Genomic DNA, 72,089 nt, shown 5'->3' on the forward strand with positions numbered 1-72,089 from the left:
TTTAAAAAGTCAACACTCTATTTTCTATACAAAACTACAATATCCACATAGGCCAAAACAAGTTGATTAACTAGAGACTTGTGACTACTGAATTAAAGTGATTGTTAAGCTAATCCAGGCAATGGTATGATTTTTCTTGACCCATTCACAGGAATATTGTGATCATTTTTATCAGTAGTCTCAATACCCCTCCCCAAAAGAACAATCTATAGCAATCCTGGACAAGATACCGTAATGCATGTCTCTAAATCTGGTTCGTGAAAAGTGGAGGCAGGGAGAGATGGCTCAGTGGTTAAGAGCACTGACTGCTCTTCCAGAGGTTCTGAGTTCAATTCCCAGCAACCACATGGTGGCTCATAACCATCTATAATGAGATCTGATGCCCTCTTCCGGTGTGTTTGAAGACAGCGACAGTATATTCATATACATAAAATAAATAAATAATTTTTAAAAAAGAAAAGTGAAGGCAGAATATCAGCAGTTCAAGGCTAGCTTGAACCCCTTTAAACACACACACACAGACACACACACACACACACACACAGACACACACACACACATACATACACACACATAGACACACACACACATATTTTGGTAGTTCACAAACCATCATTTGGGAGGTAGAGGCAGGAGGATTAGACATTCAAGGTCATCCTCAGCTATATAGTTCCAGGCTAATCGAGGATACTGAGAAAACAAAACCAAACCCTCTGTCTACTTGAATATGAGTTCACCTGGGTGTGCCTTCCTCCCAACAAACCCAAGCTGGCGCCTACTGCCAAATAAAAGGATTCTAATTTGTTTAGCAATGTCTATTGCTTCTGGGATGCGTGCCTCCTGCTCTCCCCACACTGGAGGGAAGGTGTGAGCCTCATGGAAATATAACGACCTGGTGACTCATTTGCAGGAGAGAGGCTGCTCCTCCTGTTTATTGCTTGCCACAACCTAACAGCAAGCATGCAAAGTGGACCCAGGCTACATTTTCAGCCCCTAGACTTCCCTCAATGGCAACTTGTTTCCCCTTACACACAGCCAATAAAGAGGGTGCTGTAACCTGAAGGGGCACCCCAAGGGGTACCTTCTCATCACCCTCCAATCACCAGATCATGTCAGAAAACTGCCGCTGCCATTTGTACAACTTTCACTTCTAAGTATGTTCCCAAAACACAGCTTATTCTGCTACGGACGCTGGTTTGTTGTTGTTGCTGTTGCTGCTGCTGGCTCATTTCTCTCTGTCAGAAATTACTTGGGAGGATTGTATCCAATACACACTTATGTGTAGGCTCTGCCATCTACTAGATGACAACATCTAAATCCATTTGTTTTGTGTTTTTTTTTTTTTAATTAAAACTATTTGCTAGTACTGGAGGCACATGCCTTTAACCCCAGCTCTCAGGACACAGAGGCAGAAGGATCTCTATGAGTTTGAGGCCAGATTGGCCTATGTAGTGAGTTCTAGGCTAGCCAGGGTCACAAAGTAAGACCCTGTTTCAAAAAAGAATTCAAAATTCAAAATGTTAATGTATAGGCTCCATTCGGGTCAGAGGCAGTGTCTGAAAAACATATCCAGTGGATTTCATTTTTGTTCCTTGGCTCCTAATTCTCTGTTCACACAGAGTTTATAATTCTGTTAACACATGCTTGTACATTGAAAGGGTTATTTTATTCAAATTTCAAATTTAATATTTAAATTCTAATAAGTTCCTAAAAACCGCAGGATACACTGGGTTCTGTCCTTGCTACCTGGGATTTTTGCAAAGACATAGAAGACAAACTAATTATATTTGATAACTTTTTTCTCATAAAAAGAGAACAAAAACTTTGCCAAGGATTGCAACCTTGAAGTCAGCCAGGGTTACATAGTGAGTTCAAAGCCAACCTAGGCTATGTAACAAGACCCTGGCTATCCTGCTGAGGACTTTGCGAGTGAAACTGCATTTGTCATAAGATGATTCCCAGCTACCAGGCCTTGATATTATTTTTTTAGTTCCCAAGAGAAATACTTCAGCTGGACAATAACGATGAATATCAAAATAAAAAACTAGCAACTGGGAGGGCAAGAGGGCTCATCAGCTAAAACTGCTTGCTGCACAAGCCTGGAGACCAGAGTTCAAATCCCTGGTCCATGGTGAAAGGAGAGAACCAATTCCTGAAAGCTGTCTTCTAATCTCCACTTTTGGGTTCTCTCTCTCCTCTCTCTCCTCTCTCTCCTCTCTCTCTCTCTCTCTCTCTCTCTCTCTCTCTCTCTCTCTCTCTCTCTCTCTCTCTCTCTCTCTCTCTCTCTCTCCACACTTGCATGTGCAAAATGTAAATATAAATAAATACTGACAATTTATAGCCAGAAGCAAGGGGAAGGCTCTGGTTGGATAAAGCAGTCTAGAAGCTGAACACATCATCCTGCTCCTGAAATCCCAATGCTGCAGAGGCAGAGGCAGAGGCAGAGGCAGAGGCAGAGGCAGAGGCAGAGAGGCAGAGAGGCAGAGAGGCAGAGAGGCAGAGAGAGGCAGAGAGAGGCAGAGGCAGAGAGGCAGAGAGGCAGAGAGAGGCAGAGACAGAGAGGCAGAGGCAGAGAGAGGCAGAGGCAGAGAGAGGCAGAGACAGAGAGAGGCAGAGGCAGAGAGAGGCAGAGGCAGAGAGGCAGAGAGGCAGAGAGGCAGAGAGGCAGAGAGGCAGAGAGGCAGAGAGGCAGAGAGGCAGAGAGGCAGAGAGGCAGAGAGGCAGAGAGGCAGAGAGGCAGAGAGGCAGAGAGGCAGAGAGGCAGAGAGGCAGAGAGGCAGAGAGGCAGAGAGGCAGAGAGGCAGAGGCAGAAGGATCTAACATTTGAGGCAACTCTCACCTACACAGCAGAAATATCATCTCACACAACAAGAAACCGAAAGACCCTTTTGCTAACTTGAATCAGCTTCTCCTTTCACCGGGGAAAGGGACAACTGCAACCCAGAGGCCAGTAGACAATCCCTCAAGCCAGCACACACCGAATAATCCGAGATTATTGACTACTGTGGTTAAATTGCCGAAGAATCAAATCCAGATTATTGTGTCATTTTCCAAATCACGCTTCCTGGACTTTAAACGTGCCCTGGTTTAAAAATGAGACTGTGTTTTTGAGAGGCCCATGGCGGACAGCCTTCCCGCCCCTAGAAGTGCTGCTATTTCAGGGGCGCTGGGGTGATCACTCCTAGTTGTCCCTTAATCCTTGTCTTCAACATTCAAATCAAAAATTTAGATTTTGGAGATCTTTTTGTGTTAGCTTCAAAAAAAAAGAGACTGCAAACCAAAGAGGAATGGGGTGATGTGAGGTACTCTTGCTCCCTAAGTCGGCTGGCAGGAACCACTGGTAGGGCAACTGTAGGACCTGGTGAATTTAAGATTTTGAAGAACTACAGGGACAAAAAAAAATGGAGAAAGGATGAGGGAAAGGAGGTTCAGTGACAGGCCCAAATTGGGATCCATCTCAAGGGGAGGCTCCAAGGCCTGACACTGTTACTGATGCTATCTAGACAGGAGCCTAGCATAGCTGCCCTCCGAGAGGCCCAACAAGCAGCTGAAAGAGTCAGATGCAGATACTTACACCCAACCAATGGACAGAAATAGGGGACCCCTGTGGTTGAATTGGGGAAAAGCTGGAAGAAGCTAAGTAGGAGGGTGACCCCATAGGAAGACCAGCAGTCTCAACTAACCTGGACCGCTGTGATCTCTCAGACACTGAGCCACCAACAAGGCAGCATACACCAGCTGATATGAGGCCCCAACACACATACAGCAGAGGCTGCTGGGTCTGGCTTCAGTGAGAGAAGAAACACCCAATCCTCAAGAGACTTGGGGCCGAGTGAGTGGGGAGGTCTGGTGGGGTGGAGGTGTGTGTGGGGGGGAGTCTGGTGGGGTGGAGGTGGGGAGGGGGGTCTGGTGGGGTGGAGGTGGCGGGGGGGGGGGGGGAGACATCCTCTTAGAGACAGGGTGGGGGTGGGGGTGGGGGGAGAAATGGGATAAGGAACAGTCAGAGGGTGGACCAGTAGGGGGGATAACAATTGGACTATAAACAAAGATTAAATAATAATAATAATAATAAAATATTTTATAGATCCCAGTAGGAGGCTCCCTCCCTCTTTGCCTTCCCTCCCTCCTTCCCCTTCCCTTTTCTCCCTCCTTTCCTCCCTCTTTCTCCTCCTTCCTTCCCTTTCTCAGTCCCTCCTTCCTTCCTTTATTACTTCCCTCCCCTTCCTCCCTTCCTCCCTTCCTCCTCCTCCTCTCTTCCTCACTCTGAAGCCCCAGTTGGCACAGCCCTCTTGCCTCTGCCCTGCCTTCCAATGTGTAATTCAGTTATATACCACCATGGCCAGCTTTTGCTATACTTGTTTTGATGTTGTTGTTGTTTAATTGTTGGTATTTGGGTCTCACTCAGTGGCTCAGGCTGGCCTTGAACCCAGGGCAATCCGCCCTGGTTCTTTCTCTGTGATATTTGTCAGTGGCCCAAGTGCTTTGAGCCTGCATAGATGAAGTCCCCAGCATCCTTGGTCTGTGTTGGCTTGATAGGCAGTGATCTTTACTCCAGATCAACTTTGTCCTCCCCGCGGCACACCTGGGACCTTTGTTCCTTCCAGACTCCACCTCTGATACTGCATTCCAGAAAGTTGCTCCCTGACCACAGCCTTCCACAACTCCCAAACGTGAGTCCTCCACTTGGCCTTTGAGCCACCAGAGTTCACCACCCCCTGGGCGACTGCCGGAGGTTTCCTCTAACTACCCTGTTTCTGTCCCTATTGAACCCGTCTCAGTGCCACCACAGGTTTGCCTGTGCTTTTGCTTTGGCAGGCTCTTATGTAGCCTGCGATGGCCTATAGCTCCTGACCCTCCTGCTGTAACCCGGACTGTCTTGCCACTGACTTGAATCTTGGCCCCTCTGGCTCCCATCTCACCCCAGCTCCATCCCTCCACTTACCTTTAGTCCCTGCTCTCCCACTGCTTGAAGATTACTGAGAAATCATGTAACTGTAGATTGGTTGGGATGGCGTTTACCTACCATGCACAAAGCCCCAGTTTTAACCCTGAGTACCATATAGACTGTGAGTTGTGATATCTGCTTATAAGCCCAGCTCCTGAGGGGTGGGTACAGAAAGATGAGAAATTCAAAGTCATTCTTGGCTATAGAGTGAGTTACAGGCTAGCCTGGACTACATGAGATACTGTCCCATAGATGTATTCATGGAGATGGTTCAGTTGGAACATGCTTGTTGCTCAGACATGAGAACCTGAGTTCAGGTCCCTAGCATCCACATTAGAGAGGAAGCCTAGTGGGTTGTGCCTGTAATGCCAGGACTGGAGAAGCAGAAACAAGGGGATTCCTAGGATTTGCTGACCAGTCAGGCGGGCTGAAGAGGGAGGGACGTTCTCATTCAGTGGAAGAGAGAACCTGACTCACAACAAAGATGGTAGAGAATGAGAGGAAGATACTCTCAGCGTCAGCTCTGCTCTACACACACACACACACAAACATACATGATTATACTCATGCACACACACACACGCACACACATACACACACAAACATACATGATTGTACTCATGCACACACACACAAACATACATGATTGTACTCATGCACACACACAAACATACATGATTGTACTCATGCACACACACACACATACATGATTGTACTCATGCACACACACACACATACATACATACATGATTGTACTCATGCACACACACACACACACAATCTCTGCCTTCCATTCTTATTCCTCAAAGCTCCATAGTCCTTTGGTAAATGTCTTGCTGGGTTGTTCCTTCTTCCTCATGGAAGCTTCCATTGCCAACCCCCTACTCTGGTGACCCCTCCCGACTCGGGAAAGGATGCTGGTGGCACCACAGGTGTAGACAGGCGGGACTATGGAATGCTGGCTTCATGTGCACCATTCCCTGCAGTGCAGACAGGAAACTGGAGGAAGAAATCACCAAAGAACAGTGGCCAACCATGGCCAAGCATCGTGGCACACTTGGGAAGCACAGGCAGGTGCTTCTCTGAGTTCGAGGCTAGCCTGGTCAACAAAGTGAGTTCCAGGACAGCCAGAGCTACACAGAGAAACCCTGTCTCAAAAACCCAAAAACGATTAAAAAAAAAAAGACTATCTCAGAAATTAGTTAATTAGTTAATTAGTTAAATAAATAAGCAGTCAGAAAGGAACACTTGCAGTGTTGGGACGTCAGGAAATGAGAAGCCTTCGATTTGCATGCCGGTGGAGCAGAACATTCTATAATTGGCTGACACAAGAAAGACACTTGTGCCTCTTCCTTTGGCTACCAGACAATTGAAGCCTAAGAAACTGGGATTTCCCCTAGGAATCTCATACTAGGAGAAGGTAAAGGCTGGAGCCTGGCGCTGGTCCCAAGCAGAACTGGTCTCAGGAAAAGATTTCCACAGTTCTGACAACTTATCAGAGAGACTGGAAGCCGAGACAATGTGGGGTCCACCATGGTGGGACCACAGCTTGACTAGAATTGTTTAGTGATGTGTAACTCATCTTCTATTGGAACTGAAACTCAAGAAGATGAAACGGGGTTCCCTGAACTTCTTGGGGTTGGCTGGACTCCTCCATCTGTTCTTCTGCTGATGTGGCTACAATGAAACGAACTTCTTTTTCTGTTTTCCTGTTTCTTGTCTCTTTAATTGGCCTTTTGAGGATGGGTGGCTGATGGCAGCTTGAGGTACCAGGGCAGACTCTGACCTTAACACCAACTAACACTTCAGCATCTTCTTTTTGAAGGCACCATATTGCTTATGAGTGGCCCCAAAGCCTTAACAGTTTTCAGGACCAAAGAATGGCCAGACTTTCCTCCCAACTAAGTAGACAAGCCCTGGCATCTCATGAGAGCTTACTACTGTGACTTCCGGCTGACATGTATGTTATCTATATAATTCAACAACATTTGAGTCTCCTTCACTGATGCTGGGATTACCCATCTGGCCCACCAGCTCCTTCAAGGATGCTGCAGGGCTATCCCAGTCTTGAACAGAGAACACCCCTCCCACCCCCGCCGCCCAGTCTCCTCCAAGCTTAGCCTACTTTGGGGCTTGAAAAGTTATAGAGAACTTAATATCCAAACACCAACAAAAGAACACACGTCTCAGGTGTCTTTGAAAACCTAGCCTCAGATACAATTGCAGTTGTGCCTCAAGGGTCACGTGTTCAGCAGCAGGAATGCTGGGAGTTTTCGGTGTCTGGGTGACATTTTAAGTTTACAGAACAGTAAGCTGGCCATTGTGTATTGCCATAGACTTCAGGATTAAAGATGGATGCTCTTGATCATGCAGCTATCTTGAACACACTGAAGTGAAATCATTATCCAGGCTAGGGTGAAGGTCCATTCCTGACACATTTGTGTGCCTTATCATGGTGAGATGGATTCTTGCTAGTGTGCTTTTAAAGTTCCCTGTAGTGTGTTGACTTGTAACTACAATGATCTATCATTGTATCACTCTTTATCTTAAGATGGGAGTTCAATCTTGCTTTCTTGATGTCTTGAGAAACTTTATTTTTTCATTGTTACTGGAGGTTCAACTTTAATTTTCTTAAAAGTGTAACTGTTCTTATTGTAATTAACTCAATAAGTGCACAGTAGTTGTGGGGTTCTCTTGGGATTGGGATTATTTTTTTTTTCCTTTTATGGGTTGTGATCATAAACAAATGATGGTTCTGTTAAAATCTTCTTTGTGATACACACAGAACAGCTTACTGTTCTGTAAACTTAAAATGTGGTGGTGTACATCTGTAATATCAGTACTTGGAAGGAAGAGGCAGAAGGATTACGAATTCAAGGGTAACTTCAGCTATATAGTTAAGTTGGAAGCCAGCCTGGGTTATATAAGATCCTCTCTCTCTCTCTCTCTCTCTCTCTCTCTCTCTCTCTCTCTCTCTCTCTCTCTCACACACACACACACACACACACACACACGCTTACTTACGTGCTGTCCTCGAGCTTTACAGAGAAGTGGCTGTGTGTTGTGTTGCAGAAACATTCTAAAAACAGTACCAGCCCTCACTCAGCTATGCCGGCTACTATACATAACCTGCTTCAACCCCTGACTGGGTCTTGAGAGTGAGTAAGTGCATCATTGCCTTGATTTTCCTTTGCTTCTCTATTTAAAGATGATTATGAGCCGGGCAGTGGTGGCACACGCCTTTAATTCCAGCACTTGGAGGGCAGAGGCAAGCGGATTTCTGAGTTCGAGGACAGCCAGGGGCTACACAGAGAAACCCTGTCTCGAAACAAACAAACAAACAAACAAACAAACAATTATTTACATGACTTGTATACATGCATGCAATCCATCAAACACTATAAAAGAGTTCCTAGATTTGTTTTGGGGGCATTTGTTTGTTTGGTTTGGTTTTTTGAGGCAGAGTCTCAGGTAGCCCAGGCTGTTCCTGATGTATGTATTGAGAATGACCCAGAATTTCTGACTCTAGCCTGTACCTTCCAGCTGTTGGAATTGCAAGCATGAGCTACCATGCCAGCATTTTTATTAATGTGGTGCTGGGGTTCAAATCTAGGGCCTCAAAAGTGCTAGCTAGGCAAGCGTCTACCAGATAAGCTGTGCCCCCTGCCTAGGTTTTCTTTCCTTCTCTCTTCTCTTCTCTTCTCTTCTCTTCTCTTCTCTTCTCTTCTCTTCTCTCTTCTCTCTTCTCTCTTCTCTCTTCTCTCTTCTCTCTTCTCTCTTCTCTTCTTCTTTCCTCTCTTTTCCCTCCTCCTCCTCTTTATTTTTCTTTTTTGAGATAAGGTTTCTCTGTATAACCCTGGCTGACCTGGATCTCACTCTGTAGACCAGGCTGGCCTCAAACTCATAGAGATCCACCTGTCTCTGCCTCCCAAGTGCTGGGAATGAAGGCATGAGCCACCACTACCTGACCAGTTTTTTCTTTCATAAATTCTCCAGTCTTCAGTTAACGATATGTCTGCTGTTTCTTTGTAATAACTAAGTCAATGTTTTTTATCCTAGAAAAAGAAACCAGCACAAACCTCTATGTCTAAGTTTTCAGGCAACAGCACCAACAGTAACAGATCGGTTTGAGTCACTAAAGGCTTTTCTGCATGGATTCCGGATTCCATACAAACTTTTGTATCTATTACTAAGCCTTTGTCTCTCCTCTCAAATCTTAGCCATGTTTTAATGTCGGGACTGTGTCTAGGCAGGCCATGTCTCCTTTGTTCTCCAGCTTCCTCTTGGGATCTTTGATGGTTTCCGGTTGGCTAACGGATCCCACGAGGATCGCTGGAGCGCTCCCATCCTGCAGCTGCAGCTCCTGGCCTGCAGTGTGTGAACCAGCAGAACAGTTTTCCCTTCGCGGACCCAGATTGTCCAAGTTCTGGGTTTCAGCACAGCCATCCGTGTGTCCCGCTTCTTCCCAGATCTGCAAAGCAGAACATCTCAGAAATACCCCATTGTCTCTATTCAAATCACAGATTTCTCTTCTCTGAAAGTGACCAACACAGATATATGCATATGTTGGACTTTTTTCTTCTCCTCGTGTATACATGCATGCATTTACAACAAATGCTGTAACATCACTCACGCCCATCGATCTGCATGGATATCTTTTCAGAAATATATATATATACATATATATATGTATATGTATATGTATATGTATATGTATATGTATATGTATATAATATTTTTTATTTTTCTACCATAGCTGGGGACTGGAACTCTATGTAGACCAGGCTGGCCTTGAACTCACAAAGATTCATCTGCCTTGCCTCTTAAGTGCTGGAATTACAGTTATATACAAGCCTTTAATATCCAGAAACAAAGGCAAGTAGATCCTTGAGTTCAAAGCCAGTCTGGAACAGAACAAGTTCTAGGTGAAGAAAAGTTTAAGTCCAGGTGTGGTGGTACATGCCTTTAATCCCAGCACTCAGGAGACGGAACCATGCAGATCTCTGAGTTCAACGTCAATCTACAGAGCAAGTTCCAGGACAGCCAAGCTTAGGCGGTAAAGGAGTTGGAAAACAGAAAGATGGTGATAATGAAATAGGACAAGGGGGACGGTGTTCCAGCCCCCAGCAAGTAGCATAAGTCGGCAGCTTCACCATGTGGCTCTGGCTTTTGAGTCAAGAACAGAAGGAACTACCAGAACATTTGATGCTGGTTAACTGGAGCTAGGAAATTAGCACTGATTAAAAAGAGACCAGCACCACTGAGGTGCAATCTTCTGGGAAGTGTTTTCTGGGAGCACAAAGAAACTGTGTTCCAGAGATCGCCAAGGTTGTACCTCATGCTGCAGCTGCACTTGGTAATGTGTAAGAGTAACCCAGGTGGTACTGGTTTTGAATGCATGAAGGGGTCATGAAGAGCAGCTGAGGCTCAGCACTGTGAGACACCATGGAAGGCTATTGGTGAAGGTATAGCCTCAGTTGCAGTTGATGGCCCAGGAATGAAGGGATCATGCAAAGAAGCTAAGGCTTGGCACCATGAAGAAAGCCTATGAGAGGTTAGTGGTGAAGCCTAGTTGCATCAAAAGACCCTTGTATATTGGCGATGCCAGTATCGTGGAATGATCACTAAGAACAGCAGCCAGCAGCGGAGTGAAGCCAACCAGAGCCTAGAGTGCTACAGAGGGCAGAGCTGGAGAAGTGATCCAAGCCCTTTGGAGGAGCCTAGAAGATTATGTGTAGATCCCGGACACTTGAACAAAAAGCTGTGAAGTTGAAGTTGACTTGGAGACCCCAAGATGTTAGGGATGCCAGAGCCACCGGATATCTGCCAAGGAAAGATACTAACAGGGAGTGGAACCAGCCCAGGAGAAAGTAGTTTGTTGCAGTCAACAAAGATGAAAAAGGAGTTGGAGATCTGAATATCACTTTGACATCAGACATGGAATTGCAGAGTTTGGAGTTTTCCCAGCAGAGTTTGGAGTTTCCTGTCTTGCTTTGGGGGGATTACAGTTAAATAACTGGATGAATCTCAGAAGAGACTTTGGACTTTAAAAAAAAAAAATTGAGGCTGCTGGTCTATGGGGACTTTGGAAGTTGGACTAAATGTATTCTTTTATTATGTTATGGCTAGGTATGGCCCCCATAGACTCCTGTGTTTGAACAAGCCTATTGGGGCCAAGGAGTGGGATGTGATGGTTTCTATATGCTTGGCCCAGGGAGTGGCACTAATAGGAGGTATGGCCCTGTTAGAGAGGGTGTGGCCTTGTTGGAATAGGTATGTCACTGTGGGCATGGGCTTTGAGACCCTCATCATGGTTCCACTCCCTGTTAGTAGATTTCCTTGGCAGATATCCCATGGATCCCATGGCTCTGGCATCCCTAACATCTTGGGGTCTCCAAGTCAACTTCAACTTCACAGCTTTTTGTTCAAGTGTCCGGGATCTACACATAATCTTTTAGTTTCTCCTGTCTGCTTCCAGATGAAGCTGTAGAACTCTCAGCTACTCCTGCCCCATGGCTGCCTGGAAGCTGCCATGCTCCCACCTTGATGATAATGGACTGAACCTATGAACTTGTAAGCCAGACCCAATTAAATATTGTTTTTATAAGAGTTGCCTTGGCACTTGGGAGGCAGAGGCAGGCAGATTTCTGAGTTTGAGGCCAACCTGGTCTACAGAGTGAGTTCTAGGACAGCCAGGGCTACACAGAGAAACCCTGTCTCAAAAAGCCAAAAAAAGAAAGAAAAAGAAAAAGAAAAAAAGAGTTGCCTTGGCCATGGTGTCTGTTCACAGCAGTAAAGCCCTAAGAAACCCCAAGTAAAAATAATCTTAAAACTTAATATAATACTAATATATGCTTTACTTTCCTTTAATGATATCCTAAATTTGTATGAGAGAATAAGTCGGATATAAAGGAAAACATAGGAAGCCTGGGACAGCTTTGACTCCTTGTGGCCACAGCTACTTGGGAGACTGAGGCAGGAGGATTACTTGCATCCCTGAGATTGATATCAACTTAGGCAACATAGGAAGAACTTATGTAAAATAAATGAAGATAAAAGAATGAGAGAGGGAGAGAGAGAAGAAGAGGGAGGGAGGGAGGGAGGGGGAAAGAGAAGAAGAGAGAGAGGGAGAAGGAGAGGGAGAGAGGAGAGAGAGTGTTTGGGGGGGCTACTCAACCACATACTATAGAGCAAAACAACATGTGGTAAATGCATCATTTAATTTGATGAGAAAAGGCTGTTGTATAGTATTGATTCAACTACAGAAAAATGAAATTGAGTCCTATATTTTATATATCTATAAACCATTCTTTTTATTTAATTAGATTTATTCATTGTATTTTATGTGAGGGTGTTTTGTTCTGTGAAAGTCTGGACACCACATGTGGGTTTGGTTCCTGTATAGGTCAGAATGGGATTGGAAGGAGCTGGGATTACAGATGGCTGGGAGACCTGGGTCCTCTACAAGAATGAGTGCTTTTAACCACTGAGCAATCTTTCTAGCCTCTGAGTCTTATACCTTATAATGTTAAAAATAAATTTGAATTAGGTCAAAGACATGGTTCCAAACAATAAAGTAACAAACAGTTCACTGGGTTGAAGGATAAAATATAGCTGTCTACATGACCTTGGCCAAGACCGAAGGCCAAGAAAGGTCTCATCATGTAACTCCGGCTGACCTCAAACTTGTTCTGCCTTTGCCTCCCAGTCCTTGGCTTACAGGAGTGTGTGACCATGCCTAGCCAAAGCAAAAATGGTTTGTTTCTTTGTTCACTTTGTGACAGAATCTCACTAGCGACGGTTAGTCTTAAAGTTGAGTTCAGATCCCCCTCAGCCATATAAAAAGCTAGACATAGGCAAGCATGCCTTGCACACAAGGCCAACCTGCTCTACAGGGTGAATTCCGGGACAGCCAGAGCTACAGAGAAACCTTTTCTTGTGGGGGGAGGAGGGACGGGGGAATCACCTGACACCTGAAGTCGACCTCAGGCCTCCATAGGTCCATGCACAAGCAGGTGCACTTACCACCACAACCAATATAAAAATCCAAGAAGTTGCCGGGCTTGGTGGCACACACCTTTAGTCCCAGCACTTGGGAGGCTGAGGCAGGCAGATTTCTGAGTTCAAGGCCAGCCTGGTCTACAAAGTGAGTTCCAGGACAGCCAGGGCTATACAGAGAAACCCTATCTTGAAAAACCAAAAAAAAAAAAAAAAGTCCAGAATAAAAAAAAAGAAAAAAAAATCCAAGAAGTTATCTAAGTATACCTAAAGTATTATTAGGCTTCAGTTAAATAGGAAAAAGACCTTGTATATAATACCTAATATACTATTGAGCTTCAGCTAAATAGAAAAAAGACCTTGTTATATGTGTCAGCATATTCTATTAATCTAACACTAACCACATGGAAAGAAATGTAAACGGAAGGACATCAGAGAAGAAACTGGAGGCAGGAACCTGGAAGCCAATTCGGAGGCAAAAGCCATAGGGGTTGCTGCTTATCGGCTTTCTCATAGGGTGGTACTTCCTATAGAGGGCTGGGTCCTTCCACATCAATCATTAATGAAGAAAATGTTCTCACAGTCATACCCACACTCCAGTCTCACGGAGACAATTTCTCGTTTGAGGTTCCCTCTCTTCAGATGTGTCAGGGTGACAGAAACTAACCAGCACAGTGAGAGAGGGAGGGACTTGCTCACAGTCTCAGGGTAGAAGCCATCTGAGAGAGGAAGGTGTGGTAGGGAGCTGGGTGGCTGGGCTCAACTGCTTTGTCTTTCATTTATGTAGGTTTTTTTTTTTTTTTTTTTTTTTTTAAATCTGGCACAAGTGTGAAAGCCAGAGATCATCCAATCTCTTCCACCATGTGGGTTCTGGCAATAAAAATCTGGTCTTTAGGCTGAACCTAAACTTAGCTGGGTGGGATCATGCCTCAAGGTCCCCACTCCCTTAATTCAATTTAATACCCTTGAACTCAGGATTCAACGCCACTACACTTCTTAGTGCCACTTTAACACTTGAAATACATATTTTTATATTTTTCCTTTTTAAACTTGCTATGCTTGTTTAAAATGCTCTTCGTGAGACTTCACCAGAGAACAAAGTCTCTGTTGGGCTTTTTTGAGCCTTCCTTTGTCAATGCAATTAATACAAATCTCTTTACCTTAGCCTCAGCTAGACTCTTCAGACAAGGACAAAAAGACCAGCCACATTCTTCACCAAAAGACCACAAGAACAGTCTCTTGGTTGCATATTAAAATTCTTTTCCTCTGAAACCTCTAGAGCCAGGATTCCATAGTTCACACTACCCCGCTAGCAACCAAGTCTTCATATTCCTACTAGGATGGTCCATTAAGACCCACTTAAAATATTCTACTGCTTTCAAAATCCACGTTCTTCTACACAAAAGCATGGGCAGGCCTATCACAGCAATACCCCACTCCTGGTCCCAACTTCTGTCTTAGGGTTCTACTGCTGTGAAGAGACATCATGACCAAGGCAGTTTTTATAGGGACAACACTTAATTGAGGCTGGCTTACAGGTTCAGTCCATTATCATCAAGGTGGGGGCAGGGCAGCTTCTGGGCAGGCTTGGTGCAGGCAAAGCTGAGAGTTCTACATCTTCATCTGAAGGCAGACAGAAGAATACTGACTTCCAGGCAGCTAGGAGGAGTCTTAAAGCCACACCCACAGTGACACAACTACTCCAACAGTGAATCCACTCTGAGCTCTCAGCAGGTTGTGTGAGCTCTCTACCCACCTAAAAGCTCTGGATTAATGAAAGACACACACACACACACACACACCCTTTATATTTTGATATGCCTTAAGTAGCTCAATGGTTGGACCCTTCCAAACCTCTCCATGGCTAGCACACACTCCCCTCTGGTATTCTTAAATTAATCCTTGCTAAATCTATGTTGTTATCTCTGCTATCCCAGAGCCAATGGGGGAATGGCCCCTAGGGCCACTTCCCCAGATTTATACATGTCAGGGGGCCTTTAAATCTGATCTTTCTGCTTCCCCATCATGATAATTCTGGTCCTTCTCTCCTCTGCATTTCTTGCCTAGGAATTCTAAAAGTCCCACCTCTTTCACTCTGTCCAGCCATTGATCATTGACTCTTTATTGATCAATCAAAAAACAATTGGGGACGGAGACCTCAGCATCTGGACATGTAGATTCTCATGTGATTTTGGAAGCCGAATTAAGCATTAGAACCAATCCCCAATGCATCTCTGTGTACCATATTCAGGTCTCTTACCACATGTGTGTCTGTGTATATTGTTCTATATTCTCAAATAGTTTAAGCCAGAAAATAGAAGCATGCCATTTGAAGATTCAAGATAACTCAGTTTTCATATTGCCTAATCTGAACCTGTTGCTTATTCATATTTTTAAAACAATTTTATTGTGAAAATTTTCAGACATATACAAAGTGTGGACCAGCATAGTGGACCTTCTACCTAGCATCCATATTCTATCTACATTCTTATCTTGTCAGGCTTTGCACTTCCACTTAGAAGCAAATCCCAGGTTTGATACTGTGTAAGCATTGGACAGCATACACACATGTGTCAGAGCATCACGTGATACCCCAACCTGATACACACTTTATACAGCAATTTAAACAGAAATTAAAAATGTTTAAAATATGTAAATCAGATTGTTTTGACTTTGCTAGCTCAGCTCACACAATCACATCCGGCCATATCCTCTTTTTTCCTGCTGGGTGCTTGGATGAGACTAGAAGCTCTTTAAAGGATTGTGGGTAAGGAGCCTGCCTGCCAATGCTGACCTTTGACATTTTATTCTCCACAAATGCCCACATTTAAAGCCACTAATGAGCTTCAACCATTTGAGCTCACCCCCTGTTTCTCACTTTTATTCATCCTTCTTCCCTTCCCAGCAAGGTTACCATCGGCACACAGCCTTTCTTCATCAACAGGACAGCCAGGGATCTGTTAAAGGTACTCATTAGACATTGTCACTTTGATCCAACCCCTGTCAGAGGGCATCTCCATGACGGGACATGGAGAAATCTACAGGGCAGTTCATATCCCCAAATATGGGTATATTGGTTTTCTAGGTTACCATGACAACCTACCATAAACTTGGGGCTTAAAACAGCAGAAATGTATACTTATAAGAATTCTGAATACAAGAAATAAAAGCTTCTGTCTTCACCATTTCCAAGGTTCTTGTGGTTCTAAAGAATTCTTTTCCTTTTTGGGGGAGGGGGGATCTTTGGCTTGGAGCACCCACTCTTCCTTTTTCTTAAGTCTGGGTTGTCCCTCTTTTATTCTCTCTTCTCTTCTTCCTTCCTCTCTCTCTCTCTCTCTCTCTCTCTCTCTCTCTCTCTCTCTCTCTGTTCTTTTGTTTAGTCTTTTGTTTGTTTGTTTTTCGAGACAGGGTTTCTCTGTGCAGCCCTGACTCTCACTCTGTAGACCAGGCTGGCCTTGAACACAGAGATCTGCCTGCCTCTGCCTCCAAAGTGCTAGGATTAAAGGCATGCACCACAGTGGCCCCATTTCTCTCCTCTCTTTTACTCTTCTTTCTCTCTCATTAAAAAATAAACTATTTTACTGTAAATTAGCTCTATGTATCTGTGTATGTGAATGTAGGGTGCCCGCGGAGGCCGTGGATTGCACCCCCATGAAACTGAAGTTACAGACGGCTGAGAGCTGCCTCACATTGGTACTGGGAGTCAAACTCCGTTATCCTGACAGATCATACCCTCTGTGGTGGCTTGAATAGGATTGGCCCCCATAGATTCATTCATTTGAATATGCTTGGCCCAGGAAGTGGCACAGTTAGGAGGTGTGGCCCTGTTGGAGGAAGTGTGTCACTGTGTGGGTGGGCTTTGAGACCCTCCTCCTAGCTGCCTGGAGACAGTTGTCTGGTTGCCTTTGGGACAAGGTCTAGAACTCTTCAGCTCCTCCAGTGCCATGCCTGCCTGGATGCTGCCATGCTTCTCGCAAATGATGATAATGGGCTGAACCTCAGAACCTGTAAGCCAGCCCTAATTAAATGTTGTCCTGTATAAAAGCTGTCTTAAGACCAATGTCCCTGGATTTAGAGCTTACTCGGCTTAGTGTGGTTTCACTTGAGATTCCTAATTATATCTTTAAGAACTCTATACCCCCCAAAAAAGTCATATGCTGATGTCAAGAGTAGACATAAGTTATGGCGGTGAGGGGGCAACTATTCATGACAATGATCATTAGACTTTTTCTGGGATGAGAGCAATTCACTTTTGTAGTGACATTGTTTCTTACTCTTCACATCTCATCCAAGCATTTGAGTTATTAACAATTATGATTATATTATACATAGTATATAATATTTAATGGGCTATACTACATTTATTACATATATTATAACATATGTAAGTATTATATACATAATAATACATATATACACATATATGTATATAACACATATATACATACATATAATACATACTGTGATGGTTTGTGGCCTTGTTGGAGTAGGTGTGCCATTGTTGGTGTGGGCTTTAAGGCTGCCATCCGAGCTGCCTGGAAGCCAGTATTCTGCTAGCAGCCTTCAGATGAAGATGTAGAACTATCAGCTCTTCCTGCACCATGCCTGCCTGGATGCTGCCATGTTCCTGCCTTGATGATAATGGACTGAACCTCTGAACCTATAAGCCAGCCCCAATTAAATGTTGTCCATATAAGAGTTGCCTTGGTCATGGTGTCTGTTCACAGCAGTAAAATCCTAACTAAGACACATATATACATGCAATAATACACATATAATATACATATATAATAATTCATCATATTTTATACATATAATATGTAACAATTATTAGCAACTAGCAATTATTTTATATATATATATATATATATATATATATATATATATATATAACAACTATGAACAATTCTGCTATTGTAAAAGGCTGTTCCTTGCATCTGCACCTTTGTTTTTTCTGGCCTACTCTCCTACTCTGTTTGAAATGCTCTTGCTGTCTCTTTTTGACAACTTGTCACTGTTTTAAATTCATCTGCCCAGGAGGCTTTCTCATATATTGTCATATCTTATCTCTCCATCTCACACATTATACCCTAGATTTACCTCAACCACAACATCCGTGATAAGTTCTTTATTCAGGTGTGTCCTTTGCAGAGAATAGTAACTATGTCTAAAGAAACTGAAGGAAGTACTCCATGAATATTGAACACTATATTAGACAGTATTAAATTATCTCATTTAGTTTCTGTGTTACGTGTTTTGAAAACTCACTTTGATCTATCCGTAGCTCTATTCATTTTGATTATCCTTAGATCACATAATGTAAAATTCTCGATTACAACCATAAATTTCAATGATGAAATTACCATTTGAATGGGTTTGAATTTCATTGTAATAATGACTTTCAAGCAAATGATACAGAGCTTTTTTTCCCTAAAGAAAGAAAAACTTCTATTGAAATCAGAAGACGTATATCCCTAACACATAAAAGAACTAGAAATAGGAACTTAAAGAGAAGAGGAAGGCTAAAGAGTATTGATTGTGTTTTGATAACTCGCCATTCCCACAGTGTGTAAACCACACACGTACCTAAAATAAAATGAGGGCAGAAAATGTTTACTAGAAAGCTGGGCCTGGTGACACAGGCCTATAAATCAGAGCAACTTGAAGGCTAAGGCAGGAAGATCAAAAGTTCAAGGCTGGCCTGAACTACAGCACACGCTCAAAGCCATTCTGGGCAACTTATCAAGATATTATTCAGAATTACAAAAGATTTAGAATGGGGAGACTCAGAAGAGTCAGCTGAGGACACGTAAGCTTGAGGACCTGATCCTCCCCTCTACATGCATATAAAAACAAAAACAGAAGCAATAAAAATTCGGCATGGCGGTGGGCTTGAGAGCACGCACTGTTCTTGCAAAGAACCAGAGTGGGGTTCCTAATACGAGCCTTGAACAACTGTCTTAGTCAGGGTTTCTATTCCTGCACAGACATCAGACCAAGAAACAAGTGGGGAGGAAAGGGTTTATTCAGCTTACACTTCCATACTGCTGTTCATCACCAAGGAAGTCAGGACTGGAACTCAAGCAGGTCAGAAAGCAGGAGCTGATGCAGAGGCCATGGAGGGATGTTCTTTACTGGCTTGCCTCCCCTGGCTTGTTAAGCCTGCTCTCTTATAGAACCCAAGACTACCAGCCCAGAGATGGTCTCACCCACAAGGTGCCTTTCCCACTTGATCACTAATTGAGAAAATGCCTTACAGCTGGATCTCATGGAGGCATTTCCTCAACTGAAGCTCCTTTCTCTGTGATAACTCCAGCTGTGTCAAGTTGACACAAAACTAGCCAGTACACCATCCCACAATCATCTGTAACTCCAGCCCCAGATCTGATGCCCTCTTCTGAACTCTTTGGATACCTTCACACACACACACACACACACACAAAATAAAATCATCTTAGTTTTTAAAAAGTCTGAGCAGAGTGACAGGCATCTGTCATCCCATGGCCAGGAAGGCAAAGGACCTCCAGGCTTAAGGTTTAAGGAGAAACCATTTCTTAAAAAAAATTAAGGTGCCGGGCGTGGTGGCTCACGCCTTTAATCCCAGCACTCGGGAGGCAGAGGCAGGCGGATTTCTGAGTTCGAGGCCAGCCTGGTCTACAAAGTGAGTTCCAGGACAGCCAGGGCTACACAGAGAGACCCTGTCTCGAAAAACCAAAAAAAAAAAAAAAAATTAAGGTGCAGGGTGGTTGAGGAAGACACCTTATATTTACCTCTTGCCCTGCAATCACAGAATCATACACACACGGGAACACATACCTGGGTGTAAGCAATGAAATGGTTACATTTACCTGAGTGGTTAATTTGGTAACGTGTGCAAAGCTCTGGGTTCAATCCACAGTTCCACAGTACTGAAGGGGAAAGAAAAGAGAAAAATAATTTTTTTTTTCAAGACAGGGTTTCTCTGTATAGCCCTGGCTGTCCTGGAACTCACTTTGTAGACCAGGCTGGCCTCGAACTCAGAAATCTGCCTGCCTCTGCCTCCCATGTGCTGGAATTAAAGGCGTGCGCCACCACCGCCCGGCGAAAAATACTTTTTTTTTAGTCAATCATTTGTTAAAAGCCTTCGGAATTCCCAATGGTTTCTTTTTCAGTTGACATACATGACCAAGGATAGCAGCCACCTATAGCTGGCCATCTGGGTGGACTTGGGCGAGAACGTCAGTGTGTTGATAGTGATCTTATATAAAAATGAACCATGTTCTGGTACAGGCCTGAAGTACATCCCAAGGAAGGCTAAGGCAGGAGGATTGTGAGTTGAAGACCATCTTAGCATCTGTCTTAGTGAGGGTTTTATTACTGTGGAAACACACCATGACCAAGGCAACTCGTATAAACGTAAACATTTAACTGGGGTTGGCTTACAGTTTCAGAAGTACAGTCCATTATCATCATGACGGGGAGCATGGCAGTGTGCAGGCAGACATGTGCTGGAAATACCGAGAGTTCTACTACATCCCGATACCAAAGCAGCCAAAAGCAGGAGTGCTTTCTGCACTGGACAGAGACTGAGCATACCAGCCTGAAAGCCCCGCCTCCACAGTGACATACTTCCTTCAACAAGCCACACCCACCACAAGAAGGCCACACCCCCTAGTCGTGCCATTCCCTGGGCCAACAACCACAACATCTTAGGCTACTTGGTGATTTTGAGACTACACAGGGAAACTCTAAACTAAAAACAAAACAAAACAGAACAAAACAAAACAAAAAATGCCAAGCAGTAGCTTTGTGGAAGAGGTACCACATGCAAGATCTTGGATCCCACAGGCTGCTGGTGAGAACCTCTTTGCTGCATCAGAACCTGAGAAAGAGAGTGGTCATGACGGAATGGCTAGACATGAAGCCAGATGAATTCAAGGCCAGGCCTGATCTTTTTTTTTTTTTTTTTTTTTTTTTTTTTTGGTTTTTTTCAAGATAGGGTTTCTCTGGCTGTCCTGGAACTCACTTTGTAGACCAGGCTGGCCTCGAACTCAGAAATCCACCTGCCTCTGCCTCCTGAGTGCTGGGATTAAAGGCAGGCACCACCATGCCCGGCCTGATCTTTTTATAAAAGCTCACTCTTTAATTACCTTGCAATAGGTCCTACATTTTTTTCGTTGTTGGTCTTCTGAGAGAGTTTCTTCGCTGAGCTTAGCAGCCTCAAACTTTGTATGTCGCTAAGTATAGCTTTGGATTCACGGTCCTCCTGCCTCAGTCCCCAAGTACCGGTATTAGAGGCTTGTGCCACCACATCCAGCCGGAAACAGTTGTGTGAAATGCGAATCCTTAAACCTCTGGAAGGAGGCTGGCCACGTGGCTTAGTGGATAAAGGCACTTGCCATGCAGGCCTAAGGACCTGAGTCCCATCCCCAGTCCCAGGTAGGTAGGAAGAGGAGACCTACCTTCACAAACTCCATGTGCACAAATACCTCTCCCCAGCCAACCCCCTCTCTCATAATAATTATACAATTAAATGTTTTTTTTTTTTAATTACTGGCAAGGTCATTATGCAGGCAGACAATCTCCAGTTAACCGGCTGATGGCAAGTGTGATAAACCTGGACAATTAGGTAGAGCAAAGACTGTTGGCAAATCAAGCCTAGCACCAACAGACACCCAAATCCATGGTGCAGTGGTGTCCCCAGGAGAGAAACATTGAGCTAGAATTTGGGCTCAGGACAACAATATGAACTAACCGGTACCCCCAGAGCTCCCAGGGACTAAACCACCAACCAAAGAGTACACATGGTGGGACTCATGGCTCTAGCTGCATATGTAACAGAGGATGGCCTAGTTGGTCATCAATGGGAGGAGAGGCCCTTGGGCCTGTGAAGACTCTATGCCCCAGTGTAGGGGACTGCCAGGGCCAGGAAGTGGGAGTGGGTGGGTTGGGTAGCAGGGGGAGGTGGGAGGGAATAGGGGATTTTCGGAGGGGAAACCAGGAAAGGGGGTAATATTTGAAATGTAAATAAAGGAAATATCTTGAAGAAGAAGAAGAAAGAAGAAGAAGAAGAAGAAGAAGAAGAAGAAGAAGAAGAAGAAGAAGAAGAAGAAGAAGAAGAAGAAGAAGAAGAAGAAGAAGATAAACCCAACAGGAAACAAAACCCAAATTCATTCCTCTTCTCTCGCCCTGTCTTTTTCTTTTTGAGGCAGCAGTCAGCTCTGCAGCTGTTACAAGTTAAGGAGACAAAGGCTCTGTGGTCATGGAGCAGAAGAGCTGATGCTCTAAGTGAGAGTTTGTTCTTCTCTGTGGGAGGTGGGAGCCTGACGTCGGCTGCTGCCACTGTATTCCATCAGTGAGTGACACCACCGCCTTGCTGTTAGAGGGAAACAACGCCTTAATGTTCGTTTGGGGCATGAAAGTTGCAAGTCAACTAAAATGAACTGCTAGTGTAATTTTTATTTTATATAGTCTTATTTTTGAGGAACGGGGTTTTACCGTATTATCCGGGATGGCCTTGACCTCCAGCTTCAGCTTCCAAAGTAGCTGTGACTGCTTGTTCATGGGGCACCACCACGTGTGTGTGTGTGTGTGTGTGTGTGTGTGTGTGTGTGTGTGTGTGCACGTGCGCACATGTATGCAAGTATATACTGCTACTCTAGGATGCCAGAAGAGGGCATTGGATCCTGTAGAGCTGGAGATACAGGGAGTTGTAAGTGCCCAAAATGGGTTCTGGAACCAACTTGAGTCTCTGCAAGAGCAGCCAGTGATTTGTAACCACTGAGCCATCTCTCTAGTACTGCTCTCTTTGTTGTGGTTGTTTGTTGTTTTGTTTTGTTTTGAAGATAAGATCTCATGTAACACAGCTTCTCTCAGAGTCTCTCTATGAAGATGACTCCTGATCCTCCTGCCTCCACCTCTCCAGTGTTGGGATTATGGGCATGAGCCACCATGCTCAACCACACTGAATTCTTTTAATTCTCATTTTGTACCCAGATGTGGTAGCTCATGCCTATATGCTCAGCACTCAGGCGGCTGGAGCAGGATTATTTTTGTCTTTTATTATCACTATTTATTTTTCCTTGTGTTACATAACCTCTTACCTAAATAATGTTGATGTATCAATGCGGACTATAATACATCCATTGATCCCAAATATTTTATGATGATGCCTAAAAGCTTAAATCGTTCACCGCTGCAGTCCTGCAATACCTGTCTGCTCTCTACCTTCTGAGTGCCTGAGCCGGCCTTGTGTTTATCTCAAGGAACGGAAAATTTCTTTTATCTCTGTCCTCTCTTGCCAGCCGATCTTCCTAAGTCTTATCTACATTCATTCGATATACTTTCTGTTTTCTTCCCAAGCTACAATTTGACTTGGGCCCTCATTAGCTGCTAAAATGACCTGGTTTTTGTGGCAAAAAGTCAGCTGACCTGAGAAGCAAGATAGGTGGAAGGTCTGGGAGGCCTTTGCTCTGAAAGTCACTGGAGAAAATGGTATTGAGGACAAAGTGAGAGACAGGAAGGAGGGAAGTGAGAGGCCATGGTGATGTGTAAGGTGAGGCTTCCCAGGACAAATGTGGGCCATAGGGAACAAGGGGAACAGGTCTCACGAAACAGACTCTGCACCAGGAAATCATCCCGAAGGGGCGTGAGAGGGTCTGCTAGGACTGGTGTTTGGTTGATGGAACCAGAATGTGGCCGGTTTGGCCCCCTGAGGATTTGTTATGGTTGGGGGGCAAGAAGGTATGGATGGGGTCTCCCTAAGTCTCTCTGGCTGCTCTCAAAACTCCTAAGTTCAAAAGCTCCTCACACTGCCTCAAAAGCTTTCCACATCACCTGATCAAGGATTTCAGAAAAACAAAACCAAGTCATCTGTTTGTCTCTCCTAAAGACAAAAAAGATTCTTTATTTCAACAAAAGAACAAAACACAGCACTTGGGGGTGATAAAGACTGCGGCTGGACTTTTCCCAGTCCTCCTTGGTTGGATTGTTTCTGGGTCAGAAGATTTTTTTGTGGAGAGATGGAGAGGAACAAAAGATTTCCCTTGTTGATCACTCTCCCTTATATCAGAACCTCAAATACTGAGCCAAGAATTTTTCATATTGCTTGGCTCAATTCTCACAGCAATTTTACAAGGTAGAGAATGGTTGTATTCTCCACGTTAGAGACAAGGACACCAAAATGCACACGCGGGGCCCGCAAAGGTGGAGCCTTTGCTCCTCTTCCAGAATTGGGTCCCAGAACCCATGTTGGGGTGCACACGACCACTTATAACACACATCTGCAAAACCAGGGGCTCCAGTGCATTCTCCTGTCCTCTGAGAGGGCATCCGTACGCACACAGCAAACACACACTGAAACATATACATAAATCTTTAAACACACGCAAAGAGTTAGTTAGATACTTGCCCAAAGTCACGTACACCACCAGGGACAAAGGTGGAATGTGAATCCCCGGAGGCTAACTCCAACGTTCTCCCTCCTAAGGGCTCAGGCGCCTGAGGGTTGGGGCCTGTTTCTGGGAGTGGGTCTCGGGCAGGACTCGGAGCCAGTCTCAGAATTTAATCTGATGATTCCGTAGATGAGAAGGAAAAGAGCAGACTTTGTGGAATCTGAGGTGGGGCGAGCCTAAGACTGATGCCTGCCATGTTTTGCTTCTGCTTCCGGGACCTGGGTTTCTTGTCTGGACAGGTAGTCTAAACTGGTCTTCCTGCTTTGTGAGGACAAAACAGACAGGGAAGCCATGCAGTCAGGAAGTCTTTGGGGCAGGCAATGCGTTGATGCCTCCGAGCAAGATGGAGGTTCGATCCTTGATGCCAGGCTTTGAGCCGGAGCAGAGCCCACTGCTCCACAGTGACAAGCAGGAGATGTGGAGGTGAGAAGAGGAGACCTGGGGTGGCCAGCAAATGAAGAACCCTTCACCATGTCACAGGACTTGACAGGGCTCCCATTCAAATGCCTGTGTCACCTCCCTTTCAAAGTAATATGTTTTTAATCCTCATTAACGTATTATTATGAGGAAGTTTTATTTTTTTCTTGTGTTCCAGGAGAGACCTCAACTACCCAGCTAAGCAGGGGACTTAGGCTGTGGATGCTCCTGGGGAAGAGAAGCCATGCCTTCAGGGTTTGTTAGGAATCCAGGCTGCATCTGGGCAGTGGTGGCACTCGTCTTTAATCCCAGCACTCCAGAGGCAGAGGTAGGCAGATCTCTGTCTGGGAATTCGAGCGAGGCCACACCCCTACACCATCATCTACAGAGCAAGATCCAGGACAGTTCACAGAAAGGCCCTGCTTCAGAAATAAATAAAAATAAATAAATAAAATAAAAATAAATAAAACAAGAGAAACAAACAGAAGAATCCAGCAGAAGAATCCAGGTGGCTATGGATGGCAGTACCTGCCTGTTATCCCAGCTCCTGGGCAGGAGAAGCGGGAGAATCTGGAGTTCAAGGCCAGCTTCAACTGCTAAATGGGTCTAAAAACCTGATACAACAAAATACAGCACCTGGGCCCAGGTGGTCAGCCATCTAGGCCCTCTAGCTGTTTTTTGATATAACTGTTGAAAATAAGTACCCATTTTAAAATTTTGCATCCATGTTTTTTGGGTTTTTTTTTGTTTGGTTTTTGTTTTTTTTTTTTTGGGGGGGGGGGTGTTTGTTTGTTTCTGTTTGGACCTCAGATTGGCAAAATCTGGAGCAAGCGAGATCCGGAAAGTGGCAGAGACAGACACAGGGTAGCCTCTTCAGATTAGCTTTGCCTTCCCGGCATGCCTTTCAGTCTTCAAGTTGTTTTCAGATTTGATTTTTTTTTTTTTTTCTTTTCCCCTAGCAGGGACCATAGGCTCCCTTCACTACTGTCCCCTGATGCTTAACTCTTTCTCTAGAGTCACTTTCTGACTGGAGCTTTTTAGTTGGTTTTCTCTGTAGTTTTGTTTTTCACATCGGACCACTACAGTGACTCTGCACAGGTTTAAGTCAGAGAAGACAGTCCATCCCGGGTCCAGCCATTCCGTTTGAAAGCAGCATGGAGCAATGAGAACCCTAGTGGCCAGAAAGCGGCTTCTCAACGTCTTCCCTCACCAAAACTCCAAGCAACTAGGGCTCCGTGAAGAAAAGGTTGGCTTCAAAGATGACCAAATTCATCTTAGAAGGACTCAAGACTTTACCTAGAGATGTAATTCAGTGGCAAAGCTTTTGCCTAGGAGTTCCAGGTCCTAGATTTTGATACCTACCTAACCACAAAGACAAGAAGTCTAGCAGCGTGCTGTGGGTGGAGCAGTCCTTTAACCCCAACACTCAGGAAACAGAGGTATGTGGATCTCTATGAGTTTGAGGTCAGCCTGGTCTACAGAGCTAGCACTGAGAAACTCTGTCTTGAGCACCCTTCCTCCCTCCCCCACAAAAAAGGAAAGAAAAAACTTGACTTGAACAAGCTGCCATTGGCCATGGAAGGTCAGCTAGAGAATCCCGCAGCGTGAAGTACTGCAGCGTGAGTAAAGCGCAAGGTGTTCAAAGTCATGCCCTTAAATGAATGCTTTAACTAGCCAGCCACCTTAGACACGTGACCATGAGCTAAGTCCTTAGATTAGAAAACTGGTGAAGAGAGCAAGGAAGAGGCCATTGCTTCCTGCATTTCTTCCATACCACACGCTGAACCTTGAGGTATAGAGCTCTGTTAGCAAATTTTCCTAACTTAAGAATTGCTAAATAGAGGGATGCAGAGGAGGCTCGGTGAGTAGAAAAAACTTGCCATGCAAGCCTGGCGACCAGAAACCACGAACATTTGGAGGGAGAGCATCAGCTTCTCAGATGCCCTCCAGCTTCCATTTGTGCTTCGTGTGGTGTGCAACCACACACACACACACACACACACACACACACACACATCATGCACTATAAACTATAAAGTTTTATGTGTATAAGTCTGTGCATCACCTGGTACCTGTCTCAAGGAGGTCAAAAAGGGCATTAGATCCCCTGAAACCGGAAACACAGATGATTGTGAGCCACCACGTGGGTGCTGGGGACTGAACCTAGGTCCTCTGCAAGAGAGCAAGTATTCCTAACAGATGAGCCATTGCTTAAGTCCCATAAATAAGGTTTTTCAATTTTTTAAAGTGTATGTATATGTACGTGTGCCTTGGTGAATTTATTTGCAGCATGCATGTGCGGGTGCCCACAGAAGCCAGAGGGTATCAGATGCCCTGGAACTGGAGTTACAAATCGTTGTGAGATCCCTGATGAGGGTGGTGGGAGCCAAAGCTCTGCAAGAGCAGGGAGCACTTACATCTGTTGAGTCATTTCTCCAGCTCCACTATAAAGAGACGATAGATAGATAGATAGATAGATAGATAGATAGATAGATAGATAGATGATAGATAGATAGATTTTTAAATTATTATATATAGAATTACAGTATCAAGAATAGGAGCTGGAGAGCTCAGAGGTTGGGAGCACCGGATGTTCAATTCCCAGCACCCATATGGCAGCTCACAACTGGAACTCCAGTTCCAAAGAATCTGGAACCCTCACCCAGGCAACAAGCAGAACACCAGTGCACATAAAAGTAAAGAAATGTTTGAAAATAAAAGAAAATAAAAGAATAGCTTCATTACAGCACCAGGCATAAAAGTGCACGCCTTTAATCCCAGCCCTGAAGAGGCAGAGGCAGAGAGGCAGAGGCAGAGAGGCAGAGGCAGAGAGGCAGAGGCAGAGAAGCAGAGGCAGAGAGAAGCAGAGGCAGAGAGAGGCAGAGGCAGAGAGGCAGAGAGGCACAAGCACAGGCACATATCTTTGTTTCAGGTGATACTTTCCTACTTAGTGAGTCCCAGGCCAGCCACAGCTCATATAGACAGATGAGAGAGAGAGAGAGAGAGAGAGAGAGAGAGAGAGAGAGAGAGAGAGAGAGAGAGAGAGAGAGAGAGAGAGAGATTGAATACAACCTTCACGTATTCTTTCTTAGATCCCTTCTGTGTGTGTGTGTGTGTGTGTGTGTGTGTGTGTGTGTGTGTTCACATGGGTGGAGGCATGCCACAGCACACACCTAGAATCTAGGAATGGGACTCAGGTCTTCACCATCGCATGGCAAGCCCTATTTTACTTATCTCAGTTAGGTTTGGTTTGTTGCTATCTATGTATTAGAATGCTAAATATTGGCTCCCAATATCAGGTTGCCCCTGACAAGGAGATCTTCAGGAACAAGGAAACCCTCATGTACACCGAGTTGGGGGTCTAAGGTGGAGACTATGAGGAAGAGGAAGGGAGGAGGAAGAAACAGCAAGTATTTGGGGTACACCACAGTGGAAATAGCCAGACCACCAGTTAGAAAAGTAGATTAGGGGTTACCCCCCAGTAATTGTCAAAGCCCAATAAAATCACCGTAGTCTGAGTCCCATTCATTTGTAGGTAGACAGGGGTAAGATTAAACTGGGTTAACTACAGAGCTCTAAAAACTTAATTTGCAGTCTAGCTCACATGCAACAAATTTCCTCAGGTTTTGTATGAGAAAGTATTTCTCTTTAACCATTGAAGTTTTTTTTTTTTTTTAATTTATGAGTATGGTGTCTTTATACCACATGTCCACCAGCATCATCAGAGGTCAGAAGGGGCTGGAGATACAGAAGTTTGTGAGCCGCCATGTGGGTGCTGAGAACTGAATCTGGGTTCTCTGCGAGAGCAGCAAGAACTCTTATGCGGTAAGCCATCTCTCCGGCCCCCCCACTTTTCAAAGGCAAGTTTTCAGGGTACATAATGTTAGGTTTTGTATATGTACGTAACATATACAAACCATATCTATGGTTTGGTGTCTGACAGAGATGTAGACATATTCTTAGTCATTTTTCTCTCAAAGAGTTTTACCATCCTTTTCCTTCTGGTGAGCACGCCACGGCGCATTGACCTCTTTGTAGCTTCCCTTTTCATTCATTTCTGCTGTATTGCTCTGTTTTGGGCTTTATATTTTTATTAGCATACATTAATTATATATCATGATGGGCTTCATCATGGCCTTTCCACCTATACATTTTGGTCATATTCACCCGCATTGCTCTCTCGTCCCCTTCCACTCCTGCTGATCCCCCCTCCTCTTTCCAAACAGTACCCGCTTCTACCTTTATTTCTTGTTGGTATTGTTCTGGTGACCCAAATGGGTCACCTTAAGGTTGCTCGGAGTAGCATGGGTAAAGGCTTTTATAGCAGCCTGGCCACTTTACCACTGGAGAAAATGTCACTATTTCCCAGCAAGCATTAACTACCAATCGCTCCTGGGTAAAGAAAGGGACCTGTTGAATCCCTTACCACTCTATGAGAGGACATGGGTGGGCCCATTCTGGTGTAGACCTTGGGAAGGTACCACAGCCCCCATGAGTGTAAGGATAGGATGGGGGCCATCGAGATGGGACAGTACAGAACCATCTGTAGTTAAGGCTACAGGTGGGGCATAGCCCAACCCTGGAGAAACAGAGGGTTAATCAATCAAAAGTTGGAATGAGCCTGATTTGTCTTTACCGTACGATGGCTTTTAAGCCTAAGATGGAGACAGGTTGGTTCTTCGCTACGCTAGAACTCTCAGCATAATGACCGCAATGGCTTTAATGTCCAGTCTGATTCTTCTTTAAAATCCTTGCCGTGTCTCACCTTCATGCAGGGCTAGGAATTCAACCCAGGACTTTGTACCCAGTAGGCAAATGCTTTACCACTGAGCTATACCCAAACTGTCCTGTGGGGTTCTTCTTCTTGTTGTTGTTGCTAACTTTTTTTTTACATTCTTTTATTGATTGATTTGGAGTGTGTGCATGTGCCACTGTGCACGTGTAGAGGTCAAAGGACAACTTGATAGAATCAATTCTTTCCCACTGTTCAAGTCCCAGGGACTAAACTCAGATCATAGGCTCAGGGGCAAGCCCCTTTAACCACAGAGTCATCACACCCATTCTGCCTTGTGGTTTCTTCTTTATGTATGCAAAATAGTGGCTTTCGTTATGATACATTCATACCTGTGATGCTTTGTTAGGCAGGCCTAAAGTATTGGGTAAAAAGGACTTCTTAAATAGATAGGTCTTTTGCAGTGTCAGGACTGAAAAAAAGGGAGAGAAGTCAGATGATTGGCTGTCAGTACAGTCATCCTCACCACCACCACCGCCACCACCACCGCCACCACCACCACCACCACACACCCAAAACAACCTTTTCTATGCTTTTGTCGTGTTGAAGAAAGACTCATATAGCCCACACTGGCTTCAAACTTTGTATAGCCAAAACTGGCTTTGGACTCTGCATGCTCTCACCTCCAGCTCCCCAGTACCAGGATCACAGGATTCACCACCACATCCTGCTTGTCTCTAAGCCTCTCTAAGCTGTGCCATGGGCTGCCTAGCGTGGCATTCTTCAGCGTAGAAGGCTCCGATGGACCGGCCAGAGAGGCACGTTTAGGAAACTGGTCCTACCCTCCCACAGCAGCTTTGATTAAAACCCCAGCAGATTCGGTCCTTCTCACTCAGTGTTTCCTGATGCACACCTTGTTAAGGACAGCATTCTCTGATTATTTAAAAACAGTTCCTTTCCCCTCCTGCAGGGAGCACGAGAGGTTTCTTCTGATACTTAGAGAAATTACAAAGGTGGGAGGAGGTGAGCTAAGTGGAGTAGTTAACTGACACACACACACCTCAATTACACCAAGTCAATCTATTTCAGACTTATTTTTTCCTAACGGATTGCTGACATTGGATCCTGCAGATGAGGTTGGTCTCAGCCAGGTTAAAGCAGCAGCCCAGCTCCAGAAGGGAGAGGGACTGGAGCAAGTGGGGCCGGAGTGAGACGGAAAAAAAATTTTTTTTAAATGAAATTTAAAAACAAGAACAGTTCTTATTCTTAAGCCGTCTTTCCAGCCCTTTCTGACCCCTTCTTACAGAGCCAGAAATTACCGGATTTTACCTTATGAATAGTTTTGTTTTTAGGTCAGCATGGTAACTTCCAAACGCACAGATCATCTATGTAGTCATATAGATAGAGATATCTTCAAGCAAATGGTCCTCAACTTTAAAAATGGGTATCCTGGTGGTGAAAACTGGGGCAGGAGGGTTAAAGGGGTTTATTGTGTCACAAAAATGTGTGTGTCGTTAAAACAGCAAGGACATATGAAATAGGTTCAAAGTCCTTAGTAACTTTAGTTCAAATTAAAGCCTTTGCAAGATAATGCTTTTTGTTTTGTTAAGCCTCAACTGTCCTGGAATGTGTTATGTAGACCAGGTTGGCCTTTTCCACACTAAGTTCCTCCTACCCTTGCCTCTCCCTGAGTGCTGGGATTCAGGTGTGAGCCAACACCTTCAGCAGTACTTCTCATCTGAATTCAGTTTAAGTTAAAATAAAGGAGGAGGGGGGGGGGAGGAAGAGGAAGAAGGAGGAGGAGAAGGAGAAGGAGGAGAAGAAGATGACAACTGACCACAGAGACAACGAGATGGCTCTGCAGATAAATGATCTTGCTGATCTGAGTTCTGAGTTGATTCCCTAGATCACACGATGTTGACGGTGAGAACTAAGGAACTAACTCTTGCAATCTGGCCTTGGACTCTGTACTGGTTCTGTGGCACGTGTGCACTCTGCTCCCCCATCCCTGCCCACTAGGTAAATGTAATAAATTTTTTAAGAGATAAACTCTGATAACAGTGAAACTTAAGGTTCGGGAAGACCACAGCCCATGTCTCTTGCCACAGTGGTAGGGCAGGGTCAGGATTTTATTCCAGGAGGGAGTTTTGGTCCCTGCAATTCTGCCTCTAGGACTGAGCAACTGCTAGATCCTTGGACTTCCATTCACAGCTGCTGCTGACCATTGTTGGGAGTTGGACTGCAGACTGTAAGTTGTCAACAAATTCCCTTACTATATAGAGACTACCCACAAGGCAAACAGGTGAGGAAGAGAGAGTAAATCTTCCTTCTTCCAATGTCCTTATGTAGGTCTCCAGCAGAAGGTATAGCCCAGATTAAAGTGTGTGCCACCCACCTTTCATCCCAGATGACCTTGAACTCAGAGATCTCCCTGTCTTAATCTTCTGGGATTCATAGCCACTATGCCTCGAGATCTCCATGCCATGATCCAGGTCAGAAACTTTTATCTCCCAGCCTCCAGATTAGGATCACACCTGAGCTTTCCAATTCTGGATTGTAGTTCATTCCAGATATAGTCAAGTTGACAACTAGGAATAGCCACTACAATGTGTATGCACATTTGCCTGCCTGTATGTATCCATGAGCCCACCTAAAGTCCCTTCATACCATGTCAGCTAAGTCCTCTGCGTGCCTCTTTAGAAGCTCGCCCCTTTAGTCCCTGTGTTCCCTTGCTAGAATGGAGGCAGAGGCAGATGGATCTCTGTTAATTCAAGAAATCTATGTTCTACATAGAGTTTCAGGACAACCAGGGCTATATGGAGAAACACTATCAAAAATAAGTGAAATAAAGACCAAAGGTAAATATGGTCTTTGATCGTTACACACACTCTCAAAACTTCAACAACAACAAGATTAATTGACAGAATAAGAAGAAAACTTCTGCTATAGCTCAGTGGATAGAGCACCTGCCTACTATGCATGACGCCCTTGGCTCAGTCCCCAGCCTCATTGCTAACTGTGTGCCCTTGGCTCAGTCCCCAGCTTCACTGTCAACTGCGTGAGGTGGTGCAGGCTATAATCCCAGTACTTGGGAGGTGGAGGCAGGAGGATCAAGGAAATCGGTTGTTCAAGATCAGCCTTCACTACCTGTTGTGAGTTGGAAGCTACCCTAAGCTACACAAGGTCCCATCTCGAAACAAGTAAGTAAATGAAAATAAACATAAATTTTAAAAATGAAAAGGTGGGGGGAGACGGAACTAAAAAACGAATAATACAATTGCTGACAATGTTAGCTAAAATGCGATTAATTAGTAGGGCACTGGAAAGCACCCAGAAAAAGAAACAACCCCACGGTAAACAAGGAGTAGGATGGAAAGGAAACACTTTTGTGTGTGTGTGTGTGTGTGTGTGTGTGTGTGTGTGTGTGTGTAAGCACTTGGCAGCGTCAGTGAACCAATAACTGGTGACGGAGAACTCGGTGTCTAACTGTCCATGTCAGTCAACGTACTCAAAAGTCCCTCTCATCCAGTGCCCAACACAGACAGATGCAGAGGGCTTGTGGGGGAGCCAATTAAGATCTAAAGTTATAGTGACAAAGGCTTTGTAGAAAGCCGCTTTCTGGGCTTCAGAAGTAGCTCTGTGCTGAAGAACTTGTTCAGCATGGTCAAGGCCTTTCCCTAGTGGCAGAAAAAAGAACGTATGCAAGAGCCAGAAAGTGTGATGATGTATGCTTGCAATCCCAGTGACTGGAAACTGTCGCATGCACACTTGAGTGTGTGAGACACACACACAGAGAGGGAGATGGAGAGGGAGAGAGGGGGAGGGAAGGGGGAGAGGGAGAAGGAGAGGGGGGGAGGGGGAGGGAGAGACGGATATTACTGGGTAGCCCTGGATGGCCCCTAACTCATTCTGTAGAAGAGGCTGACCTCAGATTTGTGGCAACCCTGCTTCAGGCTCCTGAGTGCTGGGATTACAGGAAAACACAACCCTACCCAGGTTTTGTCTCCCTCTCTTGGCTTGTAAATTCCTTCCTCTAAATTCACTCCTAACCACGAAGCAAGTGGAAAACACCACTTCAAGTTGATCCCACCTGTCCTCTGATCTTTAAAGCCTTAGCTAAACTCTTTTCTCCAGCTTCTCCAAGCTGAGGCTGCTTCCTCCGAGTGCTGGGATTAAAGGGGAGTGCCCTTGCCTTCCAGGTGCTTCTTAAAACTTTTTGATTATTTTTTTTTTCAGACATAGTCTCACTGTATCCCAGATTGGCCTCAAACTTTCTATGCAGGTTGAGCCTGGCCTTGAACCCCTCATCTTCCTAGCTCTACCTCAAGAGTGCTAGGATTACAGGCATATGCCCCCATGTCCGGTTTCACCTAGGACTTTGTGCAAATTTTTACCATAATTTTATTTTTATTCTGTCTGTATTATGGCTAGTTGTCTCCTTGCTTTCCCTGACACTCGGGCTGTAGCAGTTCGCATAAGATGGCCCCCTTGGGCTCATGAATTTGAATGCTTAGTCACCAGGAGTGGCACTATTTGAAAGGATTAGGAGGTGTGACCTTGTTGGAGGAAATGTGACATTGGGGGTGAGCTCCCCAAGCCAGGCATAACAGCTCTCTATGTTCCTGATGCCTGTGCAGCTGGATAGAACTCTCAGCTATCATGTCTGCCATGAATATAATGGACTAAACCTCTAAAACTGTAAGCCAGCCCCAATTACACACTTTCTTTCTGTAAGAGTTGCCTTATAGGTCTCTTCACAGCACTGGAACTGGTGACTAAGATACTGGCTCACATCCATTTCTTATTCTGTGGTTCACAACGCCACGTTTTCTGCTGACAGCGCTCTCAGCCCTTGCCTTATTTCTATTAGTCCTGGAAAGTGTCATCTCTTCCCGTCCTCAAATTCCCGTCCTCAACATGGAGTTTTAATGGTTTCTTACCCCCAAGTCACACAAACAGCTGGGGAGGAGGGGGTGACGCAGCCGGGAGGCCCCCAGAAGGGACCTTTAGCTTTGGCTCACCCAGCCCAGCGGTTCTTTCTGTTCTGGGTTTACTGAACCAGGGTGTCTGTGACGCCGCAGGCTGATCAGAAACACTCATCCACCTCCCTACTCAAGTTCACTGGACAGCTGAATGTAGGGTGGAGTCACAAAAACAAGAGAAAGGATAAAAATGGAAGCGGAGGCTATACTCTGAACAAACTACCATTACCTACTCAAGATCTGATTGGACCTGTCAACTCCCGTCACAGAAGGAGGAGTGGCTCATGGGGCCCCACCCCTCCTGCGGATTTATGGGACCTCAATGGTTGATATGGAAGGAGAAACATTAAAATTCAGTGGTGTAAAAACTGGTAAGGCACCCAGGCTCCTGTAAACAGTCCCAGTGAAACTCATTGGTTCACGTACGTACGATCGCATGGCATGTTTCTCAGAGCCATTAGCAACCGGCAAGCTGCCCTTGCACAAATTAATAATGCCCAGTAATGCTGGCATTCAAACAACTCTAAATACAATGGGGGGCACACGGAAGAAAAAATGTGAAAGGAAGAAAGGGACTGGAGAGAGTTTAGTAGGAGGAAAAAGGGAAAATAAAAGCTGGAAAATGGATCCCATGCTTTAGAGCACGGCTTTTGGGGCTGGCGAGATGGCTCAGCTGCGTCTGAAGACAGCTACAGTGTACTTACATATAATAATAAATAAATCTTTGGGCCGACCAGAGCGAGCAGAGGTCCTAAAAAATCCAACTCCCAACAACCACATGAAGGCTCACAACCATGGGTACAGCTACAGTGTACTCATATACATAAAATAAACAAATTTTTTTTTAAAAACCACAAAACAAAACAAAAACAAAGAGCATGGCTTTTCCTGATGACCTGAGTTTCGTTCCCAGCACCAACCATCTGTAACCTGGATGCTACAGGATCTGTCGTCCTCTGCAGGCTGCCTTGGGCATTACATTCCTATTGTACATAGGCAGGTGTGCAAGCTAAACACCCAGGCACATAAACTGTTTCATGTTTTTCCTTTCATTTAAAGAGGATAATGGGGTGATTATAATTAAATTGCATTATGTATAGGTATGAAGTTGTAAGAATTAATATATAAATAAACCACCAAAATAAAAATGTTTTAGAAACAACTCAGCAAAGTGTACCTGGTGCCAGAAGGGTGAAAAGAAAGACATGAAGATAAAAGGGAGTCTGTTGGGAAGAGGAAAAGCGTCTTCAGAATGGGCGGGGACAGGAGAGGGTGATGGGGGATAAATACCATCAAAATGAAAATGCTATAGTAAAATGCATTATTATATATAATAATATAAGCTAATAAAAACATAATTCTTAGTAGAATAAAAACATGATGGTCTTCTAATATTGAGGTTGTGTGTCCCAGTGATTTGGGAACTAGACAGATCTGGATTTCAATATTGATTCAGGTTGACTCTGTTACTAATTTGCTGTAGACAGCTAGTGTACTGGCTTACGGTTTACACCCCACATTTGTGAAATGGAAACAGGTTGTGAACTCATGGCACCCTTGAGGATTCGGTCAGATAACACACACAAAGCGTCTGGCATAGTTTAAGAATTCCATAAAAAATAGAAAATTCTTGGCTGCTAGAAAAGTAGCTATCCACTGTCTCCCCTGGGCAGAAGCTGTTTCCTGTTGACCCCCCCCCCAACACTTCTTCAGTGGTAACTATATATATACCCATACATTCCATTCCATAGCGCCTTACTTTCTGACCTTTTACAGAGAGACTTCCTGCATTATTAGTGACCTCGAGGGAGAGAGGTGAGACAAAGCCAAAACAAGAATTTATCTGAGGTTTCTACTTCTTGTAAAAAAAAATTTTACACTTATTTATTTACTGTTTGTTTATTTATATATGCATACACACAAGCCTCTCTGTGTGTATGTGTGTGTTCATGTATGTATGTGTGTACATGCCTCAGTGTCTGCACAGAAACTAGAGGAGACTTGTGGAAGTTGACTCACTCACCATATGGGCCTTAGGATTTGAACTTAGGTCGTCAGTCTTGGCAGCAAATGCCTTTACCTAATGAGCCATCTAGCCATCCTTGGCATATATATATTTTTTTATTCCACTAACATCCTATAGAATTTGAGTTTAAAAAATGTTTTTTTCATCATCATTATTATTGATTAATAACATCATATGTTAATTAACAATATACATATGATATCTATTAATGTAGTTTATTAATTACAGCATGTTATATGATATTAATTAAAACACATGATGCTATGAGACTGTATCACAGAGGTCCCAAAAGATGGACTAGGCATCCATCTCTGCTGGCAATCTGCTTCTATATTCTCTTGGAAGTCATATTTCCCCAGTCTCTTTATAGTACAGTGGAACTGACCCCTCTGAAATCACTGCTGGTCACATGACCTACTACTGGCTAATATATGAATATTTTCTTATGACCACGGTGATTGATTCAAGAACATTCCATGCAATTCAAGCCAGGCCAATGAAAGAAAGACAGGAATCACAGAATGGTGATGGTTCTCTAATTGAATGGCTATGGTTGGCCAGGCATGGTGGTGTTCACCTGTAGGCCCAGCTCTTAAGAGTTGAAGACAAGAAGGCTAGGTGTTCAAGGTTAACTTCCAATACATAGCAAGTTCTAGGACAGCCTGGACTATATTAAAAAATTTGCCTTTAAAAAAAAAAAGTTGGGACTGGAGCGATGTCTCAGTGGTTAAGATCACTGACTGCTCTTCTGAAGGTCCTGAGTTCAAATCCCAGCAACCACATGGTGACTCACAAACATCCATAACAAGATCTGGTGCCCTCTTTTGGAGTGTCTGAAGACAGCTACAGTGTACTTACATATAATAAATAAATAAATCTTTTTTTTAAAAAATCAAAAATGTTATCTGTAGTGGCTAAGCTAAAAGAGTACACTCTGGTAGCCTTCATGCAGGAGTATACCTGAGAACAAATGTACCAGAAGACAGCAGATGCAGGAAATGTGGATTCTGAAGGAGAGTCATGGAAAGCCCCGAACGCCTATCGGTGACCCAGGGGCTTCTCTAGTTCTGTCGGCCGGTTAATTGTCCTCTCTGTGCTAAGCTCCACGTGCCTCTCTTCTTCTCACTTACACCTGGAAGAGAAATGGATCCTGTGCTTTGCTTTAGTGTTTGTGTGTCTGTTTGGGGGCCAGGGTCTCCTATAACCCAGACTGGCTTTGAGCCCACTGTGTAGCTGAGGCTGACATTGATCTCCTAACCCTCCTGCCTGTGTCCTAAATACTGTATTATAGACGTAGGACACCTGCCCAGTAAAGAATTCTGAGTGTGTAAGATAACAGTTGTGTGGTTAGGGAAAGCCTCCTTGAGAAACAAAGATGACCTGAAGTCTGAGTAATAAATCCATTCAGCAAATGGGAAGACTGTCCCAGTCAGAGGAAATGGTGAGTCCTGGGACCTTGTGTAAGTACAGAGCTCCGAGGACCAAAGAGAGAGCTCTGTAGGTAAGAGACTTGTTGTTGTTGCTGCTGCTGCTGTTGTTGTTGTACAAGCTTGAAATATGAATTCAGACTCCAGCACCCATGTAAGATAAAAAGCTGGGGGTGGTCACACACCTGTTACCACAGCACTGTGGGGAGCAGAGACAGGAGGATGACTAAGACTTGTGAGGCCCCAGCCAGCTCCAGGTTCAGGGAGAGGCTGTTTCTCAAGGAAGAAGACAAAGTGATGAAGCAGGAACTCCAGCATCCTCCTCTGGCCTCTTCGAGTGTGTGCACAGGCACAGGCATACGCATCTGCACACACACACAGGCACAGACACCATATACACACACTCTCACACAACGTGAGCACGATCAGTCTATCAAAACTGGAATTAAAGCTGATTGAGTTTGAGCAACTAAGATAAAGCTATGAGGATCTAATCAGGATATCAATGATGGACAGAAAAGCAGGCTCACCACTCACAGCCACCAAGTTAAGATGATAATCGGAAAAATGAAAGTATTTCGTATAAAATAAAAGCACGACAGCACATGTCTGTAACTCCAGGCCTGGGGGGTGTAGAGACAGGAGGAGCAGGAGTTCCAGGTTGTCCTTGGCCACACACAAAGTTTAAGGTAGTCTAGAGAACATGGAACACTGACTCAAAGGGAAAAAGTCTATGAGTGTATTCAGAGGGACTCTTAGGAGAGCGTTTAAGAGTGGTGCTGCTCTTCTGCGGAGTTTGGTTCCAATACCAAGGTTAGAGGAGTTTGGCTCACAACACCTTGCTACCCTGCTACCCTGCTACCCTGCTACCCTGCTAGTCTGATTTCTATTCTGGCCTCTGTGGGCACCCACACATGGCAAACACCCACACAAACACATAAACAAAATAAAGTAAGCATTATTTGTTTATGGTGCTATTCATAAAACTATAGATGTGGGAAAGGTCCCATACCCCCCAAACATACACACACACACACACACACACACACACACAGAGAGGGGGGGGGCTGCTTTCTGTTAAATGAAGTGAGGGCATCCTGCCTGCCAGGGCCTGTCTGTTTGCTGGGCATGGAGGTCTCACCCATGATCTCTTTATCTCCCTCAGACACATTTAGAGGTGAAGTTGCTGAAAGGGAGTTGACTCTGCCCACCCCACAGGAGGCCTTTGGATCCGGGACCCCTTGAGAGCTGGCCCAAGCCCATGGTCATGGCAAAGGGCTGCTGAGGGAGAACTTGAGAGGAGCTGAGACATAGTTCAGGGGTAGAGGGTGGGCTTACGTGTGAGGGTCCCTGTTCACTTTCAGTACAAAAAGAAAAAGAAAGAAAGGAAAAAAGAAAGAGAGGGGGAAGGGAGGAAGAAAGGACGGGAGAGAGAAAGAAGAAAGAAAGAAAGAAAGAAAGAAAGAAAGAAAGAAAGAAAGAAAGAAAGAAAGAAAGAAAGAAAGAAAGAAACAAAGAAAGAAACAAACAAAGAAAGAAACAAAGAAAGAAAGATTGAAAGAAAGAAAGAAGAGAAAGAAAGAAAAGAGAAAGAAAGAAAGGAAGGGAGAGAAAGAAAGAAAGAAAGAAAGAAAGAAAGAGAAAGAAAGAAAGAAAGAAAGAAAGAAAGAAAGAAAGAAAGAAAGAAAGAAAGAAAGAAAGAAAGAAAGGAAGGAAGGAAGGGAGAGAAAGAAAGAAAGAGAGAGAGAGAGAGAGGGAGGGAGGGAGGGAGGGAGGAAGCAAGGAAGGCAGGAAGGCTGGCAAGCAAAGCAAGCGCCTAACAAACAAGGCCAGTTTGCAAATCTTCCCTGGTACCAAGTTAATTTTCTGAAATCATCACAAACACACTAAGTTATTTACTGTAACCAAAATAGACTGAGCTCAATTTTAAATTCATGGCACTAATTTATATTCTCTCACAATTCAGTAATTACTACCTATTTTCCCACCTAACATACCCACGTTCCCCCCGGCTTATACTTTCACTGAATTTATATTTCAAAATAAACATAATTAATGTGGATTTGACACATTTCTTCTGGTGTTTGTAGGAACAGCTATAAATGTAGAAGAAAATGGTAGTTAATTGATAGAAAGCCCTCTCCAGGCTGAGTTTTCCAGAAATAACGCCCCTGAGAAGAGTTAGCACTCAGAATTTTTATTGGGGGGGGGGGGGGTGTCTCAGGACTAATACCAGAGGGAAACAAGGGAGAGAAGCAGGAGACACCTAGCTGCTAGGGTGGGTCTCAAACTATCCTGTGAGCGGTCCTTCAGGTAGGTTGCTCTCAGGGTTGTCCAGAGCTGAGGACCGAGAGCCTAGACTTTATCTTCTAAACATTTGTCCGTTGCTGGCTGCCAGCCAGCTCACAAAGGACAGGAACTTGAGAGATACAGTTTTTCCCAGTAGCCAGAGGTCATAAAGAGGGCTGCCCTCAGTGTTCCTGGCAGTCAGGGGGATCACCAAAACAGCTAAGATCCTTATTCCTGACACTCGATCTAGGCGGAACATGACTGTCCCCCACCGCAGCTCCAGGCAGAATGTGACTGTCCCCAACAGCAGCTCCTTAAATGTAACGTGTCTAAAGTCTAAGAAAGGTCCCCTTGCTGCCTCACCAAATTTCACTCTTCAAGTCAGGTGACCTCCTCCCTCCCGTCCCCCAAATCCCAATTTAATTATTCTGAGATTTGGGCAGACAAATCTTTTGTTGCTAGGATGGAGCCCATCCCTGAAGCAGAAGGAAATGGATTTAGCTGTTAGGTTTAAGATATGGCCACTGCAAGGAGAACCATGCAAGGGTGACCCAGAGGGCAGAAGGACAGAGGTTCAGACAGACTGGACAGACGCTGCACCAGTCAGCGCCAGCTGCCACAGCAAAGAAGCTGTCTCCACATTGAAGACGCAGCAGGCACCTGAGTGGGGCACCAAGCCCACAGAGCAGTGGTTCTCAACCTTCCTAATGCTGAGACCCTTTAATAAAGTTCCTCATGTTGTGGTGACCCCCAGCCATAAAATTATTTCCATTGCTGCTCCATAACTGTAATTTTGTTACTGTTATGAATCATAATGTAGATATCTGATATGCAAACCCCCCAAAGGGATCACAACTCACAGGTTGAGAACCGTTGTTTTAGAGAAATAAAGTATTGTAGGTTGAGAACCCAAATTATCTTGGAATATCATCACCACTTTAAAAGCCACTTGTCTTAACTTTGATATATGAGTTAATGGTCTCCTAACTCTTAAAATAACTTCTCAGATTTCACTAGGCTTAGCAAATCTGTAGTCTTCAACCCTAAAGCTAAAAAAAAAAAAAAAAAAAAAAAAATGCTAGATGGGTGGAGGTTGGCAGATGGTTCAGTGGTTAGAGCAAAGGACCCAGGTTTGGTGGCCAGAATATATATGACCCCTCACAACCATTCATATCTCCAGTCCCAAGGGATCTGACACCTTCTTCTGGCCTCCTTGGGGACTAGCAGACTAGCACTCATATACATAAAATTTAAAATAAAAAATACCCTCAAAAGTCAATAAAGCCCATGAAAACGATGTCTTCACCTAGGCATAGCCTACCTGTCTGACGCCCTCACCGAGTAACCTGGTAAATATGCAGATTTACAGCTTTCTTGGTCGTATATCATGCAGCCTCTTCCCGGGGACACTCACCAGTAAGGGTAACTGGAATCTATGTGTTTGGGCCATGCTCCCTCATACTTGGCTCAGAGTGAGCCATGTTCTTCCTTTAAGGCAGACCTATTTTACATTACTGTAGAACCCTCCAGAGGGAGATGTGGAGAGAAAGCTCCAGTGGCTAAAAGCACACACTGCTCTTCCAGAGACCTGGGTTTGATTCCCAGCTGCCTCGTGGCAGCCCCCATCTGTCTATAACTGTAGTTCCATCGAATTCCATGTCCTCTTCTGACCTCCATGGGCACCAGACTCACGGATGGAACCCACACCTCCATACACGCAAGGGAAACACTCGCACACATAAAATAATAAGTAAATCTTTTCTTAAAAGTCCTGCAGAACTTGGTCACTTTGGTATGGTTTAGAGGAGGTGCCTCCTTCTGGGTCTCCTCTGATTCCAACCGGAGCAGCCATCTAGGTTCTCCTGAATCGGGGTTCACTTCAAGGTACAGGCAGAGCAAGGAAACAGCCAAGGTTTAGTGTGTGTTGGGGGGGGGGCTTGTGGTTAAGAGGACTGGCCAGAGAGCTCCCCAGATCTGCCTCTTCCCCCTGCATCATACCCAGCAGTGGGTTATGGCACCGGAGGCCGTGCCTGACATGAGCTCTGGATATGCTAACTCAGGGAAACCCCATGCTTGCCTAGCAAGAGTTCTTACCTACTGAGCCACTTCCCCAGCCCCTCAAGGTGAACTCTTTGTAGGCTCCAGAAAACAAATGCAAAGCATTTTGCTTTTGATGTGGAAAGGAGGTCAGACCAAGCAGAGTCCTCGGCAGCTAAGGCGACTCCCACCCCCAAGGCAGTCTGGGATCGTCTTCCTGGAATGGGTGGAGGCCTTCTCAGAAGCTACTCCTATCCACAACTCAGCCTGGTATAATGGGAAAGGCTGCTTGCAAGAATGTGTATAAAGAGCGCATGGATTTCTGAGTTCAAGGCCAGCCTGGTCTACAAAGTGAGTTCCAGGACAGCCAGGGCTATACAGAGAAACCCTGTCTCGAAAAAAAAAAAAAAACAAAAAGAATGTGTATAAAGGTGTAACTCCCTATAAAGTTCAGACCTTGACTAGTAAGGGCAAAGGTGCCTCAGAGCTCTTCAGCGAGGGTCCGGCTGTGGGAAACAATGGGGTTGTTCTGGGGGCATCCGGTCCTTCTTATCTGGCTATCTCGTACCCAGCAGCAAGGGCTCTTATCATCTGCCCGAGTTCCCAACCTTGCCCTTGTAACTCACCCTTTAACACTAACAACTTGAATAAGAGTCTTAGTTTTCACAATTTTGGATGCCAGAAGGCGGAGATCAGAACAGGGAGGCTCTCCTTCAGAGGTGCCTGTCCTTGGCTTGTATGCAGCCTTCTCTCTGCCTCTTCATAACGGAGTCCAAAGCTCCTCTTCTAACAAGGACTTCGGCCCTGTTGGATTGGGGCCTATCCTAATGACTCCATTTCAATGTAGTCAATCACTGCTTTAAAAATCCTGTATCCACAATGATGTTCTAAGGTATTAGCCGCTAAGGACTTCAGTTCAGTCCTTTGATGTGTGGTGTGTTATGTTTTGTTGAGACAGGGTCTCCAACTGACCTAGGAATCAATACGTAACTGAGGATTACCTAGAATGAATTAATTCCTTCATTCCTTTCTTTGTCTTGAAACAGGGTTTCTCTGAGTAGCCTGACCCTCCAGGCACTTGCTTTGTAGACCAGAGATTCACCTGCCTCTGCCTCCTGAGTGCCAGGATTAAAGGTGTGCCCTAAGGCTGCCTGGCAACCTAGAATTTCTTATCTTCCTGCCTTCTCTGTGTTTCCTGAGTGTCGGGATTAAAGGTACCACAGATTTATCAGGAGCTAGGATGGAACCCACAGCCCGTGCGTGCGTGCGTGCGTGCGTGCGTGCGTGTACGTGCATGCGTGCGTTGCTCCACAAGCCCAACCCAGTTTCCTGGGTTTGGTTTTCGTTTTTTCTTTTTTTTTGAAACAAGGTTTCAAGCAGCCAAGGCTGGCCTCGAATTTGGTGTGTTTGGACTAGCCTTGAGACCCTCCAGTCTCCAACTCCTAAATGCCGGGATTACAGGCTAGTGCCACCACACCCAGCATATTTAAAAGTTGTGGGAACACAGATCATCCCTTAACAGTGACTTTAACCCGGTCTTCTTCAAAACGCTGAGGTGGAGAAGTCTTAGAACGGAGGTCTGACAGACCTCATCCCTGCCCCACCTGCTCTCAGTTGGTTTTTCTTTTTATTTATTTATTTATTCACATTTAAACTTTTTTTTTTTTAATTTTACTTTTTCACTGTGTACCCCCCTGGCTGTCCTGGAACTCACTCAGCAGACCACGCTGGTCTCGAACTCACAGAGATCTGCCTGCCTCTGCCTTCCAAGTGCTGGGATTAAAGGCATGTGCCACCCACCACTGGCTCACTAGTCTCCGTTCATGTATCTGCAGAGAAGATATGTGTAAATATATTGTATGTATTCAAATACAAAAGATACGTTCTCTACCTCTCTTTGTGTCTCTTTCTGCCTTTCTTCTAAAGACGGTCTTACATCGTGGCCAAGGCTACACTTAAACTCATGGGGATTCTCCTGCCTTAGCTTTCTGGAGTGTTGGTGTTACAGGTGGGGGCTTTCATGCTGACTGCTTCTTCTTTTCTTTTTTTTTTTTTTTTCTTCTCGTCTATAACAGAGAAAACGCTGTCCCTGATCTACCTCAGACTTGAGAACTATCACAATGCCTGACAGACTCTTCTGAGTCCCCCGTTCTTCTGGAACACATTATAAATGTATAGTGGCTGTAATTACAACTACCGTTTGTCCTCTGGGGCGTCTTCTCCCTCATAATCACTGAAATAACGAAAAGCTGTTAGGCTGGGACCCACGCTCAGCCTCTGTACAAGCTGGGAAGCCTCATCTGCCCTCCTTGACAAACCCTGTCCACTTGGAGAAAATCCCCACATACACACATGACATCATTCCTCGTGTCCCCGTTTCCCACAACTCACCCATGTGTGCCCTCACAAGGACGCCACCCCAGCTCCTAGCTGGCACGTCATCTCTTCTCGCCTAAACTCTACAAAACCCCTTGCTTTAGCCCGGATTTCACTGTGTGACTCCACTGACCTCCACCTGTGAGATCGGAGAACCGACCTGAGAGCAGCCTCCTAATAAACTTGCCTTTGCCTACTTTAAATCTGGTCCAATCTGACCTATACCTGTGTCACTGGGGGAGAGAAAACGCCCGTCAGAAACAGCTGCCTACGATTGAGCTGAAGCAATGGCTCTGTTGGTTAACAACAGCAAGTCCTGCTGTTACAGAGCGAGAACCAGTTCAGTTGCCAGCACCCAAGCTAATGGCTCATAACTGCTCCGCCCTCCAACGCCAGGGGATCTACCACCTCTGCTGGACTTTCCTGACTCCTGCACCTACACACGCACAGATAATGTCATAGTTAGGGTTTCATTGCTGTGAAGAGACACGGCCAGGACAACTCTTTTTTTTTATATATATAATATTTATTTTTTGTGTAGGAGTACACTGTAGCTGTACAGATGGTTGTAAGCCATCATGTGGTTGCCGGGAATTGAACTCCGGACCTTTGCTCGCTCCAGCCCAAAGATTTATCTATTATTATATGTAAGTACACTGTAGCTATCTTCACAAAAAGAAGAGGGCGTCAGAGCTCATTCCGGATGGTTGTGAGCCACCATGTGGTTGCTGGGATTTGAACTCAGGACCTTCGGAAGAGCAGTCTTAACCGCTGAGCCATCTCTTCAGCCCCGACAACTCTTATAAATGAAAACATTTCACTGGGGCTGGCTTACAGTTTCAGAGGTTCAGCCCACTATCATCATGGTGGAAATCACAGCAGCATGCAGGCAGACGTAGTGATGTTCTACATCTTGAACTGTAGGCAGCAAGGAGAGACTGTTAAACACTGGGTTACGCATAGAAGACCTCAAAGCCCACCCCCACAGTAACATACTTCCTCCAACAAGGCCACACCCACTCCAACAAGGTCACACCCACTCCAATGAGGCCACACCCACTCCAACAAGGTCACACCCACTCCAATGAGGCCACACCCACTCCAACAAGGTCACACCCACTCCAACAAGGTCACACCCACTCCAACAAGGTCACACCCACTCCAACAAGGCCACACCCACTCCAACAAGGTCACACCCACTCCAACAAGGCCACACCCACTCCAACAAGGCCACACCCACTCCAACAAGGTTACACCCACTCCAACAAGGCCACACCCACTCCAACAAGGTCACACCCACTCCAACAAGGTCACACCCACTCCAACAAGGTCACACCCACTCCAACAAGGTCACACCCACTCCAACAAGGTCACACCCACTCCAACAAGGCCACACCCACTCCAACAAGGTCACACCCACTCCAACAAGGCCACACCCACTCCAACAAGGTCACACCCACTCCAACAAGGTCACACCCACTCCAACAAGGTCACACCCACTCCAACAAGGTCACACCCACTCCAATGAGGCCATGCCTGCTAATAGAGCAACTTCTCATGAGCCAAGCCTTCCAAATCACGAGTTGATGGGAGCCATTCCTATTTAAACCACTACACATAAGCACATAATTTAAAAACAAATATTATTTTCAAAAGCCGGCCAAGATACTTAATTTCTTTTTCTTAAAGTTTAATTTTATTATTTTTAATTATGTTGTAAGACTCTGGCAAGCCTTAACTTTCCAGAGGAGACCCCCTCCCCTCCCGCCCCAAGTGAACAACGCAGAGCTGGGAATCGATGCAAAAGCAAGAGGAATGTTATTGTTTCTGCATCCTGGGGTCGCCCTGCACATGAAGGACAGAGAGAATGCACAACCTGTTCAGTGAGTTTTATACAGTTTTCAGAGCAGCAGCCGTTAGGCACAATGTGATTGGCAGAACAGTGTGACCTTTAAACTGATTGGTCTTTAGGGAATGAGGTGGCAAGGACTTCCCTTGTCTGTAGGTGGCCAACATCATGGAACATTGTGTGTGTGTGTGTGTGTGTGTGTGTACACACATATATACACATACATACACGCACATATATATATTATATATCCATATACAATTAAATATAACACAGTCTGTCTATGGTATGTGTATGCATTATGAGTGTCTATGAAGGCTAAGACTGTTGGCATTTAGTCTAGACTGCCCCACAGTTACCTGGCAATAGCTATAAAAGGGGCTGCTTGCCCCCTCCTCTCTCTTTTGCTCTCTTATGCTTGTTCTTGCTCCCACTCCTTACCCTCTCTCTCCCCCATTCCCCTCCCACGTCTCTCCAAGTGCTCATGCCCAGCCTGCTACCCTCCTCCTCCTCCTCCTCCTCCTCCTCCTCCTCCTCCCCTCCACCTTTCTCTTGAGTTGAGAGAATCTCTCTATTCTATACTATACCCTCATGTGGTTGGTCACTCATGGGGAAGGAATGCCTCCGCATGAGCCTGCAGAGGCACCCCCTTCCCCCATACCTTACTGTACCTCTACCAAACACACCCCTTCCTTCTCTTTCTTTTTATAAAACACAACAGAGACCTCCCTGGAGTTGGGTTTACAGACAGCTATGTGCCACCTGAGTCACACTCAGGTCCTCTGAAAGAGCTGCATGGGCGCTTAACTGCTGAGCCATCGCTCCTGCCCCAAAACACCCGTTTTCAGTGACCAATACAACTTCCAAACAGAAAAGGTATGAACACTGTCTTGGCAGAGTGTGCTGGGTCTTAAAAATATATATACATCTGTATGAGTAAGATCAGAAATTAACAGAGTGAACGTGGAATTAGAACAGGAGACATTAAATAGTTTTAAAAGATATTCATTCCCTTCTTTAAAAAAAAAAAAAAAAAAAAGCATGTGTTTATCAAAGGTACAAATACCTGTCTGAATTCTACAGCTTCCTTCTGTGAGGTGTGCCCTTGTAGATGCTTAGCTATGATAGCACGGTGCCCATGTTAGTTGCTAGGAAGACAGTGATGCCCACACCCTAGCCCAGAGCCTATATCTGGGCATTTTGCCCACGTAGACAATTGCAATCTACTAGTCAGACATTCCCACCCATTCTGACCTTAGCCGCCTGGCATTTTACTTGAGTTCTGATGACCTGGACACAGGTCCTCTGCTGCCGGCCCCACATGTCGCCCATGCTGCTGTCCCCTCACTGTTTATATTTATTTCTTTTATGTGTGTGAGTGTTTTGTCTGTCTGTCTGTGCACCACATACATGGTTGGTGTCTGGGAGGTCAGAAGACATCAGATCCTACGGAGCTTAGAGTTGTTCATGGTTTTGAGCCATGTGAGTGCTAGGAACCAAACCCGGGTTCTCTGCAAGGGAAACAGATTTTCCTAACCATGAGGCCATCTCTCCAGCCTCCTCTATTCATTAAAATATTCCACTGTGCAGAACTGAGAAGGAATGTATAATGAGAAACTGGGCACAGTCCCGTAACTTCACAGATATCAACATTTTGCTCATTCTTGGTTTTGCATTATTTACTTACTTTTTAAAAATCTCCTGATTTTTAAACCTTCGTGTGTGCCTGTCTTGTCTGTGTCTGTGTGTGCATACACATTCACACTGTGGCACTGGTATGGAGGTCAGAGGGCCATTTCTTGCGATCAGTTCTCTCCTCCCAGGATACTCGGGATGTAGACCAGGCCGGCCTGGATCTCACAGAGATCCACGTGCCTCTGTCTCCTAAATGCTGCAATTAAAGGTGTGTGCCACCCACCAACCCTGAAGTTTACAGGTTTGTTTTGAGTTAAGGTCTGTCTTAGGGTTTTACTGCTGTGAACAGACACCATGACCAAGACAAGTCTTATAAAAAACAACATTTAATTGGGGCTGGCTTACAGGTTCAGAGGTTCAGTCCATTATCATCAAGGTGGGAGCATGGCAGTATCCAGGCAGGCATAGTGCAGGAAGAGCTGAGAGTTCTATGTCTTCATGCAAAGGCTGCTAGTGGAAGACTGACTTCCAGGCAACTAGGGTGAGGATCTTATACCCACACCCACAGTGACACACCCATTCCAACCAGGTCACACCTATTCCAACAAGGCCACACCTTCAGATGGTGCCACTCCCTGGTCCAAGGATATACAAACCATCACAGGTCTTATCAGGTTACTCTGGCTAGCCTGAATCTTGCTATGTGGACCATACTGACCTCTGGATAAAAAGGCACAAGTCACTAAGCCTGGCTTTAAATATATTCTGACTTTGTGTGTATCATTTGCTTTGGCAGCATGTCTGTCTGTCTGTGTACCATGTGTGTCCTGCTGACTGTGGAGGTAAGAAGAGAGCATCAGGTGCTCTGGGACTGGAGTTCCAGATGCTTGTCCGTCACTGTGTGGGTTCCGGGAATTGAACCTGCATCTTCTGCTACAGCAGCCAGTGTGCTTAGCTGCCGAGCCATATCTCCAGACCCATTTACAGCTGCATTTAAAATTTCTAAGATCAGCATGTGGTTGTTGGGAATTGAATCTAGGACCTCTGCTTGCTCCAGTTGGCCACGCTCAATCCGATTGGCCCAAAGATTTATTATTATACATAAGTACACTGTAGCTGTCTTCAGACCTGCCAGAAGAGGGTGTCAGACCTCATTGCAGGTGGTTATGAGCCACCTTGTGGTTGCTGGGATTTGAACTTGGGACCTTCATAAGAGTAGTCAGTGCTCTTACCTGCTGAGCCATCTCACCAGCCCCGAGCTATAAAGATAGATTCTCTGCCCCATTGTTTGTATAAATGGCCTGGTGGGCCTCATCCGCTACATTTTGAATCTGCCTGATTTCATGATGGCTCATGCCTGCCTGATTTCATGATGGCTCACAACCATACAGTGTACTCATATACATAAAATAAATGTATAAATCTTTCTCTTTATAGCTCATGCTCGGCATGCATGAGGCCCTGGGTTCAAGTCCGAGTGCCAGCTTGTGTTTCCAGCACTTGGAGGACAGATGGAGGTAGGAAGATCAGAAAGTCAAAGTCATCTCTAGCTAGGTAATGAATTCAGAGTCAGCCTGGTTAGAGTAAAGAACTGGAGAGATGATTCAGTGGCTAAGAGAACGAACTGGCTGCTTTTCCAGAGGACTCAGGTTCAATTGCCAGGCACCACAGGGCAGCCCACAACCACCCAGGGGATCTGGGCTCTGTCTTCTGGTGTCTGAGCACATACACACATGCAGGCAAAGTATTTATACATCGAAAATAGGATAAAAGTTAAAAAGGTTTTTTTTTTTTTTTAAAAAAAGGTTAAGATGGTTAAGTTTATGTTATGTACATTTTTATCACAACTGGAAACACCACACTGGGTATAACGTGCATGGTTTTCACCTGGTCACGTAGGAGGCTGAGGCCATCATACATGGTTTTCACCTGATCACGTAGGAGGCCGAGGTCATCCCCGAGAGCTCAAGGTCAGTTGGGTTATTTCAAAAAGCAAAAATTGCTAGGGTGGGTGGTGGCACATTCCTTTAGTCCTAGGACCAGGAGGCAGAGGAAGGCAGATTGTGTGAATTGAAGGCTAGCCTGGACTACAGAGAGAATGGCAGCCCAGGTTATTCAGAGAAATTCCCTCTAGAAAAACAAAAAAATTATTTTGTATATTGATCTCTTTCTCATTCATAAACTAAAAAAAAAAATCTTCAAACAAAAACCCCACCACCGGGCTGGTGAGATGGCTCAGTGGGTAAGAGCACCCGACTGCTCTTCCGAAGGTCCTGAGTTCAAATCCCAGCAACCACATGGTGGCTCACAACCATCCGTAACGAGATCTGACTCCCTCTTCTGGAGTGTCTGAAGACAGCTACAGTGTACTTACATATAATCAATAAATAAATCTTAAAAAAAAAAAAAAAACCCACCACCATAGATACACAATAGTGACTAAGAGAACAACCATAGGAGACAACGGCTCAGGGAGAGAACTCAACACAGGGACCTATTTGGTTTGTTTTGGGATGTCCACATTGTAACAATCAATGCAGTGGACAGCCTAGGTCCTTTGCCTGCGAACTCTCTTAAACTCCTTCTTGCATCGGGCTATATCTAGTTCTGGTTTATGGACTAGAATGAGTTTTCTTGACCCTAGAAACAATCAAATTTAGACAGTTTCCATTCAGGTGTATTCTGGTATTTAAAAAAAAAAAAAATGGAGGGAGCTATCTGGCCTGAACTGGTTAGGGGCACTGCCCAAGAGGAAAAAAATTGTATTGTTAGTAAACTTTTAGGGAGAATTTCCTATTTGCCATACTTTGCCTGTGCATAATTCAGAGCGCCTTTGATTAAAATCAGATGCATTATAGGAAGAGAAAGGAGCAACAGGTAAAATGCTTATGACCTGCTCTTTCATCAAAACTATACCCTTTAGTAGCCTGGCCCACCTTCTTTAGACCTCGTAGAAGAGGCCTCAGGCTGCAGTCTGAAGTCCTTGTGGTCTCTTACTCATGCCCCATGCTAGATGGTTCTGTGTCAACTTGATGTAAGTCTGACTTACTGGCGAGGAGGGAGCAGTAATTCAGAAAATGCCTTCCTAAGATTAGTCTATAGGGAAGCCAATAGGGCATGTTATTAATTAGTGATTGGTATGGAGCACTCAGCTCATCGTGGGTGGCACCATCCTCTGGGCTGGTGGCCCTGAGGTCTATGAGAAAGCAGGCTGAGCAAGCCACAGAGAGCAAGTCAGTAAGCAGCCCCCTCCCATGGCCTCTGCATCAGCTCCTACGTCCTGGTTCCTCCTCTGCTTGAGTTCCTGTCCTGGCTTCCTTCAGTGGTGAACAGTGATATGGAAGTATAAGCCAAATAAATCCTTTCCTTCCCAGCTGGTCTTTTGGTCATGGCTTTTTGGTCATGGCATTTTTGTCATGTTGCAGCCATGGAAACCCTAACTAAGGCACACCCACTGTCATTCTTGACAGCATACCCACCATCAACCTTTAACTGACTACAGCAGGCAAGTACAGGGCCTCTTGAATCCCTTCACTCCATGATGGAATATCAGTGTGCCCCCATCTTGAGTAGGCCTTGTCAGAGTCACTGTGAGTGCCGTGGTTCTATGCCATTCTGGTAGGAAGACAGCGTTGTACAACCCTCTTTCTGTCAGATTCCTTCTGTCCCCTTTTATAATGCTCCCTGAGCCTTGGAGGGGGAGATGTAGATACCCCACTTACGGCTAAGTGATCAACAGTCCCTTCCTTATCCCTTTGGCCAGTTGTGTTTGTTTTTTTAAATATGAAAATTTACAGATTTTCCACACATTTAATTAGGAGTAATTAATTCAAATATTTAAAGTACTACCCACAGGGCTAGCAAGATGGCTCAGAGTGTAAAGATGGCTGCTATGCAAACCCGGACCCATATATACACACACACATATATATATACACATGGGTATACATTTACACATATACACATCCACATCATATATACACATACATGTACACTGTAAATTGTTGGTTCTTCTACCAGCCAAATTAATAAAATTTTAAGTTTTATTTAGTTATTATGTATACAATGTTCTGCCTGCAGGCCAGAAGAGGGCAACCAGATTTCATTACAGATGGTTATGAGCTACCATGTGGTTGCTGGGAATTGAACTCAGGACCTCTGGAAAAACATCCAGTGTTCTTAACCTCTGAGCCATCTCTCCAGCCCCACTAATACAAATTTTTATTGACTGGTGTGTATGTGTGTGGGGGGGGGGGTGGGGGGAGAGAAAGAAAGAACTAAAACTAAGAAGGAGCCCTGCTCAAAGAATGGTCTCGCCCACAATTATGATGATTCTTCTTATGTCAGTTAATCAAAACAATCTACGTTAGATTTTCTCAGAAGCCAACCTCAGTCTAGACAATCTGTCACTGGTGTGCCTGGAACCCTGTCTCTTGGGTTACTCTGAAAATACTGTCATACTCCACCCATTCCTTCTGAAGCAGGATCAGCCCTGACCTGGGGCTGTCATTTTCTCAGCTAAGCAGGCAGCCATGAAGCCAGAGTGCCCCTCCCTGTCTCGGTCCCTCTTTGACACACAGTATTACAGTCATTTGTGGGATGCCCACTCCTGGTTCCTGATCTCAGGTCCTCATGATTGCATAGCAATCACAGGCAAAGTTGAAAGCACAGAGAAAGCCAGGCAGTGGTGGGACACGCCTTTAATCCCAGCACTTGGGAGGCAGAGGCAGGCGGATTTCTGAGTTTGAGGCCAGCCTGGTCTACAGAGTGAGTTCCAGGACAGCCAGGGCTGCACAGAGAAACCCTGTCTCGAACCCCACCCCCTCAAAAAAAAAAAAAAAATGCACCGAGGAACCAGGCCACCAGCTGATAGAGCTGTGTTTGCCTTTGCTGCTGCCTTTTCTTTAGAATAAAGATAGTTGGACCATCCTCTCTATAGAACCCACAGAGACATGCATTACATACAGCACCGAGCTGCAGAGCAATATATTTAAAAGACAGCAGGGAGCCAAGAATAATTTAAAATGATAACACAGGAAAGCAACTCAATGGATCTCATAAGACATGCTGGGGCTGTCTCTTTTAATTCCGACAACAAAGGCACATTAACTTTGGGTCACTAAACAAATCAGCCTTCAGAACTAAATTCGAGACCTCAGACTTCAAGATCTCTTTCCCCTTAGTGGGAGGGGGCGCGCTTCGAAGCACCCTAGATACAATCATATCACTTGCATTCAGGGTTGAGTTCAAGTTGAAGGGTCTTAGGGAGCCAAAGAAGCTCACTGGGTCTCCAGGCAGGTCACTCTTCCTCACAGTCAGGCCGGACTCTGGAATGCTCGCTTCAGGTGCGCCAGTGAGCCTCTCCACTGGTCATAAACGAACTCATTAGCGTTTTGTAGAGAACACACTTTGATATTGGAGGTGCTGATGCTGTCCTTTCACAGACAGACAGAGACAGACAGACAGACAGATGGATGGAGCTGAGTTTGATGGTACATACATACCATTAACCCCAGCACTCAGCAGGTAGATCTTCCTGAGTTCAAGGCTAGCCTAATCTACACAGTGAGTTACAGGCCAGCCAGGGTTGACCAGTGATGGCATATGCTTTTAGTTCCAGCCCTCAAGAGCTAGAGGCAGGCAGATCTCTTGAGTTTGAGGCCAGTCTGGTCTACAGAGGGAGTTTCAGGGTAGTCAGGGAAAGGGTAGTCAGAGAAAACTTGGCTTGAAGAGAGAGAGAGAGAGAGAGAGAGAGAGAGAGAGAGAGAGAGAGAGAAAGGAAACATATGTTAATTAAATACACTTACATTTGAGTTAAAGTACTCCCACACCCAATGGATGCATACCTCCCCTTTCAGATTCTGTTAACCAATATGAAAATCTGACTTAGTTGTTTCTGACTTTTTGTTTGGAAAGCGAATCTCTTTGAGGCATCAGTGGATTCTTTCCCAAAAACCAGAAAATGGATATGAGTCACCTTTTCAGAGACAAGTGGACTAAGGTCCAGGGCTAATGCTCTGCATTGGAATCAGACACTCCTGGTTTCAGACCCTGCTCAGTTATTGACAGTTCCTGTGACCTTGGCCATGTTATTTAACCAGTGTGAGGCTTGGTGTCTCCTCTGCAAACCTGGACTAGAAACGATCCCTGCCACATACATTTGTGAGTGGAATTTTAAGAATGAATGACTGCGTGACAAGTCTGCAAACCCGGTGATTCAGAATATTGAATTTGCTCACAGTCCTGTGCTCTGGGCTGGTCTAGGTTGGTTGTTTCCACTCATCTCAGGGTTCCCAGGCAGCTGCAGTCTGACGAGGCTGGATAGTCCCGGTTTGTTTAAACTGAGATGGCCAGAATACCAGGAGGCTAGCGTGGTATCCTCTCTCTCCAACTGGTTTCTCCGGTGGGGTAGCTGGGTTACTGACACAGCAGACTAGGGTTCCCATGAGTGGAAGCAGAAGATGCCGGGTGTTCGAGGTCTGAGCTCTGGAATTTTACACATTACTTTTGCTATAATTTATTTCTCTCTCTCTCTCTCTCTCTCTCTCTCTCTCTCTCTCTCTCTCTCTCTCTCTGTCTCTCTCTCTGTCTCTGTCTCTGTCTCTCTCTATCTCTCTCTCTCTGTCTCTCTCTCTCTCTCTGTCTCTCTCTCTGTCTCTCTCTGTGTCTCTCTCTGTCTCTCTCTCTCTCTGTGTCTCTCTCTCTCTCTCTCTGACTTTCTGTTTGTTGAAAAGACTGAATGATGCAGCAGCCACTGCACTCATCATTGCAATGCAGAATTGCAGTCTTCCACAATAACACAGCCAAAGGGACTCTCTGCTTGGCACTGCACCCTGATCTTGGACTTTCCAACTTCAAATTTTGAGGTTTTTTCTTTTTTTAATATCTTTTCTTTATTATGTTTTTTGTTTGTTTGTTTGTTTGTTTGTTTGTTTTTAATGTCAGCTTGGAAAGTCAGCCCAAGTACAATGTAATTGTTATTATTTTAAGAATTCATATTATTTTAATTGTGTGTGTGTATGAGTGTGTGTGTGTATGTGTGTGTGTATGTGTATGTGTGTGTATGTAATTGTTATTATTTTAAGAATTCATATTATTTTAATTGTATGTGTGTGTATGTGTGTGTATGTGTGTATGTATGTGTGTGTGTATGTGTGTGTATGTGTGTGTGTATGTGTGTGTATGTGTGTGTTTATGTGTGTGTGTATGTGTGTGTGTATGTGTGTGTGTATGTGTGTGTGTATGTGTGTGTGTATGTGTGTATGTGTATGTGTGTGTGTGTGTGTGTATGTGTGTATGTATGTGTGTGTGTGTGTGTGTGTGTGTATCTGTACAGGTGGGTTTAGGTGCTTTTAGAGGTCAGAGGAGTTGGAGCTACCTGTGGTTGTGAGCTGCCTGGCCTGAGTGCTGGGAACTGAACTCAAGTCTTCTGCAAGAGCAAAAGGTGCTCTTAACCTCTGAGCCATCTCTCCCTTATTTATTATATTGTCAAGGTGGGGTCTCATGTAGCCCAGGATGGCCTTCTTGCCACATTACTGAGAGGGATCAGAACTTCTGGCCCCTTTACCTCCACCTCTGAAGTGCTGGGACTGCTGACCTGTGTGTGCCACCACACCCAACTCCTTAGGTTTTTCAAGGTTTTTGTTTCCTTTTGTTTTGAACTGTTGTCTGCTGTTTGTGACTTCGATTGTCTTTCCAAGGACTGATGCTGAAAGGTCAGGATGCGCTTCTATCATTTACTCTGTCTTCTCTCCTCTCATAAGACATCTCCGTTGCTGAAACTGCAGTTAACAGCTTCTCACAATTCAGGGCTTACTGGCTAGTTAGCTCTGTAATGGCTGTCATTAGTTTATTTAAAACTTTTTTTTTTTTTTTTTTGGTTTCTCTCAAAGAAGATACTGGGAGAACTGCTGTGTTCTGCACAAAGCATAACCCCATTCTAGTCCTGTTTTCTTCTTACTCTGGTGAGTCTGACATGTGTTATAAAACACTTGTACATTGTTCACTAAGTGAGGGTCTGACTCCTGAGTTCCATCCCTAGACCCATGTGTTGGAAGGTGAGAACTGACTGTCAGATTATCTTCTGACCACACAATAACTCAAGGTAACACACACACACACAATAAATTAGTAGATGTAATTTTTTTTAAATGTTGGGTATCCAGCCTTGTGAGACTGCAGGGTTTCTGCTTCATCCTTTGGGTGTTTTGATACGGTATCACATGTAAACCATGTAGACCCAACACTTGCTATGCAGCTGAGGCTAACCTTGAACTGCAGAGTCTCCTGCTTCCAAATCCTGAGTGCTGAGATTACACACAGCTCTGTGCTCTGTTCTTAGACATGTTAAGTTATTCAAATGATATCTAGTCCCTGTTCTATACAACACTCAGAGTATTATCTGTGTATTTGTATTCTGCTTTCCACCAGCCTTTCATTTTTTGTTCTTTCTCTCTCTCTCTCTCTCTCTCTCTCTCTCTCTCTGTGTGTGCGCATGTATTGGTTTTATCTGAATAGCACTCCACAGTACACACACCAATTTTATATATCTATCCCTCCAATAAAGGATAACCTGGTTTGCCTATGGCTCACCACTACTATGGACATGAGTGACTAGCCTTGCGTAATTCTCCTTCGAACTATGCAGGAAGCTCTCTGGCGTCTATAAGTAAGTCAGAGCTTTGCACCAGCTCTCGCTGACTCTGACCAGAATGTCACCAGCCACACACGCACCAGTCACTCTCCTCCCTGAATCCTTACCACACTCGCGCACACGTCAATCATTTTGGACTTTGCTTGTTTCAAATTGCCAATGCTTGCCAGGCAGTGGTGGTATGCAGCTTTATTCTACACACTCAGGAGGCAGAGGCAGGAGGATCTCTGAGTTCGAGGCCAGCCTGGTTTACAGAGTGAGTTCCAGGATAGCCAGGGCTACACAGAGAAACCCTGCCTCAAAAAAAAAAAAAAAAAAAAAAGAAGAAAAGAAAAAGAAAAAGAAAAAAGGAAAAGAAAAGAAAGGAAAGGAAGGGAAAGAGAGAAAGAAAATACATTCCAATTCTTATCTTTTTACTTTTTACCTAGTTGATTTCCAATTCTATTTGTATTGATTTTCAAGAGTTCTTTGTATATTCTACATCTAGCATCCCATGAGTTCTAGTCATCGCTAGTGTTCTCCCAGTCAGTATCAGGGTCTTAAGTTTTTATCTTACTGAATGAAAAATGTTCACTTTTCACTTAATGTTGGTATTTTTTTAGTCTTTTTAGGATGTTTGGCCCCTGGTTCAGAAATGGATTCTGTACTGTCATGGACAGTACAGTCCATATTGAGACTCTTCAGCAGATGATAAAAAATGCCAGGATCCAGCTTGCTTTTTCTCAATAAAACTATAAGGGAGTGGTGGTGCATACCTTAAATCCCAGCCTCCGGAGCTCGGGACAGTCAGATCTCTAAGTTCAAGGCCAGCCTGGTCTACAGAATGTGTTTCAGTCTAGTTAGCACTACACAGAAAGACTATGTCTCTAAAAACAAAAACCAGCCAGCCACATTTCCCATGCTACGAAACAATGTACTCTCTTCACATAAGGTGGGTGCTACCTTTATGATAAAGTGCCACGTTCCTCTGAAGGTCTGAGTTCTCCTTTCTGTTGCACTGGGCTGTGGGACTTCCACCGTAAACTCTTCATTATTAGTGTTTTGTTTTGTTTTTTTCCCAAGATAAAGTTTCTCTATATTGTTGGCTGTCCTGGTATTTGCTCTATAGACCAGGCTGCCTTGAACTCAGAGATCTACATACTCCTACCACCTGAGTGCAGGGTTAAAGGATGTACCACCACAGCCTGCCTCATTGTTATTACAATCATCATTACTATTAATATTATTTTCATTGTGACTTTGAGTCAATGTGATTAGTTTTACATTTGTATTGTCTCTGATTATTCTTGCACATTTTTCTGTAAAATTTTTTACGATTGATTCCCTTTTCATCTTTGTGACAGGGACAGTTCACCTTACACACAGGGGCATATAACTACTAACAAGACTTGTATAAGAACCGGGCGGTGGTGGCGCACGCCTTTCACCCAGCACTTGGGAGGCAGAGGCAGGCAGATTTCTGAGTTCGAGGCCAGCCTGGTCTACAAAGTGAGTTCCAGGATAGCCAGGGCTACACAGAGAAACCCTGTCTCAAAAAACCAAAAAAAAAAAAAAAAAAAAAAAAAGACTTTTATAAGAATTGTAGTAGCAAGGTTCACTATTTCTAGATATGAAGCAAGCTCTCTCTTAGGATTCTGCGTGGAAGCTGAAGCCACACTTTCCTCCAGTCCCACGAAGTCCTTTGAACCTCTGAGGTGAGAGCTGAGCCCAGGCTGGAGCCCACAGTAGACCCAACATTGGGTCACACAATGGCTGTCGCCTTCCTGAAGCCAGGCTGATGGCCTCGCTGCAAGGGCTGCAGCCCGTGTGGCTGTGTACTCAGTACTGGGACACACTCTGGGCCATGCCATGACTGGAGCCTTCAGTGAAGGCAGGAATGCAGAACCTACAAAGCTGCTATCATTTGCCAGGAGGCCGAGCAAGCCAGGGTGGTGCAATAGATAGCAGCAGTAAGGACAGCCCTTGCATTTACGAGGTAGAACAGTGTTTGAGGGTGCGCAAACCCAAGGTGACGCTAAGCTCTGTCAGGGTTTTGGTGAGCTGCTCAAGCAGGTAGCCAAGCAGATAGATTTGCCTCAATGAGAAATTCAAATTGAAAAAATGGAAAACTGTGGCTGGCAGGATGGCTCAACAGGTAAAGCACTGACGACCAGATTTTAATCCCTGGGATCCATGCAAGTGAGAGGAGACCTGCTGGTTTGAATGGGGAGGGTCCCCACAGTGAGGAGGGTCCCCCACAATGAGGAGGGCCCAAACAGGCTCATTTGTTTTTACCATTTGGTCCCCAGTTGGCAGAAGTTTCTGGGCAGGATTGGGAGGTGTGGCTTTGTTGGAGGAGGTGTGTCACGGGGGCGGGGTTTGAGACTTCCAAAGCCAGCAGCATTTGCAGTTAGCTCTCTCTGCCTCCTACCTGCGGACCAGGGTTTGAGATCTCAGCGTTACAGCTGTGGTGCACGTTCTTGCGGACTCCGAACCCCTGAGACTGTAAACCAATTAAACACTTGCTTTTATAAATTGCCTTGGCCATAGTGTTTAATCACAGCAATAGAAAAGTACATAAGGAGACAGAAACCCCACAAGCTGTCCTTTGATCTCCATACACATACGTGTGGCACAGGCAGGCTCACAGGTACATCACGGACACAATGTAGTCCACTTTAAAAAATATTTTTATAGCACTTTCTGTAAGGTTTATTGATGTTTTGTTTTTTTTTTTTTCAGATTCTCTTTCTAATTATGTGCATAGGGTAGGGGTGAGGTACAAGCATGCTGGTGTCAGTGAAGTCCAGAAGAGAGCTCAGACCTCATATCGCTGGAGTTCCAGGCAGTTGTGAGTCACCTGACATAGGTGCTAGGAACCAAACTCAACTCCTCTGCAAGAGCAGCATGCACTCTTAGCCACCACCCACCTCTTTGTCTTATTTAAAAAAGTACATTTTGCCCACTGTGCTATCTCACTGACCCCAAATTCCCTTTTTACTGTTATTATTGCTTTTAACTGTGGTTCTGGGAATCAAATCTACGGCCTTGTGTGTACTGGGTCATTGTTCTGCCACTGAGCCAAGTCCTTTAAATACAAATTCTTATTCCTTAATATAAAACATAATAGTTCTTATTGGAGCCTGTTTCCATGCGAAGGTTCAGATCCGTGTTTGCATATTCAAATCCAACCAAATTTTCAACAGGACAAAAATGTGTTTATTTCTCAGTCTCTATACACACCCCTTCAAAAGACATTGTGATTGACAGCTTCAGGCTAATGAACTTGGGGTAGGGCTCAACAGTAAAGTATTTGTGAGGGCCTAGATTGGATACAAAGACACACACACACACACACACACACACACCCCTCTTCAATGTACAAGTCGGTAGAGCAAGTGAGATTTACAGGAAGTTACCATGAGGAACAGAAGCTGGAGAGAAGGGCCTCCCAGGGCCAGGGCAAGGACAAGGAGTTCACATTTGTAGATCTAGTGTTCAGAGTAGCATAGCAGTTTCAGGCTAGTGGCTTCAAACTTAGGCAAACCCAGTTTGTAAGGAATGAGGCATACTAAAAACAAGCACAGGGAAGGAGAGTGTGTTGCTGTTCCGGTTTCTACAACTCAGTGTAAGGAGAGAGGGTTCAGTTTGGATTACTGTCTCAGAGGCTCTAGTCCAGTGTTGCTTGGTGCTTCCTCTCTGGTCCTGCGGTGACAAAGTACATCATGGCTGTGCTACAATAAAGAATGCAATCTGCCTCTAGGTGGAGACATGCCGTTGTCTCCTCTCTTAGAAATTCATCCTGGTCTAGAGAGATGGTTCAGTGGTTAAAAACTTGTACTGTTTTTGCAGGAGACTGGAGTTCAATTCCCAGAACCTATATCAGGCAGCTTACAACTGCTTTTAACTCCAGCTTCATAGGATGCCCCTAACCTCAGGCACAGGCACATATACAGACTCATACACATATAGATGTAAATAAACCATACACGCGCACACACACACACACACACGCATATGCATATGTGTTTGTGTGTGTGTGTGTGTGTGTATATATATATATATATATATATATATATATATATATATATATACACAGAGAGAGAGAGAGAGAGTTCAAGGACAGTCAGGGCTATATGGAGAAACCCTGTCTTGAAAAACAAATAATAAAAAAACCATCACAGCCAGGCTGTGGTGGCACACGCCTTTAATCCCAGCACTTGGGAGGCAGAGGCAGGTGGATTTCTGAGTTCGAGGCCAGCCTGGTCTACAGAGTGAGTTCCAGGACAGTCAGAGCTACACAGAGAAACCCTGTCTCGAAAAACAAAAAAACAAACAAATAAACAAACAAAAAAAACCATCACCAACAAAAAGAATTAACCGGGGCTGGAGAGATGGCTCAGCGGTTAAGAGCACTGACTGCTTTTCCAGAGGTCCTGAGTTCAATTCCCAGCAACCACATGGTGGCTCACAGCCATCTGTAATGAGATCTGATGCCCTCTTCTGGTGTGTCTGAAGACAGCTACAGTGTACTTATAATAAATAAATAGATAGATAGATAGATAGATAGATAGATAGATAGATCTTTAAAAAAAAAAGAAAAAGGAAGAAAGAACCCCATTTGGCAAGTTAATCACCTGTGCCATAGGACACCTCTCAGAGAGTCAGGTCCCCCTTAAGCTATGCTGCAGAGATGGGAGAATCCATTAGCCTTGTAACAAGAAAATTATCTCCCAGAATTCCCAGCCCCTACTACAACCTCTCCAACCACCCTTACCCTGTGTGTATGTGTGTGTGTTTGTATCGATCCTGACTTGGAAAATAGCCCCCTTTTCTATTTCTTCTCCTTTGTCTTTCTCTAGTGGGCTCTGGCCCGAGCTTAGTCGTGCTTTCCCCAAAGCCTCTGTTTCTTTCCTCTTTTCCTAAGGCGCCCCTCCCCACCATAGGAGGGCTTTCCCTCCATGTGTCTGCCCTCCATTCCTGCCTAACTCAAATGGCATGCCAATGTCTTTTTCTTACTTCCATGTCCCTCCTTTAAGCAGCTGCTGAGATTTACGGCTTGCTGCCCTGGGGGTTTTCCTCTTAGTTTTAATTTTATTCTATTTTATGTGTATGTATGTGTGTTTTGCCTGCATGTATGTCTGTGCAGCACTTGCATGGGAGCCAGAAGAAGGTTTTGGATCCTGAAACTGGATTTACAGATTCTTTCTCTCTCCCTCTCCCTCCCCCTTCTCCTCCCCTCCCCCTCTCCCTTCCCCCCCCCTTCTTTCTCTTTTTTAAAAACTTGTTATTTATTGCACATGAGTGTTTTGCCTGCATGTCTGTCTGTGTGCTACTTGCTTGCCTGATATCTGCAGGGGCCAGCATAGAGCATTGACCCCCCCAGGTAGTGGAGTTACAGACAGTTGTGAGCCACCCTTTGGATGCTGAGGGTTGAACCCTGGTCCTCTGGAAGATCAGCCTCTTATCTGCTGAGTCACTTTTCCTGTATGTTGTCTTCTCTCTCTCTCTCTCTCTCTCTCTCTCTCTCTCTCTCTCTCTCACACACACACACACACACACACACACACACACACACACAGAGTGCATGTGCACTGGGCACTCAACAATGGTTTTGGAGATGAAGCCTCTCCTTCGCCGCTCACTCCCCACACTAGCCGGTGGCTGCCTAACTTCCACTAACTTCCACTCCTCTTCTAGTCAAGTGTGACTTCTTCAAACTACAAATAGGTCTCTCTGGGACTCTCCTAATGGGCAAGGAACCCTCCCATGAGCACGCTTGACCACCGAGTCTTTTCTCTACAGTTCAGGCAGCTCTTGATTGCCCTCTTCTGGGGTTAGGTCCCCAAGTCACCCTTTCCTGTGGACCAGCCGCCACCCCCTGAGTTCAAGTCCAAGTGAGGAGGCTGGGGTAGTGAGAGGGGCTGCTTTTCACTTTATTCTGCAGCGATGGGATCCAGGCAGAGTTATTTTACCCTATTTCTCTATTGTTTTAAATCTGTAGTGTTGTCTGTCTGTGTTTGGAGACAGGGTCTCTGGTCTGTAACCAGGACTAGCCTCAAACTCTTGATCCCTCCATCTCAGACTCCTGGGGGGCTGGTGTGGGGGTGTGGGGTGTGGGCTGAGATTACAAGGGTTTTTGTTTTGTTCTGTTTCGGGTGTTTTTTTTTTTTTTATCTCATAATGTAGCTATTTTTACCCACCAGGAAGGCTTGAGGTGGGAAGCAATGCTAAGGCCTTTTAGATAACAAAACTCAAACTGGATTCAATGAAAGCAGATAACGGAGTACACATCGGTAAACCCAGGACAGCCTCGGCTGAAGTAGGAGGCTAAGGATTTGAGGCCAGCCTCTGATACAAAGTCAAATGAAGAGCAGCCTGGGAAGAAGAAACAAAGCCCACTGAGCAGCAGCAGCAGCAACCAGAGAACAGATAACATTGTTCCGCGCTGTCTGTTAAATTGCCTTTTCTAAAAATGTGAAGAAATTAAATGAGCTGAGTTTGGCACTAGGGAGATGAAGACAGCGAGCCCAGGATCTCAAGGCCTTCACCTCGATCTTTGCCACCAAGACACCCAACCACCCACCCCACCCCCCAAAAAAAGAAAGAAAGAAAGAAAATAAGAAAAACGTGTTGGGAAAGTGGGGGTAATGAGAAGAAGGGTTTGTTTGTTTTGCTTTGGTTTGAGACAGGGTCCCTCTACTTGCTATGAACTTGCTATGTAAACAAACCACTATGGCCTCAAAACCAGAGATCCTCCTGCCTCTGCCACCCAGTGGTGAGAATAAGGCATGCATCTACATGCCTGGCCTTAGTATTATCAATAAAAGAATAACAGACACAGAAGAAACGTCAAGGACAATCTTATTAGAGAAATGCTGGGACAGGCAAGCTCTCCATCCTAGCGGCTGCCTGGAGGAGGGAGATGCGAAGGACAAGGAGAAAAGGCCACACTGTCCTAGTTAAGCTGGCGTCAAGGTCAGCCACCGGGCCCACAAGCAACCACACAGCGGAGGGGAGCGATAGAGAGGGAGTGGAAAGGCCCAGAGAAAGCTCACTGGGGTGTGGCCGGCATCGGAAAGACCGGAGAGAAGGGAGCAGAAGTTAATCCCTTCTAAGTCAGGATGTAGAAAGGCCGGTGGGACTAATAGAGCTTGCTGGCAGCATGTGAGGATCACGGGACAGAAAAGCAGGTGATCCCATCACGGGGCTAATTGTTGCTCCTTTCTGGTTAAGGTGGCTTAAGGCGAGCAGGCATTTGAAGGCGGGCGGGGCAGGTGGTGAGGGGGATGGGGGTCCCTTAGCCAGGGTATTGACCTGTCTAACTAGACGATATACCCAGCTATAAGCAAGGGCACAGAGAAACCACAAACTGGACCACTCCATGAGTACAATAAAAGGTTTATTTTATTGAGGGTCAAACTGTCAAAGCTACGGAGGTAGGCAGAGAGAAGATCAAAATGGAGGAAAAGCAAGGGGTGGGGTTTATGACAGTCGACAGGAGGAAGGCCTTTGAGCTGATTCAAGCTTTTTGGACTGACCTGGAGACAAGGTTCCCTTGCTCAATGTGGATGACCTTTGAGTTTGGATTAAGGAAGGCTCCTGGTAAACAGAAACCCACCTTAGGCCTTTACACAATAACAATCCTTCTCTTTACCAAGCCAAAGGCCTGTTTTAGACATTGTCACCAGCACTGCCATTTAGGAGACCTCTTTGGTCCTAGCATCAGCCAGGCCAGAGACTGCATTCTCTTGATCAGTAGAGCTCTTCCTTAGTAAACCTTTACTGCGATTACATATAATACTGTCTCAAAACCACAAAAGAGAAAAAAAGAAAGATTAAGAAAAATATGTCCTATATATACTGCACTCCTTCCTTAATCATTAATAAATATCTCAAGTGGATGCTCACAGCCATCCATTGGACAGAGGACAGGGTCCCCAATGAAAGAACTAGAAAAAGTACCCAAGGAGCTGAAGGGGTTTGCAGCCCCATAGGAGGAACAACAGTATGAACTAACCCCAGAGCTCCCAGGGACTAAACCGCCAACCAACCAAAGAGTACACATGGTGGGACTCATGGCTCCAGCTGCATATGTAGCAGAGGATGGCCTAGTCAGTCATCAATGGGAGGAGAGGCCCTTGGTCCTGTGAAGGTTCTACTATGCCCCAGTGTAGGGGAATGCCAGGGCCAGGAAGTGGGAGTGGGTTGGTTGGGGAGCAGGGGGAGGTGGGGAGCAGATAGGGGATTTTCGGAGGGGAATCCAGGAAAGGGGATAACATTTGAAATGTAAGTAAAGAAAATTTCTAATAAAAAAATAAATGAAAAGAAAGAAAGAAAGGAAGGAAGGAAGGAAGGAAGGAAGAAAGAAAGAAAGAAAGAAAGAAAGAAAGAAAGAAGACAAGCAAGGTTGATGAGGAAGTAAGGACAGAAGGGTCTTTACTCAATACCTCTATTAGTGTGATCTGGTGCAGCCATTATGGATATCAGTGTGGAGGTTCAAAAATAAGAACTTCCAAGCTAGGCAGTGGTGGCACACGCCTTGGATCCCAGCACTCAGGAAGCAGAGACAGGGGTATCTCTGACTTTAATCATTAATAAATATCTCAAACAACTTGTATAGGGGTTGGAGAGATGGCTCGGCAGCTAAGAGCATTTGCTGCTCTTAAGTGGGGTTCAATTCCTAGTACCCATGTCAACCCCCTGTAAGCCAAGCTCCAGAGATCAGACAGCCTGGTCTACAGAGCGAGTTCTAGGACAGCCAGGGATATATAGCCTTGTTTTGAAAAAAGAAAAGAAATAAAGAAGGAAGGAAGGAAGGAAGGAAGGAAGGAAGGAAGGAAAGAAGGAAAGAAGGAAAGAAGGAAAGAAGGAAAGAAGGAAACCAGTTATTCCACTCCTGGGCATATGCTCAAAGGACTGAATATCTACCATGGAGATGCCCTTGTTGGAAGTTCATGTTCATGCCTCTCTATTTACAATAATAAGGAAATGTAATTAATCTAAATGCCCAGAAGAGATGAGAGGATAATGAAAACACGATGCCTAGGCACAACAGAATTTCATTCAGCCTTAAAGAAAAATAAAATTATGAACATTTCAGAAAAAAAAATGGGTGTGGACATGATTATACTGTGGGGTCACCTGATTCAGAAGGACACATCTGATCTTCCTCAGAGACTTTAATTTTCATTTATACATATATGTGGGTTTTGGTGTGGATATCGGTCATGAAATCAAATTGTGAAACTGGAAATCTGGAGATATTCCAGAGAAAGATATATCAAGGAAAAGATGATAGTACACTATCTGACTTGAAATGAAAAAAAAAAAATGGCAGGAGTAGACATGTACAGGGAGGAAAGGACCAACAAAAATAAATTACACGTGAAAACAGCCACAAAGAAACCTATTACTTTACATAATTAAAGTGCAAGGCACTAGCTAGCCAGGTTGGGGGGCAGGGGTGTGTGCAAAGATGGCTGTCAGTAAACTGCTTTCTGGGTAAGCATAAAGGTCTGGTTTTTGTTTCCTAAGGAGCCACATACAGAAGCTGGGCACAGCAGTTCATGTCTGCAATTTCAGTGCAGTGAGGGTGGGAGCGGACCCCTAGGGCTTACTGCTCAACCTGGCTAGGCAAACCAGTGAGCTCAGGCTCAGAGAGAAATCCATTTCAAGGAGATAAAGTAGGAGATGAAACAAGGAAGGGAGGGAGAGAAGGGAAAGGGAAAGGGAAAGGGAAAGGGAAAGGGAAAGGGAAAGGGAAAGGGAAAGGGAAAGGGAAAGGGAAAGGGAAAGGGGGAGGGGGAGGGGAAGGGGAAGGGGAAGGGGAAGGGAAAAAGGGGAAGGGAAAAAGGGGAAGGGAAAAAGGGGAAGGGGAAGGGGAAGGGGAAGGGGAAAGGGAAAGGGAAGGGAAGGGAAGGGAAGGGAAGGGAAGGGAAGGGAAGGGAAGGGAAGGGAAGGAAAGGAAAGGAAAGGAAAGGAAAGGAAAGGAAAGGAAAGGAAAGGAAAGGAAAGGAAAGGAAAGGAAAGGAAAGGAAAGGAAAGGAAAGGAAGAGAGAGTAGTTGATGCAGATACAGAACTTCAACATCAGGCCTCTACACCTGTGCTCACATGTGTTCATGTGCACCCACACCTGCACTGAAGCACAAACACACACACACACACACACACACACACACACACACACACGAACATATATATAAACACTAAACAAACAAGCACCCACACATACACACCCACCTCCCTACACGAACATGTGTATAAACACTAAACAAACAAACGAATGAATGAATGAATAAATAAATAATCATGAAATGAAATAAATAATTATTAAACTGATTTTGGATTGGAATTAGGACAAAAATTCCAACTATTTCAAAATGACTCTAAATGTACTTCCGTATTTTGTGCTTATTTATGTAAGGCGGCACTCTCAGCATTGAAAATTACAAAGTCAAAATATCAGCAAACATGGAGGGGCTGGAGAAATGGCTCAGTGGCACTTGCTGCTCTTACACAGGACCCTGATGTGGCAGCTCCAACCTTTTAAACTCCAGTTCCAGGGGATCCTCCAATGCCTTCTTCTAAACTCTAAAGGCACCAGGCATACAGGCAGTGCACATATACACGCACATACATACATACACACATACATACATTCATATAGGCAAAATACACATATACATTTAAAAACCTTTTAATTAAAGTTTTAACATAAATTTTACAAAACCACAAAGATGTGCTATGTTCTGTGTTAGCTAATATTTAGCCAATATTTTTTTTTTTTTGCAAAATAAATATATGCACCCGTCTCAGTGTTTAAGGTTAAAAGCATTAAAAGCATTTTCTATTCTTATAGAAGACTGGAATTCAATTCCCAGGGCCCACAGTGGGTGACTCACGACGACCTGTAGCTCTATCTCCAGTGCTCTGATGGCCTCTTCCAGCCTCCTTGGCCACCTACACACAAGAATACACCTATACATAAATAAAAGTAAAATAAATCTTTTAAATATAACGTGATTTTATTTGCAATGTTATTCATAATAAAATTTTAAGTACATTTTAAAATAACCATGAACAAAATACATTTTCAAAAAAATATTTACCTTTATTCTACATGTGTAAGTGTTTTGCCTGCATGTTAGTGTGTGTACCACATGCAAGCCTCATATTCATGGAGGCCAGAAGAGGGAATCAGATCCCCTGAGACTGGAGATGGCCAGTTCCTGGGGAATGACACCTGAGGTTGACCTGTGGAGTGCACATGATCATTTGCACATGTACATCCGCACCACTCACATGCATGTACACAGACAAAAGCACACACACAGCACAACACTACAAGATTACTTTAAGTTAAAAGACACTTGAGATTCAATCGATACAGAAAAGGCTTTCTCAAAGCTGGGTGTTTGCTGTATAGCTCCTGCCTTGATGCTGAGATTATCATCATGCTAAAAAATAAGGACTGCCCCCCCCCCAGTCTTCTCTGCAGAGAATCTACTGTATTAGGAGAAAGGTCAGAGTAAAACCAGGGAGTTTCAGGGCTCTGAAGAAAACAGAAACAGCATCCATACCTGCATGCTGCAAACTAAAGCCACTAGGCTGTGGTATGACTTATGTCGGCTCTTTTCAGAAGTCTCAGTTGACAATGAGAGAGAGGGGGTTTGCTGTGGAGCAGAGACGTTCACATCATGGCAGCCAGGAAGCAGAGAAAAAGATGGCTTGGGTGGGCTGGGTGTCTGCTTTAATTCTCTTTGGGATGGGAACTGTCTAAATTCAGGGTGGGTCTCCCTTCACTGATGCCCCGCCATGGTCCCCACAGGGATGCTATAGAGGTGTTCACTGTCTCTAAATCCATTTACATTAACAATCAAAATCCCCCAGCACGATTATCTTCCTAGTCTTTTCTACTTGTCACTTGCCCTGAGTGACTTGCTCTTGGGACAGAGGACATGAGCGTAGCCAGAGGGGTAAGAAGAGAGAGTTGTTAGAGTGGCAGGCAGGCACCACCATCCTTAGCTAAGAAGTTCTAGCTTTTTGTTTGTTTGTTTTTTCTTATAGTGCTAGGGCCCGATAGGCTGGCTTACCACCCCTTGGCTATACTAGCCCTGTATGGAGCCTGTTAAGAGGCTGGCATGGAGCTCAGTGGTCAAGTGCTTCATTGGTTACTGGCAAGCATAAATACCACCCTGGGCCTGCCTTCTAAACACACATACATTTACACACACACACACACACACACACACACACACACACACACGTGCGCGTGCGCAAGCAATACGTTTCAGTGTGAAGCTTTTTTTTTTTAATTAGGTATTTTCCTCATTTACATTTTATCCCAAAAGTCCCCCATACCCACCCACCCACTCCCACCCACTCCCCTACCCACCCACTCCCCCTTTTTGGCCCTGGCGTTCCCCTGTACTGGGGCATATAAAGTTTGCAAGTCCAATGGGCCTCTCTTTCCAGTGATGGCTGACTAGGCCATCTTTTGATACATATGCAGCTAGAGACAAGAGCTCCGGGATACTGGTTAGTTCATATTGTTGTTCCACCTATAGAGTTGTGGTTCCCTTTAGTTCCTTGGATACTTTCTCTAGCTCCTCCATTGGGGGCCCTGTGATCCATTCAATAGCTGACTGTGAGCATCCACTTCTGTGTTTGCTAGGCTAGCAAGATTCTTGCTTTTACTTATGATCCTACAATTAGACCTCACATCATTCAGCAAAAGACTATGATAGATATGTTTATCCTGCCAAAGCTGGCCTGTTGGGCAAAAACCTTTAATCCCATTACACAGGAGGCAAAGACAGGAAGATCACAGCAAGTTCAAGGCCAACCTGATCTACACGGAGAGATTCAGGGCAGTGACGGCTACACATTGATATCTTGTGTCAAAAGAGAAAGGAAAGCGGTACAGCATGGGAACTGAAATTCGAGACCGTGCATTTGTTTGAGGGCAAGTGAGCGTGATTCTGGAATTTTCTACAGAAAAGACCCCCGAAAGAAGATAGAGATTCCCCTGAGAGCAAATCGAGAAATGGTTGAAACCCTTGTGGGAAATTGTTTTTCTTTTGATGTTGAGGACACAGCTCAGTGGTAGAAGCCCTAAGTCTACACCTGCTGGTACATCTTTGGGACTCCAGCACTTGGGAAGTAGAGGTGGAAGTTCAAGGTCATTTTGTCCTGTCTAGTGAGTTGGAGGCCAGCCCAAGACACCCGAGGCTGTCTCAGAAACGAAGAAATAGAATCCCACCTGCAGAATATATTCCTTTTCAGCATTAATACACTGTTAATTCCAGCATTTAGGAGACTGAGACAGGAGGATCTCTATGAGTTGGAGGCCAGCCTGTCTACATAATGAGTTCTAGGATAGCCAGATTTATATAGTGAGGTCCTGTCTCAGGAGAAAAAAAGAATGAAAAGTCTAGCATTCCCTTCTCTGTCCCTGTCACCATGTGTTTTCTCTGCCACCATGTGATTCTGCTGCCACTCCTTCTATACTAGAAGCCCAATTTTAAAAAGTTTGAGAGAGAGAGAGAGAGAGAGAGAGAGAGAGAGAGAGAGAGAGAGAATGGTCTTTTCTATTCAGTCTCATAGCCATAGCCCAGGCTGGGGCCTGGGAGCTCCATGTATTGCTTGGAACTCAGTGTATAACCCAGGCTGGCCTGATATTTGAGATTCTCTTGCTTCAGCTTCCAACATGTCGGGATTGTAGGTTTGCGCCCACCGTTCTACCACTCTTTCATAAATAGTAACTTATAAAAGTGAGTATGTGAGTGACCAGAGACTGTTAGAACATCTGAAATTTAACCAAGTCTTGGTTCCATGAGAAGGCAATCAGATTTCTTTCTTTCTTTTTGTCTTTTTCTTTTCTCCGCCCCCCCTTTTCATTTTTCTTTCTTTCTTTTCTTTTCTTTTTTTTTTTTTTTTTTTTTTTTTGTTGTTGTTCTTTTGTTTTCTGGGTTTTTTTTTTGAGACTGTTTCTTTGTGTAACAGTCCTGACTGTCCTGGAACTCACTCCCAAGACCAGGCTGGCCTTGAACTCACAGATATCTGCCTACCTTTGCCTCCCTAGTTCTTGAATTAAAGGAATGTGCCACCACTCCTGTCCTGAGATGGTCTGATGTAGTGATCTCAATTCACTAGCATTTTCAAAGATGGATATAACCCAGAGTTCCCATCAGCCCCAGGGATTCCCCAGAAGTTTGAAAGGAAGAGATGGGTAAGAAAGAGAGATGTGAGGTGGGGGTGGGGCATGAGTCCCACCCATTTCTGGCCCTAAAAAACTCCCCAAGGGTGATCTGGGAATTTGCGAGGATGCTTCTGATTGTCACACAGATAGCATTTAGCGAGCCTAAACTTACCAGTATTTCTTACGGGTCTCATTACTAAGAATAGAAATTCTGATGAACTAGGAGACTGTTATTTCCTTGTGTGGGAGACTTTACCAAGAAACTCGCAGACCTGGGAAAACAGAACAAAACCAGAAACTCCACCAATAACATGCCAGCTGGTTTTATTTGGGTCAATGTAATACACTGGGTTTTATATCAGCTGCTTTTCCACGATTCTCACTATGATTCTAAGAAGTCCAGGTGCCCCACTGCTTCCTAGTGAAACTGGCTAAGCGCTTCCATGTTAGCTGAATTTGTTTACCAGTCAGCTCTAGTCTATTATAGCAAAGGAGGACGCTGAGTAGGTGTTAAAGGAGAGCATTAGCTCTGTAGAGTTGAGACCCACTGATCTAGAGTAAGGCCTTTTAGAGCCAGCCTAGTCATATGTGCCTGCACATCCATGTTCTGGAGGAGGCTGAGGCAGGAGGATTGTGAGTTTGAGGCTAGCCTGAACTACATAGTGAGACTCTGTTTAATGAAGGAAGCTAGCAAGCATACAAAAATGAAAGCAAATAGGTTTTGTTTTTGCTTTTGTTTGGTTAGTTTTTTTGAGACAATATCTTACGCGTCTCCTTGATACTGGCCTTGAGCTCGAGATAAAGACATTTGATCCGGGGTCAACTTAAATCTCTTTTTGTTGTGTCTCCACCTGCTGAGAGCCACAAAGACCTGTTGATGAGATGATTCTGGGAATGGATCTCAAGGTTTCAGCAATGGGAGGCAAGCCCTTTACCAACTGATCAAAATCCCAGGAACACCCCTTTTATACAAAACCATAAGTATTTTCATAAGCAACCCATGCTCAACCTGGATGTGGGCTCACTCAGGCAGGCTAAGCGAAAGAGGAGGACAAGGTTACCCTTCCTGATGGTGGCTGTTCAACCCCCTTGTGTAGAATGGCTCCTG

General features: G+C 44.8%; 1 long non-coding RNA gene across 2 annotated transcripts; it reads right to left on the reverse strand.

Annotated features, from left to right (window-relative positions):
* Window positions 1–9,153: 9,153 nt before the first annotated feature.
* Window positions 9,154–34,520, reverse strand: LOC147000856 (uncharacterized). 2 transcript variants are annotated; one of them, XR_015045493.1, is made up of 4 exons: window positions 34,465–34,520; window positions 29,917–29,996; window positions 19,792–19,851; window positions 9,154–9,416 (listed from the first exon to the last, which is right to left on the reverse strand). It is a non-coding gene; the product is annotated as an uncharacterized LOC147000856 (long non-coding RNA). The 2 variants fall into 2 exon arrangements; XR_015045492.1 differs by lacking the exons at window positions 29,917–29,996; window positions 34,465–34,520 and adding an exon at window positions 20,366–20,490.
* Window positions 34,521–72,089: the final 37,569 nt, after the last annotated feature.

The sequence above is a fragment of the Mus caroli genome, unplaced genomic scaffold, assembly GCF_978045245.1.
Source record: "Mus caroli unplaced genomic scaffold, Mus_caroli_1 scaffold_15, whole genome shotgun sequence".
In the NCBI taxonomy this organism is placed as follows: domain Eukaryota; kingdom Metazoa; phylum Chordata; class Mammalia; order Rodentia; family Muridae; genus Mus; species Mus caroli.